The sequence below is a fragment of the Paroedura picta genome, chromosome 5 (genome assembly GCF_049243985.1).
Source record: "Paroedura picta isolate Pp20150507F chromosome 5, Ppicta_v3.0, whole genome shotgun sequence".
In the NCBI taxonomy this organism is placed as follows: Eukaryota; Metazoa; Chordata; class Lepidosauria; order Squamata; family Gekkonidae; genus Paroedura; species Paroedura picta.
Window position 1 is genome coordinate 123,054,022 of NC_135373.1, and position 71,028 is coordinate 123,125,049.

At 49.0% G+C, this 71,028-nt stretch overlaps 1 protein-coding gene across 2 annotated transcripts; it reads left to right on the forward strand.

Annotated features, from left to right (window-relative positions):
* Positions 1–3,547: 3,547 nt before the first annotated feature.
* Positions 3,548–55,665, forward strand: ITIH5 (inter-alpha-trypsin inhibitor heavy chain 5). 2 transcript variants are annotated; one of them, XM_077340309.1, is made up of 14 exons: positions 3,548–3,777; positions 13,484–13,528; positions 16,260–16,423; positions 17,508–17,609; positions 18,707–18,957; positions 23,468–23,637; positions 25,721–25,837; positions 32,691–32,862; positions 37,288–37,597; positions 41,381–41,937; positions 42,590–42,643; positions 43,698–43,814; positions 46,921–47,298; positions 48,016–55,665. In XM_077340309.1, the coding sequence occupies exons 1-14, from the start codon at positions 3,658–3,660 to the stop codon at positions 48,312–48,314; spliced, it is 2,856 nt and encodes a 951-aa protein (XP_077196424.1). In that variant the 5' UTR covers positions 3,548–3,657; the 3' UTR covers positions 48,315–55,665. The 2 variants fall into 2 exon arrangements, with proteins under 2 accessions (XP_077196424.1, XP_077196425.1); XM_077340310.1 differs by lacking the exon at positions 16,260–16,423 and having other exon boundaries at positions 3,640–3,777.
* Positions 55,666–71,028: the final 15,363 nt, after the last annotated feature.

Below are 71,028 nucleotides of genomic sequence, written 5' to 3' on the forward strand. Positions count from 1 at the left end.
CAAAAGACTACCCCGCCCCCCTGGGCCTCAGTAAAATTGTCAAGGGTTAACCGGTCCCCGGTGATAAAAAGGTTGGGGACCACTGGTCTAGGAGAATCAGGGGTAGAGGATATACCTTTGTAAGTTGCTGCTTGCTGCCTCTGGGTTTTGGCCACAGAATGTTGGATTCAATGAGCCTAAAGTAGCCAACTCCACATTGGGAAATACCTGGAGGACTAAGGGGTGGAGCCAGGGTGGGCGGGATTCGGGGCAGATGGCAGTGAAGTATAACGCTATGGAATCCATCCCCCAAAGCAGCCATTTTCTCCAGGAGAACTGATCTCAGAATCAGATTCCTGATCACACAGAGCTGGAAGAGACCACCAAGGGCCATCCAGTACAGCACCCCACTTTCTCGGGGACTTAAAAGTCAGACACTCCCGACATGTGCTCATTCAATCTCCTCCCAAAAAGATCCAATGAAGGAGTCTCCACCCCCCCCAAGGCAGCAGATTCCACCTATGAGTGGCAAATGCTTTCTAATATTTCAGTGAAACTTGCTTTCCCGCCCTCTGAGCCTGCTGCTCCTAGTCCTTGTCTCTAAAGCTGGTCTCTAAAGCTGCAGTAAACAAGTTGTTTGTAAACAAGAGAGCCAGTTTGGTGTAGTGGTTAGGAGTGCGGACTTCTAATCTGGCATGCCGGGTTCGATTCTGCGCTCCCCCACATGCAGCCAGCTGGATGACCTTGGGCTTGCCACGGCACTGATAAAACTGTTCTGACTGAGCAGGAATATCAGGGCTCTCACAGCCTCACCCACCTCACAGGGGGTCTGTTGTGGGGAGAGGAAGGGAAGGCGACTGTATGCTGCTTTGAGACTCCTTCGGGTAGGGAAAAGCAGCATATAAGAACCAACTCTTCTTCTTCTTCTTCTTCTTCTTCTTCTTCTTCTTCTTCTTCTTCTTCTTCTTCTTCTTCTCCTCTTCTGCATGTCTACCTTTTATGTAGTTCAATGCAGCTCTCCTCTCCCCCCTGGCCCTCCTCTTCTCCAAGCTGCACAGGCCCAACTCTCTCAGCCTCTCCTCATAAGACAACTGTGCAACCATCCTAGCCGCCCTTCTCCGAATATGTCCCAGGTTGTCCCTATCCTTCTTGAATTGTGGCACCCAGAACAGGACATAATATTCCAAATAAGCAGAGGAGTCTCAAAGCAGCTTATAAACTTCCCTTTCTCTCCCCACAACAGGCACCCTGTGTTGGAGTTGGGGCTGAGGGAGCTCTGCCAGAACTGCTCTATGAGAACAACTCCAAAAGAACTGTGACTAGCCCAAGGTCCCAATGATGCCCTGCCGGCTCTCTGAGTCTAACCAGTGCTTAGTCTAGAGATGAGCTTGAATTCCAGGGGCTCCCCAGGTCCCTCAATGGTTCATTGGCCTGATGCAATATGGTTTCTCTTCTGTTCTTATCTGTCACAATTTTTTTTAGTCTTCAAGTTACCACTGGACTCTTGCACCTCTCTTTTAGTCATTTCAGCTTCTAGGGCAACTCTAGGCTAGGCTGGATCCAGAACCCACTTGGTGAATGCCCCTTTCTTCCCAGCAAGGCTGGATACTGAGAAGAAGCAATCGTGGCCCATCCCAGCCAGGACCACCTGCCTCCACAAGAAGCCTGTTTTCTCTCCGACATGGATGCTTTTAATTTTGGGGAATTGCGCAGCTGGCACAATCTGACCAGTGATCGCTGCTAGAAACACAGGAATTTTCATTGGCGACATCTGCTTCTCCAGTTCCCATTGAAACATAAAGTCCTCCCTCTGTGGTAGTGATGAAGCCTCAGTTGGGTGAGTTTGTGCACAATGATTGCTTTGTAAAAACATAGGTTGGGGAGAGTTGACAAAGAGGAATTTCCTTCTCTGTCAACCAAAGGAAACGAACTCGAGGGCCTCCAAGGGAGCTGATGGGCAGTAGGTTCAGGGTGGGCAAAAGGAAACACTACTTTATACAGAGAGTGATGAAAATGTGGAATTCACTGCCAGAGGGTGTCATGATGGCCACGGGAATAAACAGCTTTCAAGGAGGATGAGAAATTCATGGAGGATAAGCCTATCAATGGCTACTAGCCATGGTGTCTGAGGGAAACCTCCATGTTCGGAGGCACTAGTCCGCTGAATCTCAGAGTCAGGAGGCAATATCTGGGGAAAGTCTCAGCCTCTCTGGCCTGTTGTTGGCCCTCCTGAGGAACTGGTTGGCCAGTGCATGAAACAGGATGCTGGACTAAATGGACCCCTGGTCTGATCCAGCAGGGCTCTTCAGAAGAGCCCTGCTGGGTCAGACCAGGGGTCCATCTAGTCCAGCATCCCGAGAACATCATAAGAGTTCTGGTGGATCAGACCAGAGGTCCATCTAGTCCAGCATCCTGAGAACATCAGAAGAGCCCTGCTGGGTTAGACCAGGGGTCCATCTAGTCCAGCATCCTGAGAACATCAGAAGAGCCCTTGTGGATCAGACCAGGGGTCCATCTAGTCCAGCATCCTGAGAACATCAGAAGAGCCCTTGTAGATCAGACCAGCGGTCCATCTAATCCAGCATCCTGAGAACATCAGAAGAGCCCTTGTGGATCAGACCAGAGGTCCATCTAGTCCAGCATCCCGAGAACATCAGAAGAACCCTGCTGGGTCAGACCAGGGGTCCATCTAGTCCAGCATCCCAAGAACATCAGAAGAACCCTGCTGGGTCAGACCAGGGGTCCATCTAGTCCAGCATCCCAAGAACATCAGAAGAGCCCTGCTGGATCAGACCAGGGGTCCATCTAGTCCAGCATCCTAAGAACATCAGAAGAACCCTGCTGGGTCAGACCAGGGGTCCATCTAGTCCAGCATCCCAAGAACATCAGAAGAGCCCTGCTGGATCAGACCAGGGGTCCATCTAATCCAGCATCCCAAGAACATCAGAAGAGCCCTGCTGGATCAGACCAGGGGTCCATCTAGTCCAGCATCCTAAGAACATCAGAAGAGCCCTGCTGGATCAGACCAGTGGTCCATCTAGTCCAGCCTCCTGTCTCACACAGCAGCCAACCACTTCCTCTGGAGGGCCAAATACTTCCCATAGAGGCTGAGGTCTTCATAAGAACATAAGGAGAGCCCTGCTAATCCAGCATCCTGCCTCACACAGTGGCCAACCACTTCCTCTGGAAGGCCTTCCCCTGATGTTGCCTCCTGGCTCCGGGACTCAAACACTTTAGTGCCTCTGAATGTGGAAGTCCCCCTTGACACCAACACTCTTCACATGCTCAGAGGCACCTACTTCTACTTCCTCGATACAACCAGGGCTCTCTGCTTGGTGCTTTACAATACATTTTTTGGAGGGTATCTGAAATTAAACCTCACAGATGGGAGGAGGGAAGAAAAACTCCCAAGGATCAGACAGATCAGAGATTCCCCCCCCCCTCCACCCCCCAGTTAAATGAAGTGAGAACAAGGAAATCCCAGCCTTGGCTGTGATCTCTGGCAAAGGGGCTGGCCCAGAGGCGGAGGGAAGGCAGGGGCAGGCAGCCAAGCCGACTCCTGTCCGAGAGCTTTCCCCATCTCCGTGAGCCGTAGCTGCAGCGGCTGACTGACCGGGAGGCCCTGCCACCTTCTCCCAGGCAGGAAGGAGGGGGCTCTCTGGGGGTCTTCTAATAAACATGCTCCTTTTGGTGTGCTTCTGCTGCGGCCTGTCAATTGTTGGCGGACAGCAGGATCCCCAATCCTTAGCCCGGGAACTGGAAGAGGCTGAGATTCTGGACTACAGCCTCATCGACAATGTAAGTTAAATATATATATATATATTCTTCCGGAGTGTTGCTCAATCCGCCCTGGACCCTGGCAGGGGATGGGGGAGCGTGGAGTGCCAGATCCAGGCCAGGAGACCCCTGGATATGGGGGTGGAGGCTAAGGAGGACTTTTTTGGGTGATGGGGGGGGGGTCCATGCTCCAAAGCAGCTATTTTCTCCAAGGGAACTGATCTCCGTAGTCTGGAGAAGAGTTGTAATGCCAGGGGATTCCCCATGGCCTGTCTCCACTGCCTGAAAGTCCACCCTCCAAAGTGTCTGTTTTTTTCCAGGGGAGCTGAGCTCCATAATCTGGGGATAAGGTGTAATTTCAGGGGATCCCCAGGTCTCACCTGGAGGCTGGCACCCCTGCTTGATCAGCATGATAGCCTTGGCAATGAATTTGTGGCTGGTGCAGACAACCAGTTAAGGACAGCAGAATGGTAGAAGGGAACCCCAGAGGGACAGAGGAAGGGTTAGGTTGATTGTAGCCCAATGCCTGGTCATTTTGCCCGTGGAGTTGTTCATGGTTTGGTAGCCAAAGGCCGGACGTGCTTATTTAGCAGGCTGCTGTTAGAAGCCGAGGAGCAGAGCTGATCGATAAGTTGGCAACCTTCCCTAAATCTGAGTCCATGGATGACCCGAAAGACCGATGAGATTGTCCAGCATAAAATTCTTAGACAATCCAAGATTCTTTCGCCACACCTTTTAAGAGTTGCCGAGGGAGGGAAATTTCGTCGGGTTGTCTTCTCCCGTTTCTGCCAGACTTCCAGAGGGAAAAGATAAACTTAGGAAAAAAAACCCTCTTCCCTTTGGCACCTCCTTCAAGAGACACAATGCAGCTGTAGTAGATTGAGTGTGTCAGACTCAGATCTGAAAGATACTAGTATAAAATTGTTTTTTTAATATATTGCAATTAAAGGCGCTTTAGCTCTCATGGGTCCCAATTGTACAAGTCTGCCCGAAGAACATCTCTTGAACCAAACAAGTGTCTTTAAACACTAATGCCTCTAGGCAAGAGTGTGCAAAATGGAACCTCCATGTTCAGGTGCAGTATATCTGGGAGTAAAAGACCCTGGGAGTTGTTCACTTTCCTTGCTGGTGTGTGTCCCAGAGAGAGTGGACAGGACGTGCCTTGGCATGTCCTAGCGACAGACTTCTGTCCTCAGATTTCAGAACGTGGAAGGTCTACTTGTTCCTTCTCTTGCGACCTTTTAGCATTAAGGTCCTTGGAATGTTTTGTTGCTTTTCAAAATGGCCTCTTTCTCACTTCAGAGATTCCCTGTGCTTTTTTTTGGGGGGGGGGGGGGGTTGGGGGCCTGCCGTAAATGAAAGTAAAGTGCAGGGGTTACTTGGGAATCCTGCCCTTCATCATAAATAAATCTGTGGAGTTTGTGAGGACATAGTAGGCAGAACTGCAGAAGACATGCAAAAATGTTTAACAAATCTACAGGGACTGGGTGGCCAGCTCTGGGTGGGGAAGTTCTTAAGGACTACTTAAGCGCTATACAAATCCTTCGCCAGCAAGTGGAAACCCAGCTGTCTTCGCCTGTGATATTTTAAGAGGAAAGCAGTGTCTCTGTGTGTGTGTGGGGGGGGGGCATTGCGGTAGAAAGAGCAGAAGACAGGGAAGGGATTACGCATTCCCCCCCCCAGCGTCCCCCCCAACCCCCCCCTCAATCTACTGAAACTATTCTTCTTTTAAAGCAAATTGCTGTCTTGGGTTTGGCTGTACATTTTTCATGCAATGCAAACGTTATTGGCCACTCGAGGCAGGATCATCTATGTTTAAAGGGCCTGTGTGCAGGATCTTCAATTTCCACCCTGATCCCATGCGAGTTTACCCAGCAGACAAAAGCCACCCCACTGGAGTCTTGCTCTGGGAGATTCTTCAGATATACCCTCTGCAGATGCCAGCAATGTACTGCTACAGTTTGATGCTGTCTGATATTGTTTACATTTTGCTTGGTCTTAACTTTGGGTTTCTTAACTTTTAATGTTGTATGCTGTGTACCACCCTGAGCTGGGCAGGTGTTGGATCCGTGGGTTCAGAGACCATTCCGCAGACATAGGATAATGCACTTTCAATGTTCTTGGGCAGCTGGATTTCCCTGTGCGGAACAGGAACGGACGGGATCTGACCATGAAGAAGAAGAAGAGTTGGTTCTTCAATGCTGCTTTTCCCTATCCGAAGGAGGCTCAAAGTGGCTTACAGTCGCCTTCCCTTTCCTCTCCCCACAACAGACACCCAGTGGGGTGGGTGAGGCTGAGAGAGCCCTGATATCACTGCCCGGTCAGAACAGCTTTCTCAGTGCCGTGGCGAGCCCAAGGTCACCCAGCTGGCTGCATGTGGAGGAGTGCAGATTCGAACCTGGCGTGCCAGATTAGAAGTCCACACTCCTAACCACTACACCAAACTGGCTCTCTGCACTGACTAATCCCATGTTCCGGATTACGATCCTGCCCCAGACCTCAAGCTCAGTCCTTGGCAGGTCCACAGACACAAGAGTAGGGCAGTATCTTAATAAAATTATCATTATTGCTATTACTAATGATACTGACCAGCTTCCTACACTGGATATCCTAGCCTAGCCCAATCTTGCCCAATCTCAAAAGGAAAGGAGAAAAGAAGAAATCCCCAAGCTTTGTAATTACTTCTTGTAATGTATTTGTAGCAGTAACTAGACAAGCCAGATGTAATAGTACTATCTTATGCTTTATTATTAGCTGTTGAAGAAGATATATTCTGAAAATGAGGTTACAACAGATCTCATTCTGGCAGATTTATAGAAGAGAATAAAACCTCCGCCAGAAGCAGCCAGTTTGGAGATTTCTTCCTTTTTTTCCTTCAGTTTGTCAGCTGGCTGGTCTTCCTTTCTGCGTTTTCAAAAGCTAAGCAGGGTCGGCCCCGGTTACAATTTGGATGGGAAGACCACCTGGGGAGGGGTTGCTACGCAGAGGCAGGCGAGGGCAACCCATCTCTGGATGCCTCTTGGCTCAAAAACCTTTCCCACCTCTTTCCACCACCAAGGGCTCTCTCTTCTGCTGGAATTATTTGATTGGAATGCCAGATGCGTTCTTTGGGCTTGAGAAACAGAGGTGTGTGTAGGGAACAAGAGACAGAGTCATGACCTGGATTAGGGCCAGGGAGTTAGTGAACAAGAATATCATAGATTCATAGAATCATAGAGTTGGAAGGGGCCATAGAGGCCATCTAGTCCCACCCCCTGCTCAACGCAGGATCAGCCCTAAGCATCCAAGAAAATATGAACTCTTCTTCTTTGCTTCAGGCCGAAATGCTCCCAGTCCGGGCTTCTTGAAGCCCCCCTGGAGGGGGAGGGAGTAGTTATTCTGCCCGTCTTTCCCCCTGTATTGGCTTACAGCTGCTAAGGGTAGGTTCTGGTGTTGGTCTGAAGCTACAGAACAATGTCTGTATCCAGGGTCATTTTTAAGGCCACCAAAGTTTAATTCTGGATCTATGCCTTTGTGTGTGTGGGGGGGAGGGGGGTGCACAGAGACAGTTTTCGAGGTCTCAAGGGGTCGGTTGCAACAGGTTTCCTGTAGCTTTAAATTTTTTGTTCCATGGAAGTTAGGTGGTAAACACCATGCAAGCTCACGGGACTGCCTGCTTTGGCTTGGGAAAGCCCTAGAGACGGGGGGGGGGGCAGTGTGGTGGGGGGAGACCTCAGTAGAGGATAATACCTTAGAGCCCTCCCTCCAAAGCACCTTCTCTCCAGGGGAACCTATCTTCTGGAGATGATGAAGAAGAAGAGTTGGTTTTTATACCCGGCTTTTCACTGTCCAAAGGAGTCTCAAAGCCAAGGTGACCAGATTTTAACATTGGTAAAGTAGGACACCATTGACGGGGGGGGGTATTGATTTAAAATTTGGTCCATATGGAGCAGCTGACAATCGCCTTACCTTTCCTCTTCCCACAACAGGCACCCTCTGACGTAAGCGGGGCTGAGAGAGCTCTGACAGTACTGCTCTGAGAGAACAGCACTATCAGGGCTGTGACGAGCCCAAAGTCACGCAGTCAGCTGCATGCGGAGGAGAAGGGAATCAAACCCGGCTCGCCGGATTAGAAGCTGCTGCTCTTAACCACAACACCAAGGTGGCTCTCAGCTCAGTTGTAAAGCAAATCTCTGGGCCTGCCTGGAGGTTGGCAACCCCATGTCCAGAAATCACTCAGAGCTATATGTGAAGGCTCTGAAATCTAGCAAACCCCCCCTCCAAAAAAAAGTCCATATTATCTTATTGCAAGAAGCTATTTATTTGGCCAAACTTTGTATAGGGTTCAAGGACCTGCCCTAACACCCAGAATGCTCAGGGGCGGGGAGAGGGAGCTGGAAATAATTTGATGACATGGCGATTCCTGCAGCTAATCTTTTGGACAGGAGGGTGAGTCGAACCCAGGACCTGCTGATTTGTGAGAAGCTGCCATCAACCTATTGAGGGACGGACCAGAACCAATGGGATGAAATTAATTCAAAAGAAATTCCATCTAAACCTCCGGAAGAAGTTCCTGACAGTCAGAGCGGTTCCTCAGTGGAACAGGCTTCCTCGGGAGGTGGTGGGTTCTCCCTCTTTGGAGATCTTTAAACAGAGGCTGGATAGCCATCTGTCGGAGAGGCTGATTCTGTAAAGGTTCAAGGGGGTGGCAGGTTACAGTGGAGGAGCAAGAGGGTTGTCAGTGTCCTGCATAGTGCAGAGGGTTGGACTAGATGACTCAGGAGGTCCCTTCCAACTCTATGATTCTGTGATTCTATGAAACTAGAGAAGCCAACCCTTGGCCTGGAATTTGCGGGGCTTCTCGTTGGGTGGGAGAAACGGAGGAGGAACAGTTTGGCATGCCGGACGGGTGTCCTATGACTCACTTTCCCTCCCAACGCTGTTATAAACAAATGCCCAAACTTGTTGTCAGGGCAACGATCTGGTGAGGGCTAGTGGCATGGTTTGGGAGGAAGGGTTATGGCCAGCTGCACTGCACACTGTGTCCAACCTGGGATTCCAGGCTCCCTTGGGGATAAACACAATCTAGCTTACACAGAGCGGGGTTGTACCCATCACTGAAGTGCATTCTCTGTTGCCTTTGGTCCCGACCCAAAAGCTTGACTGGAAGTGCCACCTGCTTAATTTTGGCGTGTCAGACAGCTGGTGCAGCTGGAGAGGCGCATGAGGAAAAATTCCAGCGGGCTCTGCCTCATCCGTTTTTCCCACAACGTGCTTTTCTGTGACAAGTTGCTTCGTCTACTGTGGGCTGGGGGTGGAGGCTGAAAGAGGCTGACAGAAAACTTTAACACAGCTTGGAGTCCAGAGGTTAAAAGGATGGCAAAGATGGTGTTGTGGTTAAAAGCAGCAGCCTCTAATCTGGAGCATCGGGTTGGATTCCCCACTCCTTCTCTACATGCAGCCAGCTGGGGGAACTTGGTCCAGTCCCAGTTCTCTCAGAGCTCTCTCAGCCTCACTGACCTCACAGGGTATCTGTTGTGGGGAGAGGAAGGGAAGGCAGTTATAAGACATTTTGAGACCCAGGAGGCCTGTTGGGTGACCTTGGGGGGCAGAGGCAATGGATTTACGCCTGGCTGGGGGTCCCTCCCCTTCTCAAACCCTGACCCCCAGACTCCACCTCCAAAATCTCCCACAATTTCCTGACCCAGTTGGCAACCTGATAGCCATTTAAAAGGCAGAGTTTTGTTCCCTTCCCCGCACACACACCTTGTTTTCTTTAAAGAGATCTACTAGGTAGAGCTGACAGCTGCTGGCTAGGAGATACCCGTCACCTAGAAATCAGTTGTAATTCTGGGAGCTCTCCAGGCCCGACCTGGAGGTTGGCAAGGAGGCAAGCAGGAGGTTGCACAATGTGTGGATATAACACAAGTGACCAGAAGTCACTGTGCAATAAAGCCCTGGATGATAAACTCAAAACCAAAAAGTTTTTTTTACAAAAATATAATATTCAAAATACTTGGTACCAAATTCGGCCCAACAGCTATGTTATGAATTGCCTGGAGGTTGGCAACCCGCAACAGACCAGGAGGGAGGGAGGGGACTCAGTTGCTGAAATCATTTGGGAATGGAACAATTTTGGCCTCCCCCCCCCATTCTACCCCAACCTCTGCAGCTTGACCCAAATCAGGCCCCTTCACAGTTGCAATTTCTCTCCCCCCCCCCTTTCATGAACAAGACAATCCCCAGAACCAGGAGCAGAAAGGTCACGCATGTTTGAACAACGGGGAATGCTCGACTTTGTGCCAACTCCTCCTTCCAGAACTTCATATAAACAGTCATAAAAATCACCTCTGCCGTTAGGAGGGGATCTGCTAGTTCAGTATATAAATTAAGAGCACAGGCTGGGAATGTTGGCAGAGTTTAAATGTGCGAAGAATTGCACCGGCTGCTTCAAGAATAAAACAGTTTTATTAAGGAGGGAAACAACTTAGAAGAAGAAGAAGATTATATAGGTGGCTAAGCGTGGAGAGCCTCTTGTGGCGCAGAGTGGAAAGGCAGCAGACATGCAGTCCGAACCTCTGCCCATGAGGCTGGGAATTCAATCCCAGCAGCCGGCTCAAGGTCGACTCAGCCTTCCATCCTTCCGGGGTCAGTAAAAGGAGTACCCAGCTTGCTGGGGGGTAAACGGTGATGACTGGGGAAGGCACTGGCAAACCACCCCGTATTGAGTCTGTCATGAAAACGCTAGAGGGCGTCACCCAAAGGGTCAGACATGACTCGGTGCTTGCACAGGGGATACCTTTGCCTTTACTTTTAAGAATGGAGAGAGATAGTCCTATAGGTCTAACCGACTAAAACGTTCTGGAAGCAAGCAGGCAGGAAGTGTGCTCAAAGGAGCAGGAAGTCTCTAACCAGCAGTACACAGGAGGTGATTATCTGAAAAATACTGGAAGGTCCTATTCTAAATAGGGTAACTACACATCTCCTCTGATGCCCCCTGTAGGATAGTCTTCATATAGTGTTGCATCATGCACACTGCGTATCTTGCATAATCCCACAGGGAAAGAGATCTGTTCTCCAGCTACATCGTATCCCAACTGAACTAAAACCACAGTTCCTCCCCTCCTCAAACCCTATCTGTTAAATCCGCGGGTTCAGAGGTAGACACAGACACTGGAAGTGATTTGAGCTCTTTATTCAGACCCCAGCATGGCATAAGAAGGACTGGACTGAACCAACCCCCCAACTCCCCGAAAAAACCTAATTTATATACATCAGCAAACAGTGGATTTTCCTGCCAGGGCTCTTGGTCTCAGTTTCAACTGACTCGATCCTGCAGATGGGATCTAGCCTCGTCTTGGTCAACTGCAAGCTGGAAAGTTAAGTTATAAAACAATCTAAAATTTTAACAATTACTTATTAAAGTGCACCAATATTAGGCTTCCATGCCTGTGGACCATTGCAAAAAACACAGAAATGCCGCCTGGGGGCAGGGTTGCCATCTCTGGGTTGGGCAAAGCTTGGGGATTTGGGGGGGGGGGAGATTATAGAGGGTGGGGTTTGGGGAGGGGGGGCCTTCAATGGGGTCTAATGCCATACAGTTCACGTTTTAAGCAGCCATGTCCTCCAGGGGAACCAATCTCCGTAATTCCAGGGAATATCCAGGTCCCACCTGGAGTCTGGCATCCCTATCCGCGAGGGGGGAAGGTGTGTGAATTGCAAAGGTGAATGGCACGATGAGGTATTCCTCTCGATTCCAGCCCCCTCCCCAATGTGAATTTGGCACCGTGCCAAGGCCTCTGCATTCTTTCTCGCGGTCCTTGTGAGTTCACGGTTTAAAACGAGCCTTCGACCCGGTCGTTCGTACTTTGGCAGGACGGTTCGGATTCCTTTTGCGCGGCTTTGATCTGCTAATTGGTTTCTCTTCCATCCTGCGTGGGCGTGTGTGTGCGTGGACAGATATACACAAATGTGACAGCTAAAGAATAGCAGGTTGATTGCTGGCGGGGCCCTTCCATTGATAGAGGTCCAGAAGTTGTCAACCTCTCTGCCAGGAGCCCTTCTCAGGGTTTCCAAAGCGAAAAGACGTGAACCGCGATCAGCTGCGTACAAATTGTCACGAAGACGGCTTGTTCACCGCGGCTAACCTTCCCTTGAAATGTGTGTAGGCCATCGGCTTGCCAACTCTGGATTGGGAAAGACCTGGAGGTTTTGGGGGTGGAGCCAGGAGTGGGTGGGATCTGGAGAAGGGAGGGACCTCAGTGGAGTGTGATACTATGGAGTCCACCCTCCTAAACAGCCCTTTTCTCCAAGGGAACAGATCGCTGTAGTCTGGAGATGAGTTATAATTCTGGGGGATCCCCAGGTCCCACCTGGAGGCTGGCATCCACCACCCAAAGCAGCCCTTTTCTCCAGGGGAACTGATCACTATAGCCTGGAAATCAGGTGTAATTGCGGGAAAACTGTGGGCCCCACCTGGTGGTTGGGAGCCTTGTGCATCCTGGCTACGGTATGTGGGGACATAATAGCTTGGGCATCTTTGAGCCAGCCCTGATGTTGCCATTCATGCCAGCATGGTATCATAATTAAGAGAGGTGGCCTCTAATTTGAAGAGCCGGATTTCACTCCTTGCTTCTCCTCCGCATGCAGCCAGCTGGGTGACCTTGGGCAAGTCACAGACTTGTTAGAAGCTGTTCTCATAGAGCAGTCCTCTTAGAGCTCTTTTGGCCCCACCTACCTCATAGGGTGCCTGTTGAAGGGAGAGGAAGGGAAGGCGATCATCAGCTGTTTTGAGACTCCTTTGGGCAGGGAGAAGTGGAATATAAAAACCAGCTCTTATTTTTAATGTTTTCTGGGTTTTGTTTTCTGATTACTTTGAGTCCTTTTTGTTCATCAAGGAAGTTACAAATTACGGTTGACAACATCTGACTGGGGAGGCTGGGGTTCTCCTAGATTTCTCCAGCTTACAGAGATCAGATCCTGTAGACAAAATGGCAGCTTCTGAGAGGGTGTTTTAGGATTTTAGGATTGCAGCGTTAGGATGCAATCCTATTCACACTTACCATGGATTTGTGGGAAGGCTGTGGACAGGGATAAAATGCTAGCTGCAGTGCCATATCAGTCCTGGTTAAAAGAACAGGAGTGACACGGGTAGCTCTAGGAATCACTAGAAACTCTATGGTAAAATCGTAAGAGTTCCCAGAGATTCCTAGAGATACTGTATGTCACTTTTTTAAAAACTGAAAATTTCAGTCCTGGCCCTGTCCTGGTGGAATGAGCTCCCGGGAGAGCTGAGGGCCCTGACACCGCTGTCAAAGTTCCTCAGGGCATGTAAAATGGAGCTCTTCCACCAGGTTTTCAGTTGAGGCTGGGTCGTTTAAGAGCGTTGCCCCCCCCTGGGGTTTTCCACTACATCATCTATTGAACCCTTTGTGGCTGTTATGAAGGGGGGTGTATGACTCCCCTTATTTTTTCGCTATCTGTAGGTGGGTGGTTTTAAAGTTTGGGGATTTTATGGGATATTATGTAATCTGCCTCGAGTCCCCCAAAGAGGCAGGCAGAGTATAAATGAGGAGCAAGGGGGAATGGGATGCCTCCTTACTTCTGAGTATATGTGATTGTGCTGCTAAAATAAATCGTAACTCATTGGTGGAAATAAATCCCTGAAAACATTTTCAAAACCACAGTCCCGTTTGGGTTTCAAAATAGCCAATGCACTGACTGATCCTCTCCCTTCAATCTTTTCCAGGTTGCTCGCAGGGTCCCCAGGCAAACTCGGTTTCTGCAGAGGCTGGTAAGTGAGAGAGTGGGGAGGGGCTGTGGCTCACGGCGGGGCAACGGCTTGGCCTGCGGAAGGTCCCAGGTTCGATCCCCGGCATCTCCAGTTGAAAGAAATAAGTAGCCGGTGATGAGAAAGACCTTGGCCTGAAACACAAAGAGCAATCCTCTCTTCAATCCTATTTAATAGCTTCACACGCCCTCTTCCCTTGGTATTATGTTAAATAGTTATTCTCTTCTTGTTGTTGTTGATGTTGCTATTATTATTATTATTACCATTGCTGTTATTCTGTTCAATATGAAAAACTGAGTTTGATGTATAGTTTGATTACGTTTCATGTGAACTGCCCTGAGCATGAGAGGAGAGTGGTATAAAAACAGTAATTAATTCATTCATCCCTGTTGACCCATGGGAAGGGGCTGTGGCTCAGTGGCTGAGCACTTGCCCAGCATGCTGAAGGTCCCCGGTTCAATCCCCAGCATCTCCCGTTGAAAAGGGCCAGTCAGTGGCTGATTTGGAAGACCTCTGCCTGAGACCCTGGAGTGCAGCTGCCTGCCTGAGTAGGCAATACGGATCTCGACCGACCTAAAGTCTGACTCTGATTCAGTCGAAGGCGGCTCCATGTGTTTGTGTGTTCGTGCATGTTCTGCATAAAATCCCATTTCTGAAACAAGAGTTTGAACGCGCAGGCAGGAAATTCTCCCCGCTGCTTCCAGCCCCTCTGTTTTCGTGTAACGCCCACGGGATGCTTTGAACCTTCCTCCAGAGATGAGCTGGAGTGCTCCAGGAAATATTTCAAGAATAAACCGACGTTTCAAAATAACAACAAAAGGTTAGGAACGGGGGAGTTAAGGGATTGCAGTGATCGTGTTAGGCAGAAAGGGAGAAGGCTGCTTTTCCTGGAGCCTGGAAGAAAGTTTCCATTCCCCAGGGGCCATTGACTGGCTCGCCAACCTCCAGGTGAGGCCTGGGGATCCCGTAGAATCAGTTCTGGGTCACGTGGGCAGTGATGGAGGCATGTCGCTAAAAACATCAGATGGGCTTGCCTGTTTTTCCTGGTTAGTCTGCTCTCCATCCCCTGCGACTGGCCCAAGATCACCTGTCCGACTTCAACAACATGCACAGGGATTCAAACTTGGGCGTTTCAGATCCTAGTCAGACACTCTGGACCACTACACCAGGGGTGGGCAAACTGCGGCCCTCCAGATGTCCATGGACTACAATTCCCACGAGCCCCTGCCACTCTGCAGGTGGTGTGTGGGTCTGTTTCATAGAATCATAGAGTTGTAAGGGACCACTTTTTGTTTTCATAGATTGCTCTTTCGAGGTGTTTTATGTTCTGGATTTTTGTCCTCCTCCCCCCCCTTGCTAGCTGCCTGGAACAGGTCTCTGGAGAGGCAGCATGCAAAAACATTTCCTAATTATAAAAAGGTACTTCTGTGCGACCCATGACTGCACCGGCCTTGCTGTTTCGCTCTCGGACACGGATCCCTGACCTCTTTGAGCCTGTGGACACATGGGGAACCGTGACCTTGGGGAGGTCATTGCCAATTTCCTGCATTGTGCAGGGAGCTGGGTGAGGTGAGCCTTGGAGTCTAGGGATGCCAGCCTCCAGGTGGGACCTGGAGGTGGCCAGGAACTACAGCCCACTCCAAAGGCTCCAACTCCACCATGGTACCCCACTCAGGTCCAGTCCTCCCCAGCTCCACCCCCAAATCTGAGGCATTTCTGGCACGCCAGCCTTGCCTTGTTCCCTGGTAGGACCTGACAACCCTTCTGGCGTTCCTTCCAGCTCTCGGTTTCTAACTTCCTGATCCTGACGCAGGTGGCCTGCCTGTTATGCACCATTTGTGAATCATTTCCAGATTCCCAGCCCAAACCCACCTTTGGCAAACTGACCCCCCCCCCCCACACCCCACCCGTAGTGGGTCGAAGCCTGCTTTTGTCTGTGGACTTTTCATGCAGGTATTTGCTCAGGGGTTGGTAAGAACAGCCACACGTTCACAGGAGATGTGTGCATTGAATGGGTTTGTTGCCACCTCTGAGTTGGGGAATTCCTGGAGGTTTTGTGGGTGGAGCCTAAGGAGGGCGGGGCTTGGGGAAGGGAAGGACTTCAATGGGGTGTAATACTATAAAGTCCGCCTTCCAAAGGGTCCGTTGTCTGCAGGGGAAAAGGTTTCCTGGAGATCTCAATGGAATATAACACCCCCCAGACGCCTGCCCATGACTCTCCCAAAGTTACTGTTAATTGATATTATATTATAATTGTGGTTTTGTAATCTTTTGATGTTTTTTAAAGTTGTTCTGATGTTATGTAATGTTCCATGTAAGTTATAATGTTCTGTGTAAACCACCCAGAGCTGCAAAGAAATGGGCGGTATAGAAATCTAAATTAATTAATTAATTGATAGATAGATAGATAAATAAATAAATAAATAAATAAATAAATAAATAAATAAATAAATAAATAAATAAATAAATAAATAAATAGAGAAGGGCTGCCCCAAATGTGGCTCTCCAGATGTTCATGGACTACATGGCAATTGTAGTCCATGGACTTCTGGAGAGCCACAATTGGGACACCTGTGCCATACTGTATCCACCAAAATGGTCATTTCCTGCAAGGGAACTGATCTCCTGGAAATGAGGAAATCTCCAGCCGCCACCTGGAAGCTGGCAACCCTAATGGACTTGGCTGGGTATGAACAGGTCCTCCTCCTTACAGACCGTTTCTCTATTCCAACAGGAAACCAGACCCCGGATGTCGGAATTCTCGGTGAGATCCACGGTCATTTCCCGCTACGCTTTCACCACCGTCTCCTGCACCTTGGTGAACAGTGGGTCGGAGGACAGGGAAGGCGTCTTTGAGATGCAGATCCCCGTCACGGCCTTCGTCACTAATTTTACCATGTAGGTGAGAGGGTCCCACCCGTTGCTCCTTTTGGAATACGCAAGAGCTGTAGCATGCGTGATGGTACAGAATACAAAGAGTGTCCTGCAGGGGGCATCGGAGAAGATGTGTGTTTAGCATAGCTAGGGAGCGAAAGTCCTGATATTTTTCATATAATCTCCTCCAGCATCCTGATTGTCTCGTATGGGGACTTCCTTGACCACAGTTCCTCCTTGCTTGGATGTCATAGTCCTGCTGTATACTCTCTTGAAGTATTTGGAAGGTTTTCATTTGGAGGAGGGCAGGGAACGGTTCCTGTTGGCAGCAGAGGAGAGGACCTGCAGTAATGGGTTTAAACTACATATAGAATGGTGCCAGTTAGATATCAGAAAAAAATTCGTAATAATCTGAGTAGTTCAGCAGTGGGATGGGCTTCCTAAGGAGGTGGTAAGCTCCCCGTCACTAGCAGTCTTCATGCGGCTGGACAGATCCTTCTCCTGGATGCTTGAGGCTGATCCTGCATTGAGCAGGGGGTTGGCCTAGATGACCTGTCGGGCTCCTTCCCACTCTGGGATTCTATTCAAGATGTTTTGCAAGAGGAAAAGATCAGCTGTCTGGTTAGGCTGAGCTGGAAATTGAGCCGGAGTTCAGATTTCAAGATCTCTGCCCTTGCAAAAGCAGGGAAGGTCTGTTGCAACCCATAACATGTCGCCTGAGCGTCTGTCCCAAGATATACATTCTGGAAGCTTAGCGAAGGGTCTGTAGATCGGTGGTCATGTATCTGTTTTGGGTGCAGAAGCTCCCAGGTTCGATCCCTGGGATCGCCAGGCCTTGATGGAGTCGTGTCACCATAACTTGGTTGTGATTTGAAGGCATGTACAAAGAATCATAGAGTTGGAAGGGACCTCCAGGGTCATAGAATCATAGAATCATAGAGTTGGAAGGGACCATACAGGCCATCTAGTCCAACCCCCTGCTCTACGCAGGATCAGCCCTAAGCATCCTAAAGCATCCAAGAAAAGTGTGTCTCCAACCTTTGCTAGTGCAACCCCCTGCAGAAGGCAAGAAATTCTCATCTAATCCATCTCTGTCTTTCACTTCCAGGGTCATTGATGACAAGGCTTACCACGGCGAAGTCATTGGGAAAGACAGGAGGCTTGGGGATGCAACTCGACATCACAGATACTCCAAGCCTAAGGATGACGGGTAGGTCTGGGGTCCTCCTGGATGGTCTTCTGGTTCATCCGATGATCTGTCTTACGGCTCCTGTGGAATTCTTCAGTGCGATGTTCTGCACAGATTACCTAAACAGTGTTTAAAAGGCATGTGGAGCAATGTGGGGCAGAGGTTCATCACTGGCTCTTCGCCGAGAGGCATAGATAGAACTCTCTGTCTGGGGCAGGGATGCTCTGTCTTCTTGGTGCTTGGGGGGCAACAGTGGCAGGGCTGCTGGATGACCTTGGCTAAAACCCAGCTGGATGAACTTGGTCTAGTCACAGTCCTGATAAAGCTGTTCTGACCGAGCACTGTTATCAGGGCTATCTCAGCCTCACCTCCCTCACAGGGTGTCTGTTGTGGGGAGGGGAAAGAGAAGGCGATTGGAAGCCCCTTTGAGACTCCTTCGGGTAGAGAAAAGCGACCTATAAGAACTAACTCTTCTTCTTCTTCTTCTTCTTCTTCTTCTTCTTCAGTGATATCAGGGCTCTCTCAGCCTCCCCTTCCTCACAGGGTGTCTGTTGTGGGGAGGGGAAAGGGAAGGTGAGTGCAAGCCCCTTTGAAACTCCTCCAGGGAGCGAAAAGCAGGGTATAACCATCAACTCTTCTTCTTTTCCTCCTCTTTGTCGGTGTCCCATGGGGATAAAACATATCCTGGGAACAATACACATAGGAGGCCTGTCGAAAGAAGAAGAAGAAGAAGAGTTGGTTCTTATATGCCGCTTTTCCCTACCCGAAGGAGGCTCAAAGCGGCTTACAGTCACCTTCCCTTTCCTCTCCCCACAACAGACACCCTGTGAGGGAGGGGAGGCTGAGAGAGCCCTGATATTACTGAAGAAGAAGAAGAGTTGGTTCTTATATGTTGCTTTTCTCAGACACCCTGTGGGGTGGGTGAGGCTGAGAGAGCCCTGATATTACTGCTCGGTCAGAACAGTTTTATCAGTGCCGTGGTGAGCCCAAGGTCACCCAGATGGCTGCATGTGGGGGAGCGCAGAATCGAACCCGGCATGCCAGATTAGAAGTCAGCACTCCTAACCACCACACCAAACTGGCTCTGAGCTTGACCTCCCTTTGAATCCCCCTGGCAGGGACATTGCAGTCGAGACGTTCAAGGCATCGGGGACCATTCCCCGGAAAGGCCAGGCTGTTTTCCTGCTCCACTACGAAGAGCTCATGCAAAGACGGCTGGGGAAGTATCAGTACGCTCTTAGCATCCGGCCCCAGCAGCTGGTGGGGCGTTTGCGCGTGGAGGTGAACATCCTTGAAAACGCAGGAATCACCTCCCTGGAAGTCCCACCGCTCCAGAGCAGCCGGAGCCAAGGTGGCGGGAACGCCGATGGTGAGTAGAACCCAGAGGGTAATTATTCTCTCTCTCTCTTTTTAACTTCTTCATTTATATCCCATGTTTCTCCCCAGTGGGGACCCAAGGGAGATCATCACCTTGTTCTCTCCTCCATTCCCTACGCACAACTGTTGGCAGAGTTTAAATACACAAAGGAGGGGTGAAGTACCAGCTGCTTAAAGAATAGGTAGCTTTACTGAGAAGAGAAACAATGTTGTAAAGCGAGAGGAGGGAGGTAGTCCTAACAGCCTAACCGACTATAACTGGTCTTCTTCTGAAGGCGAACACACTGGAAGCGTGCTCGAAGGAGCAGGAAGTCTCCAAATGAGCCAATCAGGACACAAGAGGAGATTCTTGGAAAAATGCTAGGAAGTTCCCAATCTAACCATGCTAAACAAACATCTACTCCGATGCCCCCTGTAGGACGTTCTTCCCATCCTGGTGACTCATGCTCGCTACAAATCATGCATATCCCAGCATGTACAGCAAACCTGTGAGCCAGCCAAGGCCGAGAGCGTGAATGTCCCAGTGCCACCCAGGAAGCTACCAGGAGAGAATGAGGATTTGAACCCGGGTTCCCCCCGGATCAAAATCTGACATTTTCACCACAACAACGCACTGGATAGAGTTGGTGTTAGAACTGGCAATTCCAAGCTAGCAGGACCAGCAGTATGCTTCAGTAGAAAGCCACTTCATTTCTGCATTCTCTCCCATTCTCTCTGCCTGTCCTACCTTCAAGGGTTCTCATGAAGATTAAATTGGGAATACATGCTACCCTGAGTTCTACAGCGGTTGGCTAATATATATATATATACTAGATTTAAAGCTTGTTGTACATTTAAATACAACGGGCACTAGAAAGGGGGGAGGAGGGAATGAGGCCTTTTGGGCCTGGGGAGAAGACCTGCTTCCGTCCCTCTTCCTCCCAGCTGCGGTGCAGCCTTCCCTCCAGGCCCAGAAGCTCCTGGGCCTGGGGGGAAGGCCTCCTTCCCCCCTCCCCCCCAGTGGAGGTGCAGCCTTCCCCCCAGGCCTAGAAGCACACCTGGGGCCTCTTCGAGGCCTGGGGGAAGGCCTCTTTCTGTACTCATGCCGTGACGCCGCGCCCCCATCGCTTTCTGGACTGTCATTCCTATTTGCGCCTTCCGATTGGGCCCTCACCCGGCCTGGCCCCGCCCACTCTCCGCCCACCTAGGCCTTAGCCTTTTATATTTAACAGCGACTCGCTGTTAAAGATATGGCAAACAGCCTAGCATCTGTGAATCATTCTTCACTGACGGACGGTCGCCTTTGGAGATCGTGTGTATTTTAAGTAAACAATTTTTTCCCATCCCTCCGCCGATGCCAAATCGGAGAGGAAGTCTCGCAGCGCTGCAGAGACGGAAAAGCCTGAGCTTGCCAAAAGCAGTAGCCAGAAAGGCCATGTGCAGGCAATTCCACCACTCACGTCTCCCGCGCAGGAGGGGTCGCTGTCCTCTGGCCAAGGGGAAGGACTGGCCGTCAGCCTCCCTGTCTGGTGAGGTGACCCGAGGCGGACCTGGAATGTGAGCCGAGGTTCAGATTTCAAGATCTCTGCTCCTGAGAAAGCAGGGAAGGTCTGCTGCAGCCCGTGATGCATAACCTGATGGTCTGTCCCATCAGTGGTAGAGCCTCTGCTTGGCCTGCAGAAGGTCCTAGGTTCCATCCCTGGAATCTCCAGTTAAAGGACCAGGCAGCGGGTGATGGAAAAGACCTCTGCCTGAGACCCTGGAGAGCTGTAGGAAGGGGCTGTGGCTCAGTGGGAGAGCGTCCCTGGTTCAATCCCTGCGATCTCCAGTTAAGAAGGACAAGGCAGGAGGTGATGGGATAGACTCTCACAGACTGAGGAGACCATACTGACCCAGATAGTCCAAGGTTCTGATTCAGTAGAAGGCAGCCAAAGGAGACAGACTCTTGCCTCATCCAGCAAAGCTTGACTTATGAGTTCCCCTGGCTAATTTCTTTATTCATACTGAACCTATGCAATTGTGATAAATCTGAAGAAGACAAGTTGGTTTTCACTCCCCGAAGGAATCTCCAAGCGGCTTACAATCGCCTTCCTCTCCCCACGGCAGACACCTGGTGAGGTAGGTGAGCCTGGGAGAGCTCTGGAAGAACTGCTGTGAGAACTGTTCTAGTGGGTCTGACTGTCCCAAGGTCCCCCAGCTGGCTGCATGTGAAGGACTGGGGAATCAAACCAAGATATCCAGATTAGAAGCCGCCACTCTTAACCATTCGTTATATACCAAAAGGAGAAAATAAAGAGGGGGGAGCTTTAATGGAGAGAGACAAAAAGGGACAACTCAGATGTTTTCCTGCACGTCGAATCCAGAAGCACATCGGTGTACGTGCAAACCAGCTCTTTGTTTTCCCTGAGCAGGAACGAGAATTTTGGAAAAACCCTTTTCGGAGTCAGGCAGGTGTTGGGGGCTTTTTTTGGCTGTGACCTGCAATGTGATGGGCAGGAAAGGGAAGTTAGGAAGCATTGCCCCCTCGATGACCTCATAGGTCGCTTCCCGAAGGACACAGAAAGGCTGAATTCCCCTTGTCTACCTCCCTAGAATATCCGTTTCCTCTTTGCTCAGCCTACAGCCGTTTGCTTCCCGTTTCGACCCAGGCTTTGAAAGGGTTGTTATCCTCGTTGGCTTGAGCCGTGGTCGGGGAGGGAGCGGCCCTTGAATTGATGCAGGAAATTCTCAGTGGGTGATTGCTCTGGAGCATCACTACCAAGCATGGCGGCCATGTTTCAATATGCAGAGAGGGAAGAAGTGCTGGGCTGCTTCGAAGCATAAAGTAGTTTTCTTTAGAAGAGAAGCAACTTGGGAGTGAGAGAGAGAGAGAGAGAGAGCCCTAACTGCCTAACTGTTGTTCTTCTGTTCATTCAATTACATCAATTACATCACTGGCAGTCTTCAAGCAAAGGTTGGATACACACTTTTCTTGGATGCTTTAGGATGCTTAGGGCTGACCCTGCGTTGAGCAGGGGGTTGGACTAGATGGCCTGTATGGCCCCTTCCAACTCTATGATTCTATGATTCTATGATTCTATCTTATCTCTGAATGAATCTTCCATTATGCGCCAAATTAAACTCGATCAGGAATTCCAAAAAGTCCATCCTACTGTCCCAGCAATTTGCTCTCCCCGTGCTCTTGGTCCCCAAGTGAAGCATCGGATAATGTCGTCTTATTTCTATAACTTGGCAAATCCCCTTTATCGCAGACCTTTTTCGTTTGCTCGGCTCAACGCCTTTCTCTCCAAAGTATTACAAGGGAGATTTGCCAAGATTCCTTTCGAAAATAGACTATGTCCCTGTGAATTAAACACTCCTGAAACCATGCAACATATCTTACTGGATTGTCCCTTGTTTATTGTCCAGCGAAGGCACATTAAACCTCTTATACCCAAATGGAGAAACCATTCAAAAGACCTGATCTGCCAATTTTTGTTGAGCGATAAGGATGCCAATGTCACCTTTATTACGGCTGAATTTTTGTCTTCAGTTTTTAAACTTAAACTGCTTGATATAGCCTGACTATCTCTGTTCCTTTTGCTAATCTGCTTTATGCCAATAAAGGTATGGTTTGTGTGTGTTCAATCATTCTCTCTGTTCTGGAGGCAAGCAGGGAGGAAGTGTACTCAAATGAGCAGGAAGTCTCCAAGTGAGCCAATCAGGACACAGAGGAGACGACGTGAAAAACATCATTTTTCTTCATTTCAGAATTCTTAATCTAACTATGCTCAATACACAACTCCTCTGATGCCCTCTGCAGGATATTCTTCGTATTCCATTGTTTCATGCACACTAGAGATTTTGCATATTCCATGGGGAGGGGACAGTAAGGTTGCCAAATCCAGCTTTGGATATTTGGGGCTGGGGAGGAAAGGCATCTCACTGGGGCCATAAAGTCCACCATTTTCTCTGGGAGAATTGATCTCTGTAGTCTGAAAAGGATCTGCAATTTTGGAGGTTCCCCAGGTCTCACCTGGAGCCTGGCATCTCTCCAAGCAGGCTGGATCGAGCGGAGCTGAACCCTGGCAGTGCTGTAGGGGTGGATTGGCTTTGACCCGGCAAGTGGCGACCTTTGTTTCTCCTTGATAACATTCCTGACAACAATCCTGCAAGGGGGCTCAGTCTGATTATTCTCACTTTGATAGGATTGACAATTTCCAGGCAGGGTCTGGAGGGCTCTAAGAATTCCAGATAGGCTTGCCAGGCTCCCCCTAGGGATGTGCACCTCAGTGATCACTGAAGCCCCAGGCGGTGTGTAGGAGGCCAGTACCATGGCATGGAGAGGAGGGGTGGCTGCCGCCACCCCTCCTCTCCCTGCCATGGCACTGGCCCCCTACGCACCGCCTCGGGCATCAGTGATTGCCCCCTCTTTCCAGTCGCCACCCCCAAAATCTCCAGCTATTTCCCTACCTTAATCCTGACTCCCTTCGACATGCGGGGTGTGTGGGGCGTGGCCAAGCAACATTATCTTTCTCCTCCAGGCGATGGATCCCCACCCCCTTCGACAGTCATCGGCCAGACGAAAACTCTGGCCAAAGTGACCTTCAGTCCCAGTGTGGTCCAGCAAGCCAAGATTGCACGGAACGGCATTCTGGGAGATTTCATTGTCCGGTACGACGTCAACCGGGAGCTGAGTGTCGGGGACGTGCAGGTAGGGGGTGAATCGGCCCTGGTGGAACCATGAAATATGTTGTACTAGAGGCAAGCAGACCCTTCCTGGGTGCTGGCCCCCTTCCCCCTGCTCCCCAGGGGGCGGAAGGATGGTGGAGAGGCCCCGCCAAGGAGTAGGATCCACAGGAGCGGCACGTATGAGGGCACCCAGCCTTCCTCCTGCTCCCAGGTTTACCATTCTGGATCTTCCCTTGTGCCTGGAAATGGCATGAAGGAGGTAGATGGGAAAGACCTCAGTGGAGGAGTTCCCTCTCCCTACTGTGTCCACATCACCCACCGAGGGCCCTGTTGCATTTAGTATTTGACCTTCTGTATAGGTTCCAAGCGGGACTTTCGGGCATTCTGATCTCAGTCTCCAGATCTTGCTAATCCAATAAGAGAAGGTTTTGCAGTCAATCCAGTAGCACCCCCCATGATACGTTTTCGATTTATCCAGCCATGAGTTCACGGAACGGTGACTGAACTACCTGGGGCTTTACGCACCGGGATCTTTGTTGCAAATTGGTCACTGAATGAAAAATCGCCATTTAAAGTAGTGGAATTCGTCGTTATGCATACCTGCCTTTGTAGTGGAATCCAGTTGCGTTTTGTAGCGTTTCCCACAGGCTTCCGGTCTCGGCAGAAATCGCTAGAAAGGAAGCGCTATTGCCAAGCTCGTCCCGCCCCTGGCCGTCAAGCAGCCAATGGGCAGCCGTTAGCATGCTCCCAAACAGCCCCTTTCCCTTTAAGAAAGGTTTTTTTTAAAAAAAAAACAGATCCATAGCAACGAATCTGTGTAGATTCGTTGCAACGGAGAGACCCATACAGCTGCCTGGTGTGTTTGAACTGTCGTTTGATCGTTTGATCGTTGCCACGCTTCCTCCGAGTGTAAACCCCCCCCCCTCTCACGGCCCGATTTTCGGCTGAATGAATGTTTAAAAAATAAAGGGAAAATACTTCTGCAAACATGCTTTTCTGTGGTTAGTGCTTAGTGACTAAAGGGGAGGGACTGAAGCCAGGGAAGCCTCTAAACAGAAAGAGGCTCGCTGGTGCGTTTATCCCCGCTCGCTCGGAGAAAAAAAAAATGGCGATCGCTTCGCCGGAAGATCAGAGAAGAGAGCCAGGGGGAGGGACTTTGTAGAAACTGCAACAATGTTAACGCACAGGTCTTTTTCGCTAGTGTTGCAGATTGGTTGCAGGAGTGTATCGCTTTCCGGAGGGTGAATCCACTTTTGGGGATTTCCCTGAAAGCGCTACAAGGAAGCGCTTTTTGCAGATTGGTTTCAGGTGTGTGGCAGATTGTCGACGACGTTGTGCAAAACAGCAAATCAGTAGCGTTTTCAATTGGCAACCATTGTGCTATTTTGAAGGCGTGCAAAAAGCCCCCCTGAATTCCGCAGGGCCTGCAAAAGGGCGCTTTCCAGGTCCTGGGGGAGGGAGAGGCCATCCACAGAGTTCTTCCACCCCCTTCCCTCAATCTAGCACCCTTTGTATTCCTGAATGCAATAGGCTTTGCCCCTAGTAATAATATCATAGTGCTCTTGTATGAACTATTAACAGGGCAAAAAATCCTGTGTGTATAGCAACCCATGTGTATGAGCAGAGGCCCGGTGTGCACAGAGCAAAGGCGAGCAGATTTCTAGCAATCACAGTAGACCAGACGGTCACGTAGCCCATCCTTAAAAATACACTGCTGTATGTCAGGCTGGCTGATTAGGTGAGGGGCTGCAGCCCGGTGGCAGAGCATCCTCTTGGCATGCAGAAGGTCCCAGGTTCAATCCCCGGCATCTCCAGGTAGGAGATGATATGAAAGACCTTTGCCTGGCAATCCGGAGAGCTGCTCCTACTTAGACATTACTGTACAAGGACAGTAGACATTACTGTCCTTGATAGACTAATGGTCTGATTCAGTATTAAGGCAGCTTCAGGTATTTCCCAACCTGGACCTGGGTTAGGTGGTGGCACCCAGTTGGAATCCCTCTTGAATACTCAGAATTGTTCAGGATCGGCTGAAGCTAAACCCCTGGCAAGGTGACAGAGGATGCATTTGGCTACTGATTCTTCTTTCTCCTCGTCCCCGCCAGGTTTTGAATGGATACTTCGTGCACTATTTCGCTCCCAAGGACCTCCCGCCGCTCCCGAAGAATGTCGTCTTCGTGCTTGACAGCAGTGCCTCCATGGTGGGGATCAAACTGCGGCAGGTGAGCGCCTCACCTGGAGGTACCCAGCGGCGTCCAGGGCCAAAGGGATGAATGGGGATTCTGGGGAACGATTTTGTCATCCCTGTGTTTGCAGAAGAGGGTGTGGCCCATGATGGGGCCTGGATGGAAAGGACCAGGAATCAGGGGCAGTCAAACTGCGGCCCTCCAGATGTCCATGGACTACAATTCCCATGAGCCCCTGCCAGCATTCGCTGGCAGGGGCTCATGGGAATTGTAGTCCATGGACATCTGGAGGGCCGCAGTTTGACTACCCCTGAAGTAGACGGTAGGGACGACCTCTACCAGAGATTATGGAGAGCAGCTGCCAGTCTGAGTAGAAAATACTGACCTTGATTGACTACACCACACACTTCTGGTCCCAGACCCTTAAGAATACATTAAATAGCACCAACCACCAGACCGATCCTTGTGGGACCCCACGGCTTACTACCCCTCCACTGTGAGAACAGCCCAATGATTCCGGCTCTTTGCTTCCCATCATTTAAACCTGTTTTTAATCCAGAAGAGATCCCGTCCGGTACATCATAGGGACTTGACCCCGAACAGCCCATGCTCTCATTAGTTGCGGCCTCGTGTAAAGTCCACTTTCTTTCCAAGAAGGCCGAGTAAAGCGACCCAGAGCTAGCAAAGAGCCTCCAGAAAGGGGGATTAAGACTCTCTCCTGCCAGGAACTGGCGTGAACAGACCAGCGGAGAGCTGGTGACGGATTAACCTTTCCTGCGGTTTTACTTTCCTCCTGATGAAGTGGAGATTAGGCCGTATTAACATTTTTGATTCCTGCTCCGCTGTTTGAAACAGTCAAAGGAGGTAACCTTTGGAGACAGGTTAGGCCATGATCCAGCACTGAATGACCCCCATTGATTTTGGTAAGATTCTCCTGAACACAGCTGAGTGCGTGACCAAGCTGATGCGGTTATCTTTGCATTTATAGAATTATAGAATCATAGAGTTGGAAGGGACCATACAGGCCATCTAGTCCAAGCCCCTGCTCAACGCAGGATCAGCCCAAAGCATCCTAAAGCAATTTATGATCCGCACTTCCCTTGACGCTGTCCACGTTTGAGACTCACACCTTAAGGGAGAAGGTGGATGTGGTCTTTGGATACACCCAAAGGTGGATGTGGTCTTTGGATACACCCAAACTGTAAACTATGGGTAAACTATGGGTGCTAACCTCCAGGAATAAAAGAGGGGGTTGTGTCATCGTGTCTTAGAAACTATAGTAAATAATGCTTCCAAAAGTGCAAAATAGTCATTTGCAAAGGCAGTCATAATAACCGATAATATTGTAAATTGTGCACAATAATACAAGAAGTGTAATACAAATAAATATTTCAGGCCATAGTTCAACAGGTTAGTTCCAACCGAAGTCCAAAGGATGATCTGGCAGTCCCCTGTTTTGCAGGGTGACTTTCTGCAGTGGACCTGAATGACTGAGGTGAAATAATATAATAATACAAAGCCTCAAATATTTGCAATGTATTGTTTTAAAATAGCGAAGGACATAAATTCTATTCTTACCCAACAGAAGTAATAATATTATTATTACATTCCTCAAGGAACTAACTTGTCAAACTATTGCCTGAAATAACTCTATTCTTACCCAACTGAAGTAATAAGATTATCCAATTCCTCGAGGAACTAACTTCTTGGAACTTTTTTGGTATTATACTCATAGAATCATAGAATAGAATCATAGAGTTGGAAGGGACCTACAGGGTCATCTAGCCCAACCCCTGCAGAATGCAGGAAATTCACAACTACCTGCCCACCCACAGTGACCCCAATTTCATGCCCAAGTGATCCCTCCACCAAAAACCTCCAGAATCCAGCCTGGCCTGTAGGGAATTCACTTACCATCCACAGTGGTGATCAGCCATTCCCTGGGTATGCAAGGAAGGGCCACAAGAGACAGGCACATCCCTTCCTGCTCACCCACTCACAATCTGCTTACATTCATAAAACTTGTATTACTGTATACAAATTGACGGTATTGTTTGGTCCTTATGATTGCTTTGATGATACTTTATAAAGGACTATTTTACACTTTTGGAAGCATTCTTTATTATAGTTTCAGAGTCACGATGACACAGCTCCCTCTTCTCCCCCTGGTATTTTCAGAGGTAGGACATGGCAAGATGGGATCCTCTCCGGGCTGAAATGTAGAGCGTGTAGGTAGTTGCTAGGCATGTTATATACTTCTCAGGGAAGGGGGTGTAACACATCACATTCCTTTCTTACATTGGAGTCTCCTAGGAGCTGGATTGTAAAAGAGGAAGTTCCTTTCCTTTGGTTGGAGTTCATTAGCAAGTCCATTAGCAAGTCCATTAGGAAGTGTTTTTCTTACATCCGGGCAGAGTTCATTAGCATTTGCACGGAGATATTTCTATCGAGTCTCCGTTGAAAACTGTCTCTGCCTTCTCTGGAAGCAAATTCCACATTCTAATTGCTCCCTCTGTTGAAAGGCATTTCCTCTTGTCCGGCTGAACACAGAGTGGTTATGTAACAGTCCGTCCCTACCCACAGAGCGGTGATGTAATCACCACCTGACCTACAAGAGAGGAGCCGTCATTAGAATCCTACTGGGAGTCACCGGGTCTGCGAAGCCCTCCCGAATGAGGCCATTGTTGTAGCTCAATGGGAAGGTTGTTGTGTGTGCATTGTGTCCCTTTGAACTTGCTCGGTTTCCATTTCGTGTGCCCGCACAGCCTGGCCTTTGCCCATGGCCCACGCCACACAACAAGCGAGGGATTGTGTGACGGAAATGCCACCGATGATGCAGTCTGTGAAGGTCCTTCGTGGGGACCAGAGTCATGGCAGTAAATGAGGATATCTACATAGGTATATTTTCTGAACTGGACAGGGGGGGGTGGCGGTAGCAGTGGAGGGGTATTCAGTTCTTTGAAGACTGCTGCTGATTTAGTTGCATTGTGGGAAACTCAAAGCAGAGCATTTTAGTCTGAGCATCCAGGACGTAAAAAACCGTCCTTGTGTTTTGCTATTGTGCATTTTCTGGTACTTGATGTTTCTTCAGTTACTGTGGCTACTATCTACAGAGGTAGGCTGTGGCAAGACAAGAATCTCTCCGTGCCAAAGCGTGAAGTGTGTGAACAGTTCCTGGGAATTTGATTTGCTTCTGGGGGGTGGTTAACATATCACATTCCTTTCTTATATTGGAGTCTCCCAGGGGCTGGACTGTAACTAGGAAACCCCTTCCCTGTGTGTGGTTGGAGTTCATTAGCAAGGCCATTAGGAAGTGCTGCTCTTATGCCTGTGTGGAGTTCATTAGAAAGTCCATTAGTCAAGTTCTTGCCTATCTTATCTGATGAACCATGCTGAGGTGGTTTTAGAGTCCCATGTTTTTTTTTTAATTCTGGTGTTTTTAAAGACTGGTAGCCAGTTTGTATTCATTTTCAGAAGCTCTTTCTTTTTGGTTTTGTTAATACCCTATCAGCACTTGTGGTTTCCCTGTATAGCCTAACATAGTTGTATCTGTATCTTCAAATAGGATTTTACATCCATTTTGGTTTAGAGCATGCTCAGCTACTGCTGATTTCTCAGGTTGTTTTAGTCTACAGTGCCTTCCGTGTTCTTTTATTCTTGTCTGATTATCGCGTTTTGTAGTCTTAATGCATAGTCCACAGTTGCACGGCATGCAGCAGACTCCTGCATTGGAGAGGTGTTCTGTCTTGCCTTTGGCTGATTGAAGCATCTGTTGTATTTTTCTGAGTCTGAAAATCAATAAAACCTGGTTACCAGGTTCATCTGGAGATGAACAATAATGCCGTAATATCTCCAGGCCCCACCAGGAGATCTCACAATCCTAGAAGGAAAGAGGACTGTCCCCATTTGCCTGGCCAGTCCAGTGGGAACTCCATTGTACTTGCTTCTCTTTCTGGGGGAAATGATCTAAGGCGTTTCCTTGCAGTGATCAAAGCCAGAACAAGAACGTTGCCTTTGAAAAGAAACAAAGCATTCTGCCAGGATATTTCTGCCAGGGTGAACTCAAACGTCCCAGGGCGAAAGGGTGCTTATCTCTAGTAGCAGATTAAACAATAACCTATAAGAGCGAATGCAGTGGGCATCCGGTGATGGTCGACTTTGCCTCCGGTTCAACCTCTCGCCTCAAAGGAAGGCTCCTTGTGTCAGAGAGCCTTCTGCAAAATATCAGAGCAAATCTTGTAAACATTTGTGCATGTGCGCATTAAAGACATATAGCCCCAATATATAGCCCAACAGCTTATTTGGTGTATTGGTTAAGAGCAATGGCCTCTAATCTGGAGAGCCGGGCTTGATTCCCCACTCTTCCACCTGCAGCCAGCTGGGTGACCTTAGGCCAGTCGCAGTGCTCTCAAAGCTCTCTCAGCCCCACCTATCTCACAGGGGGTCTGTCATGGGTCACCATGGGGTCTTCTCACTGTGTGTGCAACACTGGTTCTAGCACCCCCTGGGCCAACAGTTTCTCCAGTTCTCCTCAATCCTATGGCAGAGTGTAACAGTCACAGTAGTTCAGCAGTGGAATAGGCTGCCTAAGGAAGTGGTGAGCTCCCCCTCACTGGCAGTCTTCAAGAAAAGGTTGGATGCACACTTTTCTTGCATGCTTTAGGATGCTTTGGGCTGATCCTACGTTGAGCAGGGGGTTGGACTAGATGGCCTGTATGACCCCTTCCAACTCTATGATTCTATGATTCTAACTATGAGTGAGATCCAAGGGGCAAAATGGAAAACGTAGGTTAAAAGTCCGGACCCCTGTTTTGGCTCGTTCTTGTTTTGAATAAAGCAAGTACTTCTTGGATCTCACATCTCTGGATCCTTACTTCTTCACCTGCAACCTGCACCTGCACCTTCGCCTGCAACCTGCACTCAGAGTGTGAAGGGCACTTGCTGTGGTTTCGTCCAGACTAGAGCCACTCCGGGATTGAGAGCAAAAATTACTGGAGGACCCTTGTACTGTCCCAGGTGCCAGTCAAAAATGGAGGATATGTCTTTTGGTCTCAGGTTTCAGTTCTCTACTGGAAGGAAGCACAGCTGAGCTGACAGGAAAGCAGGGAGAATTAGTATCCAAAACCAGAATGCCAAGAGAACAGACAGAATGCAAGATCAGACAGTCCAGTAAATCAAGGGCAGCCCAAAGGCATCAGTCAAAGGCACAGGTAGCTGCTAAGCTGCATCCTCAACCAATGTCTCCTAGCCCCAAATTAATATAGGTTGTCATCAGTCTCTTGGTCCTCACTCTGTGATGACTCACAGGCTTCTGCAGTCAGCAACTGTCTTGCTAAACCTGGCATGGCACCTTTTAGACTGGAGCTCGTAGCTTAATTGGCTCAGGTGAGCCAGGTGGGCTGACAAGACAGGGAGCTGCAGCTGGAGGCTGGGCAGAGGAATTAGGGGCTTCTGCAACCACTTTGGAGTCTAAGCTCTGGCTTGTCTGAAGCTCCATTACCTTCTGCTGATCAGAGCTCTCTGCTTGTTGAACATCTGGGTGGGCTAAGCTCTAATCCAGCTGAGGCTTGAGTGAAGCTGGTAGCTCCTGGCAAGGCTCCCTAACAGAACCTGGACTCACAACAGTATCCTATTCCTAACTCCATGTAGGTTGACCTAAGAAGAACACTGGCTCTTCCCATTTTACAGAACAGACACAGAGGCAGGATATAGCTAATGGCTCATGGCCACCCAGCAAGCGTGTGCCTGACTGGGCCACTGGAGCAAAACTCTCTCTGTGACACACTGTCCCTGAAATTGCATGAGCATGGGGGAGGGGGAGGGGGAGAATTGTGTCCTTGATTGTCCTTGAATGTGGCCCTCCTGGGTCACCCGCTGGAGCTCTGCCTCCACATTCCTTTGCAGCTGGTAATGGGGCTTTGAGTGACCTCACTGGCTTCCGGGCGAGAGCAGTAGGGAGGCTGCACTGAGCTCGCTAAGAGGCCGGCAGTCCTTCCCCAAGTGGCCTTTGCCAAGAAATTGTCACTGTTTTCAAGGCGGAAAGAGAAGGAAACTGGAATGGCTCCATGGCTGAGTGATTATGTCAAAAGCTGTTGAAATTTGGAGGAGAGGAAGGTTTTTCTGATGCTGTTTCCCTGTGGGTCATTTTACAGGACAGACATTAAGGTCTGCATTAAGAGCACTGGATTCGAATCCAGGAGCACCTTAGACCAGGCTTTCTCCACCGGGATTTCGTGAAACCCTGGGGTTTCTTGAGGGCCGTGGAAAGGTTTCCTGAATGGGTGGGAATTAATTAATTTTTTATATTTAAAAAAATGTTAAATATTTATCGGGTGAAATGACCATATATGGACATGTAAGTCCACCCACCCTTCCAAAATATCCAGTGATGGGCCTGGAGGGGTTGGGAGGGAAAGAGGCCCTGGGTGGACATGTCCACAGCTCTGCTTCCACCAGACTATATTCTACACAATCGTGCCACTTCTACGGTTTCTCAACGGTAAAAACCTGAAGAATGTTTCAAGGGCTTCTCAATGGTAAAAAAGTTGAGAAAAGCTGACCTATAGGCTCTATGCCAACGGTGGCCAAACTGACTCTCCAAAGGTCCACAGACTACATTTCCCATTATCCCTTGCCAGTGGGGGCTCATGGGAATTGTAGTCCATGGACCACCATCTGGCTACCCTGCTCTATGCTAACTAGCAAAAAGAAGTAACCAATGGGAACAACAATTTACCTCTTTCATGACCGAAGTGGCTGGCAGCTGCTTTTCCAACAGCACCTCTTATAGATCATTCACACATGCAGGTCATCTCTTGATCCTGCAGTCACCCAGCAAAGAGTATGCCAAGGGTCATCTCAATCCAGGCCCTTCTCTGTTTCCTTTCAGACCAAGGACGCCCTCTTCACCATTCTCCACGACCTGAGGCCTGAGGACCACTTCAACATCATCGGCTTCTCCAACCGGATCAAGGTCTGGCAACAAGCCCGCCTGGTCCCCGTGACCCCCGAAAACATCAGAGACGCAAAGATCTACATCCACAACATGTCGCCCACAGGAGGTAGCCCTGGGGCCAGAAGGGATGGGGGGAAGGTATCTCGTTCAACAGGGCTGCCATCTTTTCCCAGGATGGTAGCACAATACCCTGGACAGGTGGGTGAGGTTCGACAGGTATGGGTTTTTTTGTAGAACTGGGGAACGGTATACCTGTAGTTCATGTGCCACTTTTGAAGGCACAGAGTCGCTGAAGGATTCCAGAGAATATGCACTGATGTTGAAGGACAGAAGAAGAAGAAGAAGAAGAAGAAGAAGAAGAAGAAGAAGAAGAAGAAGAAGAAGAAGAAGAAGAAGAAGAGTCAGTTCTTATATGCCACTTATCCCTACCCGAAGGAGGCTCAAAGCCGTTTACAGTCGCCTTCCCATTCCTCTCCCCACAACAGACACCCTGTGGGGTGGGTGAGGCTGAGAGAGCACTGACATCATTGCCCGGTCAGAACAGTTTTATTAGTGCCAAGGTGAGCCCAAGGTCACCCATCTGGCTGCATGTGGGGGAGCGCAGAATTGAACCTCGCATGCCAGATTAGAAGTCCGCACTCCTAACCACTATACCAAACTGGTTCTCATATTAGAACATATGCCAAGGCTGCCAGAAATGGGGTGGGAAACTCCTGGAGATTTGGAATGGAGCCTGGGAAGGACAGGGGCCTCAGTGGGGTAAAACGCCAAAGCATCCGTCTTTTCCAGGGGGAATGATCTCTGTTGTCTGGAGATGAGCTGTAAATCCGGGGGATTAAAATCTGGAATTTGCTGCCAGATGATGTAGTGATGGCCATAAGAATAAACAGCTTTAAAAGGGGATCAGACAAATTTGTGGAGGAGAGATCTATCAGTGGCTACTAGCCATGGGGACTGAGAGAAACCTCCACATACAGAGACACTAAAAATCTGAATCCCAGAGCAGCAATCTCCGCCACAATCTCCAAGCCCTGTTGTTGGCCTTCCACAGGAACTGTTTGGCCATTGTGTGACAGGAGGCTGAGCTAGATCTGTTCAAAGCCAACAAGGCTCTTCTGCTGTTCTTAGGATGCTGGACTAGATAGATACCTGGTCTGATCCAGTAGGGCTCTTCTGATGCTCTTCTGATGTTCTTAGGATGCTGGGCTAGATGGACCCCTGGTCTGATCCAGCAGGGCTCTCTTTATGTTCTTAGGCTATTGGGCTCTTCCGAGTGGATCACTAGGTTCCACCTAGGGGTTGGTATCCCCAGCATATGCCTATCTTTGAGAAGAGACAAGGACCGAAGGACATTCATCTTCATGGGGGTGTTGGGTTAACAATCAGAACGGAGGCTCAGTAGCACTCCCTTTTCCCAAGAATTGCAAGTTCTCTGGAAATTCATAATATGAAGACAGAAAAGTTACCAGCAGGTTTGCCAAACTCTGAGCAAGTGTATGCACGTTGGCTGACTTACAGGAAGGAATTGCAGGCCTTGCTTGGAATAACTGGATCCTCCCTCTGCCAAGGGGTGGAGGAAGATATGCCTCATTGGTAGATGCAGGCTAAGTAGTGTTTGTCATCTTGGGAGATGTTTTGGAAGCTACTTTGGGTAGCTAAACCGTAATTCAGCTGAGGCTAAAGATTGAACAGCAGGTTTGGTGTTGACATCATTAGAGCTTAACCAGACTTTTAAGGGATGTTTTGCTGCTTCTGGATTTTATCATATTTTTAACCTGCCCTTAATCCAAGGAGGCCCTATCCAGGATAGCTCAGGCTAACCAGCCTCATCACATCTCAGAAGCTAAGCAGGGTCAGCCCTGGTGAGTACTTGGATGGGAGACCTCCAAGGAAGTAGCTGGTGGCTGCGAAGAGGCAGGCAAAGGCAAAACCGCCTCTGCTTGTCTCTTGTCTAGTCTGTAGGGCCTGCTGTAACTTGATGGCACTTTCCACCTGTCCTGGTGGTCTAGGTAGGTTGGTCTCATTAGATCTTAAAAGCCAAGCAAGGTTGGCCATGGTTAGGCCTTGAATGGGAGACGCCCAAGGTAGCAATACAGAGACAAGCAATGGCAAATCGCCTCTGAATGTCTGTTGTCCTAGGACATAGGAACAGCAGAAGAGCCCTGCTGCGTCAGACCAGGGGTCCATCTAGACCAGCCTCCTGTCTCACACAGGGGGCAGCTAGTTCTTCTGCAGGGCCAACAACAGGGCAGAGAGGCTGAGGCCTTCATATGAACATAAGGAAAGTCCTGCTGGATCAGACCAGTGAGGGGCCATCTAGTCCAGCCTCCTGTCTCACACAGGGGCCAACCAGTTCCTCCAGAGGGCCAATAAAAGGGCATTGAGGCTGTGTCCTTCCCCATCTGTTGCCTCCTGGCTCTGGGATTTGGAGGATATCATATCTCTGAATCTGGAGGCTGCCCTCAGCCACCATGGCTCGTAACCATTGATAGGGAGCCAGCAGGGTGTCGTGGTTCAAGAGCAGTGGACCCTGATCTGGAGAACTGGGTTTGATTCCCTGCTCTTCCACAGGCAGCCACCTGGGTGACCTTGGGCTAATCACAGTTCTCTCAGAGCTGTATTCACGAAGCTGTTTTTTACGACATTTTCAGCTCTCTCCACCTCACAGGGTGTCTGTTATGGGGAGAGGAAGGGAATGACATTTGTAAGCTGCTTTGGGACGCCTTCAAGTACTGAAAAGTGGTGTATAAAAAACAGCTCTTCTTCTAGAACAGCCAATTGTTACCGTTTTTAGCCACGGCCCTATTAGGAGCTTTTCTCAGTTTCCAGGTTCTCCTGCAGTAAGCTGGCCGCTTGTGCAATGAGTGAGGCTTAAAAAGGCCTAAGCTAAGAGTGAACTAAATATACTCAACATACCTTATACATGAAGAAGAAGAAGGGCTGGTTCTTATATGCCACTTTTCTCTACCTGAAGGAAGCTCAAAGCAGCTTACATTCACCTTCCCTTTCCTCTCCCCACAACAGACCCCTGTGAGGTGGATGAGGCTGAGAGAGCCCTGATATTACTGAAGAAGAAGAAGAGTTGGTTCTTATCTGCCGCTTTTCTCTACCCGAAGGAGGCTCAAAGCGGCTTACAGTCGCCTTCCCTTTTCTCTCCCCACAACAGACACTCTGTGAGGTGGGTGAGGCTGAGAGAGCCCTGATATTACTGAAGAAGAAGAAGAGTTGGTTCTTATCTGCCGCTTTTCTCTACCCGAAGGAGGCTCAAAGCGGCTTACAGTCGCCTTCCCTTTCCTCTCCCCACAACAGACACTCTGTGAGGTGGGTGAGGCTGAGAGAGCCCTGATATTACTGAAGAAGAAGAAGAGTTGGCTCTTATCTGCCGCTTTTCTCTACCCGAAGGAGGCTCAAAGCGGCTTACAGTCGCCTTCCCTTTCCTCTCCCCACAACAGACACCTGTGAGGTGGGTGAGGCTGAGAGAGCCCTGATATTACTGAAGAAGAAGAAGAGTTGGTTCTTATCTGCCGCTTTTCTCTACCCGAAGGAGGCTCAAAGCGGCTTACAGTCGCCTTCCCTTTTCTCTCCCCACAACAGACACTCTGTGAGGTGGGTGAGGCTGAGAGAGCCCTGATATTACTGAAGAAGAAGAAGAGTTGGCTCTTATATGCCGCTCTCTGCAGCAAGAAATGTGGATTCTGGAACACCATCACCATAAACCTTTAAAAAAAAAAAATCTTGCAACCAGGAATTAGGAATTATATGAACCAATCAGGGACAGACTGCCTTATTACAGCTTGGAGCCACGAGGCAGCAGCAAGTTATTTCAGGGAAAGCAGACAGCTACACGCTTACTGATGCCAATTTTTCAAATATCGAGAGTTATATCCACTCCAGGATATCGTGGGGGAAAGGTAGGGTCACTCCGGATCAATCATGCTTGTTGCAGATGAAAAATTTAAATCGGCCAAAATCAAAATGGACGTCACATTCATTGTAGACGGCAGGGATTAAATCAACCTGGGATTGGAATAAAAGCTCCTTGCAGATTCAGCCCTAGAAACTATTCAAGTCAACATGGTGGGCTAGTATCAGTAGAACACACATTTCTTTCCGTATTGATGTTGCCAATCGGCCAATATTTTTATTGGCCTGGTCCGCGTAATTTAATTCTGCTTGGTAACAAGTATGGAAAACCGGTAATCTCTGGCGGTCATCTCTGGCTCTCCGGACTGGCCCTGTTCCATATTCCTGCAAGCTCTGCTCTTCAGCTGACGTGTTTGGCCTTGGCCATGTAGGTTAGTTCACCGTGTCCCGTACCGACATCAACTAAGGCAGGGGTAGTCAACCTGTGGTCCTCCAGATGTTCATGGACTACAATTCCCATGAGCCCCTGCCAGCATTTGCTGGCAGGGGTTCATGGGAATTGTAATCCATGGACGTCTGGAGGACCACAGGTTGACTACCCCTGAACTAAAGTACGGGCCTTCCAGAGGGGAAAGGGGGAAAGGTTAATGGTGTGGCACCCTCCTAGGCACCAACATCAACGGGGCGCTCCAGATCAGCACGAAAATCCTCAGCGACTACATCTCCCAGAGCGACATCGATGCCCGCAGCGCTTCCCTGATTATCTTCCTGACGGACGGGCGGCCCACGGTCGGGGAGACGCACTCCAGCAAGATCGTCAACAACACCAAGGAGGCCATCGGCGGCCAGTTCTGCCTCTTCACCATCGGCATCGGGAACGACGTCGACTACAAGCTGCTGGAGAGGCTGGCCCTGGAGAACTGCGGGATGATGCGGCGCATCCGGGAAGACGAGGACGCTGCCGGGAAGCTGAAAGGGTTGGTGGGAAAGATCTTCCTTCTGATTTAGGAGTTTAGAATCCTTCTGTGCCACCTCTTTGGATTCTGCCTTTATTTCTTCCTGTGTTATTTCTGGGGTTTTCGGCATTTCGGCATAAAGGGTACAGAGGAGAGCAACGAGGATGATCTGGGGCCAAGGGACCAAGCCCTATGAAGATAGGTTGAGGGACTTGGGAATGTTCAGCCTGGAGAAAAGGAGGTTGAGAGGGGACATGATAGCCCTCTTTAAGTATTTGAAAGGTTGTCACTTGGAGGAGGGCAGGATGCTGTTTCTGTTGGCTGCGGAGGAGAGGACATGCAGTAATGGGTTTAAACTTCAAGTACAACAATATAGGCTAGATATCAGGAAAAAAGATTTCACAGTCAGAGTAGTTCAGCAGTGGAATAGGCTGCCTAAGGAGGTGGTGAGCTCCCCCTCACTGGAAGTCTTCAAGCAAAGGTTGGATACACACTTTTCTTGGATGCTTTAGGATGCTTATGGCTAATCCTGCGTTGAGCAGGGGGTTGGACTAGATGGCCTGTGTGGCCCCTTCCAACTCTATGATTCTATGATTCTTTTTCGCTCCCTTGTAAGTTCCTGTTTCTTCAGGGCACAGAGGGATTCTGTTCCAGTCATGTTTGTCTCTTTCCAGTGGTAAATTCAGCCATATGTCTGGCTTAGAAACCTGCAGTTTACCCTGAGTATGTCATGTCCTTCTTCCTGCCTCCATTTTATCCACACAACCACCCTGTGAGGAAGGTTGGGCTGAGAGAATGACTGGTCCAAGGTCACCCACGACCCTCAGGATAGAGTGGGAATTCGAACCTGGGTCCCCCTCGTCTTAGCCAGTCACTCTAACCAGAACACAAATTCCCCTCAAGCTGTTTCTTGTTAAATTGGATTCCGGGTGGGGAGTCAATAGGTGAGGAATGTTAATTTTAAAAGGCCAGTGGTGGGAGAGGAGGGGAAGAGCTATGTGTTGTCAGGGTTCAAACATGCAAGAGAGTATAGCACCGAGCTGCTTAAAATAATAGAATAGTTTTATTAGAAGAAAGAACAATTTTTTTAGTAAGAGAGGAGAGAGAGAGTCCTGCCTAACTGTCTAACTGTTGTTCTACATTTGTTCTTTCATTCTGGAAGCAAGCGGGGAGGGAGTGTGCTGAAAAAAGCAGGAAGTCTCCAAAAAGCCAATCGGGACATAGGAGGAGATTATTTGAAAATACCAGGAAGTTCTAACTATGCTAAATACATAATTCCTCTAGTGCCGCCTGTAGAATAGTCTTCATTTACTGTTCTGACATTATTTGAAAAGATCAGGAACTTCCTATTCCAGGGATTCCCAACCAGGGTTCCATAGAAGAGCTCCCCAGGGTAACACGGCCTTTCCCAGAAGTTTGGACAGCCCCCGACCTCACTAGACCTCACTGGATCCCCCTTCCCCTGTCGCTCTACAGGCCTCATCTCCTTCTCCACAATAGAAATGGTCAATAATCAATCAATTTTCTGGCTGCCTCCTGTGTCTTACTTCCATGGCCACTTCTGGGGTTCCTTGAAGCCTGAAAAATATTTCAGGGGTTCCTCCACAGTCAAAAGGTCGAAAGGGGCTGTGCTATTTTAACCATGCTAAATATACATCTCCTCCAGCGCCCCCTGTAGGATATTCTTCAAATCCTTTTGAATCATGCGCACTACAGATCTTGCCTAATCTATCAATACAAAAGGGGGAATTTGTGGGTGGGTAACGAATTAAGCATGATTCCTCCATCTCATGCCCCTGATGCTCCCACATTAATAGTACCATGGAAATTCTGACTGGATATTTCTGTGGGGTTGTGATGAGGGTGGAAATCTCATTGATTTTCCACAGGCCGAGTGAAATACCGTCTTCACTTCGGCTGACTCCACAAGGCATTCTTATTGCATGTAGACACACAAGAACTGGAATTTTAGGTATTTGCTCTTATTTATATATGGAGCAGATGGGCTGTGTTTCCTTCTCACCAGGAGTGTTCTTAGATGCATCCCATAGAAATTTTCCAAACTACAACACGTTTTTTTAAAAAATCCATCATGGAAACTTTGAAAAAAAATTAGAAACAAAGAAAGAGAAACAGTTAAAGAAACAGTGAAATACATGTGGGGGAACCAAATATACAGTCTCTAAGACAGACATCTGAGAGCCAGTTTGGTATAGTGGTTAAAAGCGGCAGCTTATAATCTGGTGAGCCGGGTTTGATTCCCTGCTCCTCCTCCACATGCAGCCAGCTGGGTGACCTTGAGCCAGTCACATTCCTGTTAGAGCTGTTCTCACAGAGCCGTCTCTCTCAGAGCTCTCTCAGCCTCATCTGTCTCACAGGGTGTCTCACGTGGGGAGAGGAAGGGAACTCAAATGGAATCCGCTTTGAGATTCCTTCTAGTAAAGAAAAGTGACATATAAGAACCAACTCTTCTTCTTCAGTAATCTCAGGGCTCACTCAGCCTCCTCTCCCTCACAGGGTGTCTATTATGGGGAAAGGAAAGGGAAGGCGATTGTAAGCTGCTTGGAGACTCCTTTGGGCAGTGAAAAGCAGGGTATAAAAGTCAACCCTTCTTATTTTTGAGTCTGTGGGCATCGATGGAATTCTGACGCGGTGGCAGACACAATCACAAAATGGCTACCGCCGTAAGTGGAGCCACTCACAAAATGGCTGCCACAGGATGCAGAGCCACCTGCACAGAAGAAATCTGAGTGCAAGGGAAAAGGGGCTAATTTACGAAACCCAATGCGAAAGAGACAGTGAAGAAGAAGAGGGGTATTTTTATACCTCACTTTTCACTACCCAAAGGAGTCTCAAAGCGGTTTACAATCTCATTCCCTTCCTCTCCCCACAACGAACCCAGCTCGCCAGATTAGGCAGTTCTGGAGGCCTCACTTCAAGAAGGATGTAGATAAAATTGAAAGGGTACAGAGGAGAGCGACGAAGATTATCTGGGGCCAAGGGACCAAGCCCTAAGAAGATAGGTTGAGGGACTTGGGAATGTTCAGCCTGGAGAAGAGGAGGTTGAGAGGGGACATGATAGCCCTTCTTTAAGTATTTGAAAGGTTGTCACTTGGAGGAGGGCAGGATGCTGTTTCTGTTGGCTGCAGAGGAGAGGACATACAGTAATGGGTTTAAACTTCAAGTACAACGATACAGGCTAGATATCAGGAAAAAAATGTTCACAGTCAGAGTAGTTCAGCAGTGGAATAGGCTGCCTAAGGAGGTGGTGAGCTCCCCCTCACTGGCAGTCTTCAAGCAAAGGCTGGATATCACCAAGAAAAGTGTGTCTCTTCTTGGATGCTTTAGGATGCTTTGGGCTGATCCTGTGTTGAGCAAGGGGTTGGACTAGATGCCCTGTATGGCCCCTTCCAACTCTATGATTCTATGATTCTATGACATCCGCCCTCCTAACCACTACACCAAGGGTGGGGCAAGAAAAATGTTCTCAGTAGACAAATGTTACCAAATAACTATCCATCTTCCTCAAAAAGGAAACGGCAACTTTTAGCACTGCCATGGAGTGCCAATCTATATTTACGGTCATTTAGACCAGGGGTAATCAACCTGTGGTCCCCCAGATATCCATGGATTACAATTCCCATGAGCCCCTGCCAGCATTTGCTGGCAGGGGCTCATGGGAATTGTAGTCCATGAACATCTGGAGGACCACAGGTTGACTACCCCTGATTTAGACCAAAATTTCGGAGCTTCTCCTCACTCAGGGAGGATGGTGCGATCAGGCAACTGTCTGCTCCTACCCAGGTTCTACGACGAAATCGGGACGCCCCTTCTCTCGGACATCCGGGTGGACTATCCGGTCGGCAGCGTGGAGCACGTCACCCAGAACCTCTTCTCCAACTACTTCAACGGCTCCGAAATCGTCATCGCCGGGAAGCTGCTCAACCACACGGCCCACAGCCTCCACGTGGAAGTGACCGCCAGCAACACCAGGAAGTACATCCTGCTCAAAACCGACGTGGCTGTGGATCTCCCCAGCCAGAACCAGCTCGGGAGCTCTTCCAACGGTGTCGAAGATCCTACCGATGGTCGGAACTACGTGGAACGGGCCTGGAGTTACCTCACCATCAAAGAACTTCTGATCTCCTGGCTGAAAAGTGATGACTCCGAGGAGAGGGAGAACCTCAGAGAACGGGCCGAGAAACTGGCCCTCACCTACAACTTCGTCACCCCTTTCACCACGCTGAAGGTGAAGGAGCTCGGGGTGCAGACCGAGGTGCCAACTGGGGTCTATATTGACCCGTCGACCGGTGGTTTGGAGGAGCCCATGCAGGGGCTGAAGGGTCCCGAGGCCCCAGCAGGTAAGGAGGATTCAAGGAACCAAGAAAGGGTCATGTTCTGAGAAGACGGCGGGGAGTGTTGGGAAGGGGCGTCAAGTCATAGACAGCTCATGGGGTCCCCATAGAGCAGGCTTTCTCAACCAGGGTTTCATGAAACCCTGGGGTTTGTTGACAGCCCTGGAAGGGTTTCCCAAATGGGTGGGAGTTAATTGTTTAATGTATTGTTTAAATTTGTTAAACATTTAATGGGTGGTATGACCATATCTGGTCATGTCGACCCACCCTCCCCTCCCAAAATGGCCAATGATAGGCCAGGAGGGGGTGGGGATGGGAGGGGCCCCGAGTGGGCGTGTCCACAGCTCTGCTTCCCAACTATATTCTGCACGATCGTGTCACTTCTGGGGTTTCTCGGGGCCTGAGGAATGTTTCAGGGGTTTCTTGATGGTAAAAAGGTTAAGAAAGGCTGCTGCAGGGTTTAAAAGCAAAAGACAGAGTTCTTTTGCCACAGCTTGCCCAAGACTTCCTGCGTGGTCTCCCATCCAAGTACCAAGCAATCCATAAATTGTCATGAGAGTTATACAAAGGCATTCCAATATATGAAAAAGGGAAACCACTCTTTATGATACATTTTATGTCCCCCCACCCAAAACTCTTTCTTCGTTCCCGCATGTAGGTCCTGCCCCTGGAAAACTGGACAAAGAAAGAATTAAAGCCTCAAAAACATCCGGTAAGAGAATGCTATCTGACTGCTATGCCAAATTGTTTCCCCTGAAGCCAGTTTTTCAGCTTGATTACAACACGAAAAGAAAGAAAGGGAATGTTGAGCCAATAGCCTATTGATATTATTAAAACACTAATATAAGGAAAGGCTGTAGGCTTTTTCCACACTAATCTTTCCCTGTTGTTACAACAATCTTATACTGGAGGACTCAACCACTGAAGAAGATATTGAAAACGGAAATTGGTTGATTTTTCATGTATATAAAAAAATGTGTTAGAATTGAATATATATATTGTTAGAACAAGAATATTGCCTTGGAAAGGTTCTTTGTTTTTCTGTTCGTTTTTCATAAAATAGGAACATTAAGAAAATTGGCCAAGGCTTTGCAGAATGGGTTCAGCTTCTGTTCTCCAAGAAAGATTCAGCAAAAAAATTATGTGAGGCCATGAGTGGTAGGAGGGAGGAGGATATGTTAGAAAAAGTTATCTGGCTTTTTAGAAATATTCATATGCTCAAGAAGGTTGGGGATCCCTGGATCTAGCCATCCGTTTTACCAGGATTTCAATTATGGGGTAGTTAAAACCATAAAACAATTAGAGCCTCTTGTGGTGCAGGGTGGTAAGGCTGCAGACATGCAGTCTGAAGCTCTGGCCATGAGGCTGGGAGTTCGATCCCAGCAGCTGGCTCAAGGTTGACTCAGCCTTCCATCCTTCTGAGGTCGGTAAAATGAGGACCCAGCTTGCTTGCTGGGGGGTAAACGGTAATGACTGGGGAAGGCACTGGCAAACCACCCCATATTGAGTCTGCCATGAAAACGCTGGAGGGCGTCACCCCAAGGGTCAGACATGACTCGGTGCTTGCACAGGGGATACCTTTACCTTTACCTTAAAACCATAAAGAAATCCCAGCTCAGCTAAATTGTACTTTGACTGGCAGAACTAAATCCTATCTATTGTCCGGGGCTGAACGGGATCTCTCCAAGTGGATTTTTAAACTTGTTCTGGGTATCGAGCTGCTGTTTTATTAAAGTTGTTCTTTTTTCATTTCCTTTTTTCCCCAGCGGACGGTGACCCTCATTTTGTTGTTGATTTCCCTTTGAGCAAGCTAACTGTCTGCTTCAACATTGACGGACAGCCTGGGGATATCCTCCGGCTGGTGTCCGATCATAAGAACTCCGGTATGATGTTTTTGGTTGCTAAATCTATTGTGTCGGGCATTCCTGTAGGACAATGGCTCTCTACATTCCTAATGCCACAACCCGCTTTTGGGTTGCTGAGGCCACCGGTGGTGCAGCAGCAGTGGCAGCATGGTGGCGGCAGCGGCCTCAGCGACCCCTGGGGAAAGGATCAATCAATCCCCATAGGGGTCGTGACCCCCAGGTTGAGAACCGCTGATGTAGGACAACAATGGTAATGGTACTTATATGATAGTCATTGCAGTTGTTAGAGTGTTGGAGCAGGATCTGGGATACTCTGGCCCAAGTACAGTAAGAATGTACAAAGAACACTGATGCATCAGACCAGTAGTCCATCTAGTCCATGATGTAGTCTGCACGGGGCTTTTCACGCACTCCCAGTTTGAATAAATCCGTGTAAACTGAATTCAATTTCCATTTTGATTTTGGGAACTTTAAATGTTACCTCTGCAACATGCATGTTTGATCTAGAGTGACCCTACCTTTCCCCCACGATATAATATAATCCTCGATATTTGAAAAAATCGCCATCAGTAAATGTGCAGATTTCTGCTTTTTGTGAATTAACTTTTTTCTCTGTGTCTTGTAGCAAAGCAGTCTTCCCTGATTGGCCAGGGCATTAGTTCAAAGACTTCCCAGTTGGTTCCCGGTTGGCAGGGTTGTCTTAAAGTGACTGCACTCCAGAAGGCCTAACTTTTCTCAGCAGAGATTAGCCTCTTGGATTTATTCCTCTTCCTTTGCTGTCTGCAATCCTCAGCCCCCCCCCCAAATTAAAGAAAATCTTCCCCAATCAAGTGCAAAACATTTTCTGTTATTGTTGTTAGGTGCGAAGTCGTGTCCAACCCATCATGACCCCATGGACAATGATCCTCCAGGCCTTCCTGTCCTCTACCAATCCCCGGAGTCCATTTAAGTTTGCAGCGACTGCTTCAGTGGCTCCATCCAGCCGCCTCATTCCCTGTCGTCCCCTTCTTCTTTTGCCCTGCATCGCTCCCAGCATTAGGCTCTTCTCCAGGGAATCCTTCTTTCTCATGAGGTGGCCAAAGTATTTGAGTTTCATCTTCAGGATCTGGCCTTCTAAGGAGCAGTCAGGGATGATCTTCTCTAGGACTGACCGGTTTGTTCGCCTTGCAGTCCAAGGGACTTACAAGAGTCTTCTGAGGTCCCGCCCCTCCTCAGATCCTGTCCTCTAAGGCTCCACCGCCCCCAAATCTCCAGGTATTTCTCAACCCAGTGTTGGCACCCCCCTTAAAAAGGCATTAAATTGGTGGAAGCAATCAAAGTTTAAAAAAAAAAAGTTTCCACCTTACTGACTGGTGTCCCAGGCTTCTGGAATTCCTGAGCAGGTGTGATTGTTACAAGAGGATTATTTCCAAGGCCATAAAGGACCGATGGGGGAGAGGAAAAAGTCACGTGAAAACGGAGAGCATGCAGCAACAACTGTTGTTATAGAAGCGGAAAGTGGATATCCAAGCGGGATCTCTGCCGGGATTTCCTTAAGACTTCCTTTTCCACCCACCCTATCACTCCAAACACACACACACACACACACCTGTGTAAATGAGTTTTCTGCCAGGGAACTACCTTTCCTGTGCTTTGGCAGATTCTATCAGCGTGGATGGAGCACCGTTAGGATTATTACCCTGAGGTTCCAGCTGTATTTTATGCAAATTCCACTGTTCTTTCCTTTGTAGGATCACAGTGTTTTTTTTAATAACTCTAAACACCTTTCCGCACAGGGTTGCTGACCTCCAGGTGGGGACTGGAGACCTCCTAGGATTATAATTGCTCTCCATTCTACAAAGATCTCTTGTCCCAGAGAAAACGGTTGTTTTGAAAGGAGGATTCTTGGATATTGAGGTCCTGCCCCCATCCCAAGCCCCGCCCTCCACAGACTCCCAGAAATTTCCAACCTGGAGTTGGGAAACACACTAGAGCAGGATCTGCGATGAAGCTGTGTCAGGATGAGGCCACATGGTTTAATTTTCTGCTGTGTTGCTTTTAACTTCAAAATTTCCATTCCTGTTTGGCTTTTTCAACCTTGGGGAGAAAGATCTGAACATCTTTTCCTCCCTATTGGTGAAGAATTGTTCTTTTTATTCCTTGTGTTTCACTACCCAAAGGAGTCTCAAAGCAGCTTACAATTGCCTTCCCTTCCTCTCCCCCACAATGAACACCCTGTGAGGTAGGTGGGGCCAAAAGTGCTCTAAGACAGGGGTAGTCAACCAGTGGTCCTCCAGATGTTCATGAACTACAATTCCCATGAGCCCCTGCCAGCAAACGCTGGCAGGGGCTCATGGGAATTGTAGTCCATTGACATCTGGAGGACCACAGGTTGACTACCCCTGCTCTAAGAGAACTGCTCTGTGAGAACAGCTTCTAACAGGACTGTGACTAGCCCATGGTCACCCCACTAGCTCCATGTGTAGGAAGGGGGAATCAAGCCTGGCTCTTCAGATGAGAGGGTGGGGTTTAGGGAAGAGTGGGACCTCAACAAGGCACAGAAGCCTAATTTCCAAAGTGGCCATTTTTCTCCAGAGGGACTGTGACTGTTCTCTGTAGTCTGGAGATCATTTGTAATACCAGGAGATCGGTGGACTCCACTTGGAGGTTGGCGACCCTAGGAGCAGGATCTTTGCGAGCCAGCTTGGTGTCGTGGTTAAAAACAGCAGCCTCTAATCTGGAGAGGTGGATATGATTCCCTGCTCCTCCACGTGTAGTCAGCTGGGTGACCTTGGGCCTGTCACAGTTCTCTCTGAGCTCACTCAGCCTCACCTACCATACAAGATATATGTTGTAAAGAGAGGAAAGGAAGGCGATTGTAGACCGGTTTTAGGCACATGTGGCCTGATGGATGACGTTGGGCCAGTCCCCGTTCCCTCAGAGCTTCTCAGCTCCTCCTATCTCACAAGGTGTCTGTCATGGGGAGAGGAAGGAAAGGCAATGCTAAGCCACTTTGAGATTCTTTTGGTTAGTAAAAAGCAGGGTACAAAATGCCAACTCTTCTCCTTCATGCAGTCTTGCGAGGGAACCTTTTCTAAATGCCCGTCTCAACCAGTGTCCTGGTGCTTCTCCGTTGTCTCTTAAGGTGTGACGGTGAACGGCCAGCTGATTGGGGCTCCGGCACCGCGCCATGGCCATAAGAAGCACAGGACCTACTTTCGGAGCATCACCATTCTCAGCAGCCGGCCGAACCGGGCCTACCTGGAGGTCACGCCCACCAAGGTCATCTTGGACGACGGGGAGAGACTGGTCTTGCCCTGCGACCGCAGCGCCATGGTGGGAAGCCAGAATCTCGAGGTGTCCATCTATGCCCGTTCCAACGTGACGGTAGTGATCCGGGGCAGCATTGCTTTTGTCATTCTGATCCACCATTACAAGAACCCTGCTCCCTTCCAGAAAGACCACTTGGGGTTCTACATCTCCAATGGGCAAGGACTATCCTCCAGCTCACATGGGTTGCTTGGTAAGTAGGAGACATCTCCAGAGTTTTATGGAGCCACCTGAGAACATCAGACTGGTTGAACTAGGTGGACTTTTGCTCTTTTCCGTCCGGGCCCTCACCTGGTGGAATAAGCTTCCGGAGGAGATGCGGGCCTTGTCAGAACTTACCTGCAAGATGGAGCTCTTCCACCAGGGATTAGGTTGAGGCTGGGTTGCCAGGAACATTCAAGAAACACCCCACAACGCTCTCCCTGGTAACCTCTATATTCTGAGACACATAAGAATTAATTTGGGAGAGGCTGCTAGTAAGGTTGCAGGGGTGATTCTAATGCTTTATTTTGTTGCTGTATTATATGGTTTTTAACTGTATATTTTATGTTAATTTAACATAGAATCATAGAATCATAGAATCCTAGAATTGGAAGGGGCCATACAGGCCATCTAGTCCAACCCCCTGCTCAACGCAGGATCAGCCCAAAGCATCCTAAAGCATCCAACAAAAGTGTGTATCCAACCTTTGCTTGAAGACTGCCAGTGGTGTACAACACCACCCCAAGACAGCTGGGCCAGGAGGGGCAGCCCTACAAATCTAATTATAAATAAATAAATAAATTTGAACGGGTTGGCGGGTAGGCCATTTGGAAACCCCTCCCCAATCCTCATCCTCCTCAGGCTCCACCCCCAAAACAAGAGCGGGCAACCCTTGGTCTCACTCGTCTGTTTTCCGGGCCTTCTGCAGGTCAGTTCTTACACCAAGTGGTCAACCTGACCCAGGATCCTCACGGCGAAAGGACCCAACTGGGTGGCTGGAACCAAACCCAAAGCACAGAATCCCACGCCAGCAACATCTTGCAGCTGAAAGGGCGTCTGGTCCCAGTTGTGTGGAAGCAGAGGAAAATCTACAACGGTGAGCAGGAGGTGGATTGCTGGTTTGCCAAGAACAACGCCGAGAAGCTCATTGATGGGGCCTACGCAGACTATCTCGCCTCTCACCCTTTCGACACGGGTACCGGCAACTTGGAGGGGAACCAGCTTTAAAGGGAGAGCAACTGGGAGGGGCGGGGAGGTGCTACGGATGCCGTGACTCTCGGGGAGACTTGTGCACTTTTTTTTAGTTCTCTGTAACACCAAAGAAGGAACCAAAGCGACAACAATTTCGCTGGCCTGTTTGTTGACTTGAATGGAGGACGCTTTCACAAGTGACACCAGGATGGCTTTTTTTTTTACAATGTGTTTTTTTTAATCTTTGTGAATAGGGTTGCCAACTAGGGTATGCCAAGTTCCAGGTGGTGGCTGGAGATTACAGCAGATCTCCAGGTGACCAAGGAAATAACCGGTTTGGAAGGTGAACTCTCTGGAATTATACCCCACTGAAGTCCATCCCCAAATCCCAGATCCCACCCCCCAAATCCCCAGGAATTTCTCTACCTAGAACTGGCAACACTGCATGCCAACATCCAGGCAGGGCCTGGAGATCTTCCAGAATTACAGCTGATCTCCAGATGACAAAGAAAGCAGTGGCCACTTTGGAGGGAGAACCTTCATATCACCATATCCGGCGGAGACATTAGATTCCTCTGCAAACTCAGCCCTCCCCCAAGCCCCAGAAATTTTGTAACCCAGCGTTGGCTACGCTCCTTGTGACTAGAGCTCAGGCTGCCTGTGACGTAGGAAGCAGCCATTTCAGAATGATGATCTGCAGCAGCCTTTCTTAACTTTTTTACCATTGAGAAACCCCTGAAACATTCTTCAGGCTTCGAGAAGTCCCAGAAGTGGCTCAATCATGCAGAATATGGTTGGGAAGCAGAGCTGTGGACACGCCCACCTGGGGCCCCACCCCTCCAGACCCATCATTGGCCATTGGGGGGGGGGGATTGACATAACTATATATGGCCATATCACCCGATAAATGCTTAACAAATTCAAATAATATATTAAAAATTGATTAACTCCCACCCGTTAAGGAAACCCTTCTAGGGCCATCAAGAAACCCCAGGGTTTCACGAAACCCCAGTCGAGAAGGCCTGGTCTACAGAAAGTGAGCCAAAGAATTTGAAGAAGCTGGTGGGCAGATGTCTTAAAGATGTGTATATTGTTTACTGGGTTTTTCGTGTGAGTCTGAGAATCTGTTTTTCTTAAAGACGCAAAGAGCACAGGCCAGCCCTGACAAAGTGCTTGGAATCTCCCTCTCCCACAGTGGGATAGAATGAAGCACATGCTTCTCTTTTCCATTGGTCAGTGTGGTTTCAGTGTACTCAGTCTGGGATGCTGTCCACACAGTGACCAAGAACCAGGTGTAATCAGGAGGCCACCAGTGGGGCCATGAGAACGTAAGCTTGCTAGCAGAGGCTCATGGGAATAGTAGTTCATGGACATCCGGAGAGATACAGTTTGACCTCCCCTGTTCTAGGGTATCATGCCTGGCTGTGTTCCCTCCCCTCTCCAAACCTCACCCTCTTCAGGCTCCGCCCCCAAACTTCCAGAAATTTCTCTGCCCATTTGGGAGTCTGAGCCTCACTCATTGCGGGATTAATGGCAGTGCCTCCCCCTCAGTCAACAAAATGCCTTCAGCCAGTGTTGGTCTTTTATATAGAGACTTTGTCGTCAAAAGGAGAATTTTTAAAAAACATGTCTGCAAAACCCTTTCTTGTGTATAGTTAATACCTTGGTGAGCCACACAGGAGGGGAAATTTTCAGTGCTGACCTTTTTGCTCCTAGGAAATACATCACCGAGGAGGACTAGGTCACAGAGATGAACGTATGCCAAGAAGAAGAGAAAACTCTGTGGGCATTTCCGCACATCAGAAAAAATAGCATTATGCCAGCTGAATGGCATAGTGCTAAATATTATCGTGCCTCCAAACCCCTCCTCACCTTTCTGCTATCTCACTTTTGTCTGCCGCCTTTTTGTGCTTCTCACACTCCACAACTGCTCCTGGAAATGGCGGAAGAGAGCAGTGGGCTTTATATGTGACTCTCTTCCGCCTGTCAATCAATCCAGGCAACCAATCCCCTTTCTCCATGTTTTAAAGGGCCCGCAATGCCCACTAATTTTTTTTAATTCAATACTTCTCCATTTAAATGCCTATGCATCTAATCATACATGCATAGTGCATTTTGAACGCCATCCCTTATGGAATCACAAGTCTTGATACTTTTAAAGATTAATATCGTTCCTGATTAGGAAGGGGGGGACTTTAGAGAGGCACGCTTTGTGTTACAACTTTGGGAAAAAATTATTTCTAGCATTGCCTGCATACGTGTGCACATATTCGTTGCTCCAGGACGTTAGCCATTTTTAATAAGACATTCCCATCCCCGGGAACAAGGGAGAGGGAGGCGGGTGTGAGGGTAGGACGAGACAGATACCTTTAGCGTGTTTGAGTCTCCATACCTTTCCTCTGCTGGTTGCCTGCTGGTTGCTCTCCTTTAGGTTGAGGAATCCACTTTATGCAATTCCCCGTGCTTTATAATGGAGGATGTAGCGAGCAGTTTGCTGCCTGGATGTTGGTGGATGTTGGTGACGTCATATAGAGAGGCCGGAATATAACAACTATGTAAGGTAAGCATTCCACAACATTTAACGGGTGCAAAAATCTCCGGAGTATAAATACTGGATTTTTCGTGAGAACAGGGGAGGCCAAATACAGCGGTAGCGACTTTTAAAACAAGGGAAAACTTAAATGCCAGTTGTACTGTATGACTGTATTTGCTCAGAGTTTTTCTTATTTTATGTATTCCCCCTCCTCTGCTGTCTCCAATCCTCTCCCCCCCCCAACCCCATTCAAGAAAAGAAAGAGGCTCCTGCTACACTTGGCTCCCCCCCGCCCATTCTGACCTTTCCAAATCGAGTGAAGAACACTTTCTGTTTCAATTGGGGGGGGGAGGAATAGAAGAAGACCCGAGTTCAAATTGATCTGAATTCAGCAGGATCCACAATGGGGGGGGGGGGAGTAAGTGCAGAATCAGTCCTGGATCCTGGAGGAGCAACAATTGCTGGCTGTAATGTTTGTTGACAGATTTGTAAGAATACAAGACTGTGGGGAGTTTTATTTGGGCGAGAGATTCCTTTGTATGAAATGTCTCATGAGTGAAAGAGAACAGGAGAGGTCGAACAAAACAAGGCAGGTCAGAAACTGAACAGGTTTGTTTCTTCTCGGGAGATGATGAAAATAAAGGAAAGGTTTTGTCCAGCTGCTGGTTAAAGATCAGCAGTGAGAGGATGGCCACCACTTCCTTAGGCAGCCCATTCCACTGCTGAACTACTTGGACTATGGAAAAATGTTCCTGATATCTAGCTGGTACCGTTCTCCACATATTTTAAACCCATGACTGAAGGTCCTCTCCTCTGCTGCTAGCAGGAACCTTTCCCTACCCCCTCCAAGAGACAGCCTTTCAGATACTTCAAGAGAGCCGTCCTGTCCACCTTTACCCTCCTCTTCTCCAGGCTGAACATTCCCAAGTCCCTCAGCCTTTCTTCATAGGGCTTGGTCCTCAGGGGAGACCACTCTTGCAAAAAAAAAAAAATCAGTGCTTTTGGAAACAAATAATACAAGCACATGGACATTTAATATACACCCCAAAAATCTTCTTAAATTGCAGAATTTATACAGAGAGAGAGAAAGAATTTGCCTACAAGGTATATGAACATTTCTTCGTTTGTTTCAAGTAGCTTAGTAGAGCATACAGATTCATGAAAATTTTTCTCCAGAGGATCACAGCTATAGAATCGTTTCCACACAGATATGGAAACAAAAATCCAAGCCCTTGGACGCCAGAAACGAGAGCTCAAAATAGACCCGTCTCCAGAGACTGTTAAAACCTAGGACAGATTCCAAATATGAAGAAAACATGAAATATTTATTATATTTTTAAAAACAGTTAATATATATATATGTCAGATTACTTAATGCCATGATAATTCCAGTCCCAAAGACTTTTTAAAAATGCATTTTTGCAAGAAAGTTGCTTACGAGGGACCTGTGTATCCAAGAAAGCGTCTTTAGTTTGCACAAAGAATTGTCTTGACTCTTATTTAAAAGAATGCAATTTTTTAAAGATGAATTCTACTTCAAAGAACAAAGTTTGAATCCAGTGGCACCTTTAAGACCAGGAAAAAGTTGTTCAAGCTTTCAACCACATGGGATCAGGCCAATGACCCATCCAGTCTAATATTCTGTGTCTCACAGTGGCCCAAACCCAGGAGCCATCAAGAGGTCCACCAGCCGGGTTATAAGAACATAAGAGAAGCCATGTTGGATCAGGCCAGTGACTCACCAAGGCCAACACTCTGTGTCACCCAGGCTTTCCGCACGGGCAGAAAATACAGGGGGGGGTGGCCTCATATGGACACAGGGCTAATCTGGGAGGCTCGGAGGTTGCAAAAAAATGCCCCTGGTTAGCTTTGCCTTGAGACCACACTGGGAAGGGAGAAAGGAAGGGAGAAAGGTAAGTAGCCTTTACAATAGTCCATACAATAAACCAATAAAATCAATACTTCCCCCCATTAAAACATAAACCAGGCCAGACCATGCAGTAACAAGATGGTGGACAAAAAATAATTCCCCAACTTCCCCCCCACACACACACACCACCCATATCACTCCAGATGGCATATGGTGGAACAACAGTCAGTCAGATGTATCAGTTTGACGTAGGGCAGGACCCACAGATCAATCAAACAACCACAGGATCTCTCCCCCCCCTCCAACCTCAACCAAAAGTCTGGTGGAAGAGCTCCGTCTTACAGGCCTCCACTCTTTCAGGAGCTGGTAGCTCTTTACCCTCTGATAGGTTTCTGTCATCACAACGTCCTTTGCGTTTTAAAGGTAAAGAAGCTGAGGAGAAGAAGAGCAAAACCAGCCGGAGATTGTCCACCCTGGTTTTTTTCCACCTAGAAGTTTTTCTATGGAGTCACTTTGCAATGCACTGCGGCAAAACCCAGCTTCCAGAGTAGAGCGCATGAGGATTTCGCCGGGGCTCAGGTGTCCACATCGATTGCGGGTTCTCTGCCCCTGTTCTGCTCCAAAATAATGGAGGTCTTTCTTTGCGAGATAGGCCTGAAATTTAACCAGGAGGGATAGCCGCGGCGCCTGTCGCTAGATGTCCCCGGCGGATCCCGATAAGATCCCCGGCGCTGGGCCACAACCAGCCTTCTCAGGAGTCCGAAAGAAATGTCTTCGTTTTTCCCGAGGGGCGAGAACAGGGAGCGGAGAGAAGGAGAAAGCATGCCAAATGTTTCCAATCCGGTTAGCTAAGAGGGAGAGCCGAACGTCGGCCTTCACCGACCCCTTGCTGACTGCAGCTGTTGAAGGAGCATCGCACGACAGCCAGAATGGAGCGGTTTAGGAAGCAAGATGGTCCAAGTGAGCAGAACGTCAAGACCAGTTTTTTAAGATCTGGCTTGCTAAGCCAGAGACGGGATTTATAAGGGGAGGGGGAGAGGAAGAAAGGCAGCTGTGGTGTAGTGACATGGGAGGTTGGATTTTGGTGCAGCTAGGCTTGCCAACCTCCCGGCACAGCCTGGAGATCTCGTGAAACGACAATATCTCTCTGGATGACAGCGATCCGTTCCCCTGAAGGACGTGGGTGCTTTGGGAAAGTGGGGTTTATGGCATTATACCTGGCTGAGGCCCCTAAACCCAAGGCTCCACCCCCCCAAATCTCTGTTTATAATTTATTTATTTTACCATTTATATACCGCCACTCACAAGGAGCCATCTCGTGACGGTTCACAAAATGTCGATAAGATATGCTGGGATGTGCAAGAGCGGTAGAGTGCATGATTTAAAAGTGTATCAAGAGTATCCTCCAGGGGGCACCAGAGGAGATGTGTATTTAGCATAGTTAGACTAGGAACTTCCTGGTATTTTTCCAATCTCCTCCTGTGTTTAGACTAGCCCAACTGGAGATTTCTTGCTCCGCGGAGCACCTTTCCTCCCTGCCTGCGTCCACAACAGCTATTCTAATAATCTACAAAATTGCGGGGATGATATAAGAGTGGATTCAAGTTCTGATAATAAGACAATAACAACAACATAAAACTGATAATAAGAGAAACTGGCATTTTGGTGTAATGGTTAATTTAGAGATCCTCTCCCACTGAGAAATTGCACTGGTAGTCCTACAGGGGAAGTTCCTTGCAGGGGACATTATCAGGCTTGGATGAGAGACCACCAAGGACTCCGCAGAGGAGGATCATAATAAACCACCTCTGCTTCTCCCTTGCCTTGGAAGTCCCTTCCTGGGACCACCATAAGGCTTGAGTGAGAGACCACCAAGGAAGGCTCAGCAGAAGAAAGCCATGATAAACCACCTCTGTTTCTCCCTCGCCTTGGAAGTCCCTTGCTGGGATCACCATGATGCTTGGGTGAAACTCAACAAACTTCTCCCTATGGGTCATGAAGGACCCAACATCTGTATTTCAAGAAACTAGGCTCTTGTCCTTGGCTCTTGTGGCTCCTTTCTTGCAGGCCCAGGGAAATGCTGATCACCAATTTGGAGGCTGGAGGCAATTTCCTCCAGGCCAGACTGGCCAGGGATTCTGGTTTTTTTTTTGGGGGGGCATCATCTGGGCATGGAATTGGGGTCACTGTGGGTGGTCAGGTAGTTGTGAGCTTCCTGCATTGTGTAGCGGGTTGGGCTAGATGACTCTGGATGCCCCTTCCACCTCTATGATTCTATGGGGCAAATCAATCCAAGGTTCACTGTTTGGAGAGTCAACAAGACATCCGGCTAATGTGACTTCCCCGTAATGGTGACACGTGTCGATCCTGGCCTTTGACCTAGGGAGAAAGGAGGCCATGGTGTGAAAGTTTGCAAAACATGTTGTTTTCCGCTGCTTACAAAGAGGCAGTGTCTTCCATTGTGGGGAAAACATTCAGCCTCTCTCGGGTTCCTGTTAACAGCTTCAGAAGCGGGGCGAGATAACCCTTCGGTGTAAATTTTAACGTTATCAGGCTCTCCCTCTGGTAGGTTTTGACCACATTTCATTCATTTCAAGGCATTTGGCTGCCACCAAGCAAGGCAGCCTCACCACAAGGGCCCAAAACACATCCTGGGAAGCTGTAAAGGAGAGCGACTGAGAGAGAGAGAGAGAGAGACTTGCTTTCTTAGAGACAATAAAATCAGAGTCCAGTAGCACCTTTAAGACCAACAAAGATTTATTCAGGGCGTGAGCTTTCGAGAGCAAGCCCTCTTCGTCGCACTTGACAGAGGGTTAGATTCTGTGTATTCCTTCTGTTAGTGTTCCTCTATTGAAAGGAGTCCTCCTCCAGAAGCAGTTGATCCTAGCAGTACATGTAGAATCCTAGAATCACAGAGTGGGAAGGGACCTCCAGGGTCATCTAGTCCAACCCCCTGCAGCATGCAGGAAATTCACAACTACCTGCCCATCCACAGTGACCCCCATTCCATGCCCAGATGATGCACCCCCCCCCAAAAAAAAAACCAGAATCCCTGGCAATTCTAATCTGGAAGAAATTCGCCTTCTGATCCCAAAGTGGTGATTGGCATGAGCGACGGACCCCGTGGTTCCAACGTCTCTGAAGTGCTCCACCCCCTCCCAGGCACAGAGCCCACGAGAGAACTCACTCATACTTGGGAGAGGAGGAGGGGGGGCAATGGAACTAACCAGTTCCCTAACTTGAAGCTGAGACCATTGAGGCAGAAGGGGGAAGGCTGCGGACCCCCTTCAGGGCTCCCACAGAGCCACAGGGGTCCATGGAGGCTTTGTGCTTGGCTGCAGGCTGGAGTTTGAGCCGGGGCAGGTGGCCCCGCCTCTTCCTGCTCCTACAAGGGGAGCATTTGGCCCGGTGCACCTTGTCTGCCCTAGATTTGTGCTCCCTCACAGGAGCTGGGGCAGCCAAGTTCCCAGTGCGGAAACGGTCCTAGTCTGAGTTAACTTTTCCGCAAGGTCTCTGCCCCGATTGACGGTTTGGGCGAAAGAACAAGAAATCACACGTTTTTCTCCCACAAAATTCCCGGCTTACGATATTGTCCCTTTGGCAGGGAGCCTTGAGCGGAAAAGTTTTAAAAATCAAACGACAGAGCATCTCTTTGTTTCTGGACTGTCGTTCCTGACTTCTCGTCGAGGGCATCCTTGAAGTCTTGCCAGGAAGCCATGAAAGATTGGCCTCCCTGCCCTCCCAAAAATGTTCTGCATTCGCGTGCTCGTCTGGCCAGTTTTTCGAACTGTTGACGTCCTCGAACAATGAGAGGATGCTTTTGATCTTTCCCCCGATTAAAGCGACGTGACTCAAATCCGTGAGGGCATTTGATCGGAGCAGAGATGTCTTTGACGGTCGCATGATAATCCTTGCGACTCCAGCGATACTCACGCAAGGGCTTGCAGGGCTGTCAGATCCGGTTGTGTAAATCTTGGAGACTGCAAGGAGGACCCTATGGGCTCCTTTTCCCACAGGTGGTGGTCCTGTGGGAAAGTTAAAAAGTTTGGGATAAAAATTCATGAGAAATGGCAGATATTTAAGATTCCGTTCCCATCAGAGCCAAAATGTATGCTACTAGGTATATTTTGCGAGAACTCGCCCATGTTCGGCAGGGAATTTTTCTCCTCCACGACAAGTGCAGCTAGATTCGTTGTGGCTTCAAGACAGAAACAAGAAGTACCAGATCTGGATTTGTGGTTCTAGAAATGAAGAGAATATGCCGTAATGGCGAAACTCACAAACCAGATGAGCAAAAGACCACCAGAAGAATTTAATAAATGCCGGGACTTTTTCTTCCATCTCGACGATATATAGTTTATTGGAGCGTTAGATTATTTTATGTTCTTATGGGCCTGCTGGCCAGAAGGGGGAGGGGCCCCAGGTGGACCTGTCCACAGCTCTGCTTCCCAACTCTATTCTCCATGATGGCACTACGTCTGGGGTTTCTTGAAGAATGTTTCAGGATAAAAGAGGTTTAGAAAGGCTGATTGAAGCACAGCTGTATCATTCAAAATAAATAGTATTCTTTTGCATACCAGTAATGGTGAATTGGCTGTCAATAAGCAGTGGTTGGACAGATATTTATCAAAGATGCTTCAGGCTGATCCTGCGTTGAGCATTGTCCTCTATGGCAGGGGTAGTCAACCTGTGTTCCTCCAGATGTTCATGGACTACAATCCCCATGAGCCCCTGCCAGCAAACGCTGGCAGGGGCTCATGGGAATTGTAGTCCATGAACATCTGGAGGAACACAGGTTGACTACCCCTGCAGGCTATGGCTCCTTTCAACTCTGGTCCTTGATTCTTTGAATTACTTACAGCAGTAGCCTCATGCTTACAATAGAAAATGGCCAATGCTACGCCCACGCTGGAAAACTGTCGTGTCTTGCCGTTTATAAAAACTTAAATCTTTGTGATGAAACCCATTTGGTTTTTATGGCAGGGCACGGCAGATTTCTGCTGAGTTTCCAGAACGGTACGTACAGCTCTGAGCCAACCCACTCACAGAGCTAATAGCAGCTGTGAACTCACACATTAAAACAGTGTGCCAGATCTTCCTACACTGCTTCCCAACACCTCCCTCCTGTATTTTCACGCTCCACTTTTCAGCAAGAGATAACACACTGCAGCGATGGCCGCGGACATGAACGGGTGTTGAAAGGGGAGTAGGCAAATCCACGGGGAGAGGTAGATCAGCGGCTACTTGCTATGGCGACTGAAGGGAACCTCCAGGTCAGCCTCTGAATACCAGTAGTGCCGTGCGGCAACATTAGGAAAAGGCCTCTGCCTCTCTGACCTGTTGTTGCTCTCCAGGGGAACTGGTTGGCTGCTGTGGGAGATGGGAGGCTGGACTAGATGGACCCCTGGTCTGACCCAGCAGAGCTCTTCTTATGGTCTTAGGATGCTGGGCTAGATGGACCACTGGTCTGACCCAGCAGAGCTCTTCTTATGGTCTTAGGATGCTGGGCTAGATGGACCACTGGTCTGACCCAGCAGAGCTCTTCTTATGGTCTTAGGATGCTGGGCTAGATGGACCACTGGTCTGACCCAGCAGAGCTCTTCTTATGGTCTTAGGATGCTGGGCTAGATGGACCACTGGTCTGACCCAGCAGAGCTCTTCTTATGGTCTTAGGATGCTGGGCTAGATGGACCACTGGTCTGACCCAGCAGAGCTCTTCTTATGGTCTTAGGATGCTGGGCTAGATGGACCACTGGTCTGACCCAACAGGGCTCTTCTGATGTTCTTAGGAAGCTGGCCTAGATGGACCCCTGGTCTGGTCCAGCAGGGCTCTTCTGGTATTCTTAGGATGCTGGACTAGATGGACCACTGGTCTGACCCAGCAGGGCTCTTCTGATGTTCTTAGGATGCTGGACTAGATGGACCACTGGTCTGATCCAGCAGGGCTCTTCTGATGTTCTTAGGATGCTGGACTGGATGGACACTGGTCTGACCCAGCAGGGCTCTTCTGATGTTCTTAGGATGCTGGACTAGATGGACCACTGGTCTGACCCAGCAGGGCTCTTCTGATGTTCTTAGGATGCTGGACTAGATGGACCACTGGTCTGACCCAGCAGGGCTCTTCTGATGTTCTTAGGATGCTGGACTGGATGGACCACTGGTCTGATCCAGCAGGGCTCTTCTGATGTTCGTAGGATGCTGGACTGGATGGACACTGGTCTGACCCAGCAGACCTTATGTTCTAATGAAAGCCTCGACCTCTATGTCCTGTTGTTAGCTCTCCAGAGGAACTGGTTGCTCACTGTATGAGACAGAATGCTGGATGGGATCAACCATTGGTCTGACCCAGCAGGGCTCTTCAGAGGTCCTTATGAAGCCCTCAGCTTCTCCTCTCTGTTGTTGGCCCTCCATGGGAACTGGTTGGCTGCTGTGTATGACAGGATGGCACTATACCTTACCAAGGTCCCTCCACAGCCCCAGAATCCCTGGTTACACTCAAATCTGACAAGGGGCTATGGGGGACCGCTTTACAGTGTCTAGTATCCTTTCTCCAAGGTTGTGTCCAGAGGATCATGATTGGGGAGAACCAATTGCATCACTGTGAACTCCCTTGCAGAGTGCCACAGGGTGCAGTTCTCTCCCCACCTTCATTTTAACATCTTTATGTGTTTTCTTGCTCAGTTTGTCTGAGAGTTGGACTGGTATGTCATCATTTTATTGATGACACCCAGTTCTACCTCCTAATGAATGGCTGCCCGCATTCACCCCCAGAGTATTTTGACAGTTGCCTGGAAGCTGTGACGGAGTGGATCAAGCACAGTCGCCTGAAACCCAACCCTTCAAAAACAGAAGTCCTGTGGCTTGGTAGGAAAGGACCAGGTGAGGAAGCAAACTTACCATGCCTGAATGGTAGACAGCTTACAGCTGCCTGCGAAGCCAGGAAACTTGGTGTGATCTTCAAGGCCTTACTTAGATGGAGCCACAGCTCAGGAGAGTAGCATGGCTGGCGTTTTCTCACCTCCACCAAGCCTAACTACTAGCACCCCGGAACTTCTACCCTTGGTGAGCTGTTGTACTCATAACCATATATCTGGGGTGGAAAGTGCCATCAACTTGTGACCCCGTAGGGTTTTTAAGGCTCAGAGAGGTGAACAGATGTGGTTGACCATTGAAGATGAGGAAGAAGACTTGCTTCTTATATGCTACTTTTCTCTACCAGAAGGAGTCTCACAGCAGCTTCCAATTGCCGTCCCTTTCAACTTCCCATAACAGACTCCCTGGAAGGTAGGTGAAGCTGAGAGCCCTGATATTACTGCTCAGTCAGGACAATGGGAGGTGAATGACAAATAGCAGGTGTGATTGTATGTGTGATATTATTATTATATTTATTTTGTAAGACTCAGGGGGTGGGTATGCGGAGAGTTAGTCAACATGGAGAAACCAGTATTGGTAATGACAAAGGAAACCTAGGTCTCGATTCAGTCCAGGAGGCTGCATTGTCTTGAGCCTCATTATCATTTGCAATTTGGCAATCTTCCTTTGAAACTCCTTGGTAAGAGAACTGCTTTGCTTAAGTCAGCAACTGAATGTCCCAGAAAGTTAAACTGTTCCCTCGCTGGTTTTCTAAGTGACTCGGCATAATCTGCTACTAATTCAAATATGTGAGCATGGGAAAACACATCATGTAAGAATTAATTCCGGAACCCACTTCAAGTAGTTTTTTATCACCAGACCCAAACATCAAACTAAGGCCTTCATAGGCTGTACTGCTAGATGGGGAGATACCCTGTAGGACAGGGGTAGTCAACCTGTGGTCCTCCAGATGTTCACGAACTACAATTCCCATGAGCCCCTGCCAGAAAATTCTGGCAGGGGCTCATGGGAATTGTAGTTCGTGAACATCTGGAGGACCACAGGTTGACTACCCCTGCTGTAGGATATTCTTCCTACGCTGTCAAATCGACAGATTTTGCCTATTCCAACATATTGCTAGTTAACAGCATATTCTGATGCCAGAGAAACGTTCAGCCTCATTAAGAAAGCGTCCAGATGTTCTCTGAGATAACTTCTCTGGAGGATGGAAAAATGATTACTCCATCTCCAAAATTTCGCAAACAGGTCTCGCAGCGACCCAGTGGCTTGCTTGCCATTCGTCCCCTTCTTGAAAACAATTCCATAGAACCAGTTTGGAGCGGCGGTGAGACTGGGAGAACTGAGGCCGAGGCCGCTTAAGATCTAGCTAGTTGGATTACAGGCAAGAAGGGTCTCACCTCTGCCCACTTGGAATCGGCCTGAGCATTTGCACGTTTCGGGGAATGGTTAAGCAAAGGCTTCGGCCACCCGACGGTTCTACAGCAGGGGTGGCCAATTTGTGGCTGTTCAGATGTTCATGCACTACAACTACCATGAGCCCCCTGCCAGCATGGCCAATTGGCAGGGGCTCATGGGAATTGTGGTCCGTGAACATCTGGAGAGCCACAGTTTGATCTACACAATCCTGCATGCGAGGGCTCACTAAATCCTGCAGCCATTAACCCAGAAAGCGATTAATATGTGGGAGTTGCTGCCTGTGTAGCCAGAGCTACAGGATTAAAAAGTTTTCAAAGGGGATTGGATTAGGGTTGGCTGCTCCGGTTTGGGAAATACCTGGAGACTTTGGGGGTGTAGCTGGAAGTGGGCGGGATTCGGGGCAGGGAGGGACTTCAGTGGGGTGTAATGCTGTGGAGTCCTTTCTGGAAAATGTCCAACCCCCACCCCCACCCCACATGCCAGAGGTGGAAGAGATAAGTCCCTGGCCAAACATCGCATGAGACATTATGGCTGCAATCACCTGTCCATCCGACACAAGCCAGGACTTTGGCCTGCGGTCAGCATTCACTTCAAACAATGGAGCATTTTAGCACGTGACCCAGCCTGCATAGAGGAGGAGGAGGAGGAGGAGGAGGGGAAGAAGAAGAAGAAGAAGAGTTGGTTCTTATATGCCACATTTCTCTACCTGAAGGAGGCTCAAAGCGGCTTACAGTCACCTTCCCATTCCTCTCCCCACAACAGACACCCTGTGGGGTGGGTGAGGCTGAGAGAGCCCTGAGATTCCTGCTCGGTCAGAACAGCTTTATCAGCGCCATGGCGAGCCCAAGGTCACCCAGCTGGCTGAATGTGGGGGAGCGCAGAATCGAACCCAGCATGCCAGATTAGAAGTCCGCACTCCTCCTAACCACTACACCAAACTGGCTCTCAACATTCCCCCACTGTCCAAGAAGCTCAAATTCATCTGTAACGTGTTGTGCGACCCGTTCCCCCACCTCTGCGTGGAGACGGAACAAATCGCTCCCTTCCTTTCCACTCAGAATCGCCTTTCCTATCTGCTTGCACCATACCCCCAGCTGGAGGGGAGTGACCCTGGAAGAGAGGTTAGCTAGGGCGGGGGGGGGGGGCGAGAAACAAAATTAAACCTTAGCGGCTTTTAAAGGTTCCCCCAGCTGCTTGAGCTTCAGTGTGGAAACACAGGCTCACTAACTATTTCCAGATGCGGCTGCAAGCTTGGATGTGGCCGATGCGCTCCTTCAAAAGCCGTAACCACCCACCTGCCGTCGCCAACTGGTCCTCTCCCTCGGAGTGGCGCTGTGATCCGGCAGATCCGTCCGAGGTTCTCTGCAACAGCGATGGGACTCCTCAAGAACAGCCAAAGCTTCCCCCTCCCTCTTTGGAAATAGCTGGAGCTCCAGAACGCTGCATGAACGAGACAGATAGATGAATGGTGACTTGGAGAGCATGTTTCTCCAAGATGTGAATTTGGGAATGAGAAAGCGCGGGTCAAGCCAAGTCGAGACCCTTAATGAACACAAGCCAAGGCCTTTTTGGCGGGTCAAAACAGAAGTTATAAAGGAAGTGTCTCGGGTGGGGGGGGGAATACAGCACTTCATCCAAAGGATTGTACACTTTAGGTGACTTGCGTCTGTTGGAATGTGCGAAATCTATCATGCGCATGATTCATCTGCATTGAAAGTATATCCTAGAGGGGGCAGGAGAGGAGTAGTTGGCATATGCAGATTCCTGGTATTTTCAAATAATCTCCCGGGCTGATTCTGCAAGAGGGGGGGGGGGGAGAGGACTGGAGACAGCAGAGGAGGGTCCCAAGAGGGAAATCTCTGCTGAGAGAACTTGGAGCTTCTGGAGTGAAGTCACTTTAAGACAAGGAGGGAAGCCTTGCAACAGAGAACCAGGAAGTCTTTGAACTGAAGCCCCGGCCAATCAGGGACAGGCTGCTTTGCTCCCAGGCACTATATTTGCACAAAGCAGGAAGCAGCACACTTCCTGGTGCCAGTTTATTAAGGGTTATTTCCACTTCTGGATATCACGGGGAAAAGGTAGGGTCACTCCGGATCAATCATGCTTGTTGCAGAGGGAAAATATAAAGTCTTGAAACCATTGCCTTCTTTTCCTCTCCCCACAACAGACACTGTGAGGTAAGTGGAGCTGAGAGAGCTCTGAGAGAACCCAAGGTCATCCAGCATGCCTCATGTGGAAGAGGAGTGGGGAATCAAATCCAGTTCTCCCGATTACAGCCCACCACTCTGAACCCCTATACCATGCCGGAGTGTACTTCTGTCAGGCTTCGGAGCGCCTTCCGTTTCGATTCCAAAAGCAGCACATGTTAGCCATCCCCCGTCTGCAAAAACTCTTATGTTTTCCTGCCCCGTGAGGATGAACTCTAAATGTTTCCAGAGCTGTTTTTAGCCAGGCTAAACAGCTATCCTGTTGATTAACTTTTGACTGAATTGTTTCTGGGGGGCGACACACCGAGAGAATCCCAGAGGGAAAACACAGGGGGAAGGGAGCTGATTCAGCAAATGGGATCCAGGTTTTTCGACGGCATTCGATATCTAGTGCATCACCCCCTGCCCCTTCAAAGGCAGAGATGCTGCCTCCGACCAGAACCCAACCCATCCGGCTCCTTCAATCCGGCCAAGAGGCTGCAGACAAGACAGGATCTGGCTGCAGCGAAAAGGAAGCTGAAGTTAACTGCGTATTTCGCTAATCTGACAGGCCGAGGGAGCCAACAAAAGGGGTCACCGCTCTCCAAAGGTTGCACGGGCCTCTGCAGGGATTTGCAAGGCAGAAGGATGGACGGGCAACTTCCTAGGAAGCGAATTGCAAGGGAGAGACAGTAGCCCTGACACTGCAGAGTGAATTCAAGGCTGTCAAATTCAGCCACCGCTATTGGGTAGGTCTGCCAGTCCCCTCAGTCAGGGTAAGCGATTCCCCACGCCCAGATCCTATTGCCTGCTGCTGTTCCAAAAGAACATCAGGGAAACCATGTTGGAGCAGGCCAGCGTCACACAGTGGCCAGAACCCAGATGCTATCAGGTGGTCTACCAGCAGATCCATAAGAATTTAAGATTAGGCCAATGGCTAGATTAGGCCAATGGCTCACCCAGGCCAACACTGTGCCACAAAGGAGCCAAAACACAGGAGGCCCATGAGAACAGAAGCCTCGTTGGATCAGGCCAATGGCCCCTCCAGTCCAGCACATTGGCCAAAGCCCAGGTGCCATCAGGAGGCCCGCCAGCAGATACTTAAGAACATAAGAGAAGCCCTGTTGTCTCTGGCCAGAGCCATGGGAACAGCGTAGGAGGAAGGCAAGCTGCAAGACAGAAGGTGCAGGGCTAGGTTGGCAGCACAGGGCTAGTTCCCTATCAATAACGAGGATGAGTGTTTGCAGGAGCAAGACTGAGGTGGCTGGCAGGTGTTTAGCCTGATGTTAAAAGCAGCAATCAAGGGAGTGGCTGTGTAGACTGTGGAAGCCAGGTGTCTTGCAGGTTGTATTCTGAACAGATTCCCTCATCTTGGACATGAATCGCCCACCTTCTCTTCATTCCCCCTTCCCTCGTTTTTCTTGGGAGGAGTGTTGAGGGAAATATTTTCACTTTAAAAGGAAATGGCCTCTTCGTTAAACTCGTGAAATGGGGCACTGCCTGGACTTTGGGGCATCCGTCTTGCTTTCGAAAACACCGCTGTCCTTTCTCAACATGAGTTCAGAGAGTTACGTGACGTTCCGCGCTGCGTTTGTAGCACTGAAAATTTTCTGCCAGCTCAGGACATTGGAATTGGCAGAGATTAAAAGTAATCCCAGTGTATACAAGAGCGGTTCGGAGCCAAACCCACCCTCCTTTCTCCAGCATTCCTTCAAGGCCCTGCAGAGACGGAATATGGGATAATACTAGAGCTGACCACTCCAACTTCGGAAATGCTTCACAATTTGGGGGTCAGAGTCTAGGGAAGGCGGGGTGGGGGAAGAGAGACCTCGGTGAGGTAGAACGCCACAGACTCCACCCTTTTAAGTAGCCATTTTCTCCAGAGAAATTTACTTCTGTGGCCCGGAGATGATTCGTACAGTCAGGAGACCTTCTGGCCACCACAGCTAAGAGGAAGGCAGAGAAAGAGTGTCACGGAATCTGGAGAACAGAAGTTCGTGCCAGTTTGTTTGCATAAAAGGTTACAAGAAGGGCAAAAAAGAGCCTTTCTGGAGGGTGCTGATCTCTGTCCTGATTTTGCGAATCTCGTCGAGGCATGTTCCAAAATGCCCGAGATGGAAAAGTAATCCGCCCTTCCGCAGGTGGAAAACAATGTTTTGTGACCCCGCCCCTGGGAGATTTTTCCCCTCATCCGCTTTCTACATTACTTTTTTGATTTCTACAGTGGGCCCTTCCACAGATCCTTTGCTTGACTATAAGGTGGTAAAGGTAAAGGTAAAGGTATCCCCTGTGCAAGCACCGGGTCTTGTCTGACACTTGGGGTGACGCCCTCTAGCGTTTTCATGGCAGACTCAATACGGGGTGGTTTGCCAGTGCCTTCCCCAATCATTACCGTTTACCCCCCAGCAAGCAAGCTGGGTACTCATTTTACCGACCTCGGAAGGATGGAAGGCTGAGTCAACCTTGAGCCGGCTGCTGGGGTTGAACTCCCAGCCTCATGGGCAGAGCTTCAGACTGCATGTCTGCTGCCTTACCACTCCGCGCCACAAGAGGCTTTTGATAAGGTGGTAGAAGATATTAAAAGAAGAGGCCCCTCAAATGTCTTGAGACACCTGAGAATGCACTCAGGGCTGGCTGTGCCAGGAGTGGTGGCTAAGATATATCTGAACATATTTCATACTAGTCAGAACCTTTGAATTCCTTATAGTCCCTTATTGCGACACTGTATTTGTGCATTTTAATATCAGACCACTGAAGAAGACCCCAAGAGGGGTTGAAGAGCATTTGGTCCTTTGTACCAGGTCACTCTATCCATGCATTGGATCTGTGCAATAGCATACCATTAATACTGATGTTTTTAAAAATCTTAAAGGAGCACATGCATAGTAATAAAAATTAGAATGTTAACATTTAGCATATTCTGCTGCTCAACCTCTTAAGATCCCTAGCCTGTATACACAGGTTGGGTTATTTTGTTCCCTCTTTTGTTATTCAGTGGCTATTAGCCATGGTGACTAAATGGAACCTCCATATCCAGAGGCAATCAACCTCTGAAACTCAGCTGGGATGCAACAGAAGGGAAGGCACTGGCCTGACCCTTGGTGCTGGTAGAATGTTATTTCTGGGAAGGGAAATGGAAGGGACATCACGCCTCTCTAATTAACTGCCTCACTAGTAAAACCATTGATGTACTGTCGATTCCTAGAGTGGCATGACATTGGTCTGAAGGGCTTTAATTTTTTCCTCTCAAGCTGTCACTCTAAGTGGTAGCAGGAATGAGGAGCTGGGGGTGGGGAACTGCCCACCCATTGAGGGGCTGGCAAGCCTATCAGTTTGTCTGGAGAAAATGTCTGGTTTGAAGACTCTATGGTATACCATAGAGCAGGGGTAGTCAAACTGCGGCCCTCCAGATGTCCATGGACTACAATTCCCAGTGTCAGGATTGATAGAATCCTTGTCATAAATTAGCTTGAGTTCTTCCATGACAGTTTTATTGCTTGGTGCCTGGTTGCTTCAGGCCCTGTAATCATGCTAACTGAAATATATGTTATTGTAACTCTTATCACTTGTTGAGGCCTCTCGGCTGGGCCCAGCTTTACTATCATCCGGCCAAGGTCATGAGAATGTATCACTGTTTTTAATTGCATGACTCTCTTCTCTCCTTCTCCCCTCCCTTGGGAACTTTCAAGTTTTGGGCGGGAGAATTGTATGGATAAGAAGAAGCAAATCTGTACCCAGGTCAGATTTGACTTCGCCAGTCTTGAGTTTGTAGTACTTCTCAATAGAAGCTTTCTTATAATTAAGAAGCTAGTTATGAGTTCTTTCAACGCTTGACACCCAGGAGCCCCTGCCAGCGAATGCTGGCAGGGGCTTCTGGGAATTGTAGTCCATGGACATCTGGAGGGCCGCAGTTTGACTACCTCTGCCATAGAGTCTTGGAGAAACAAAAGCCCCTCCCCACACCCCAACCTCCCCCTCAAATCTCCAGGAATTTCCCAAGCCAGAATTGGCAACCCTGATTTGACCCTCCTTTTTGTTTCCACACTCAGACGAGTGCATCGGCATCATCGTCGCTCCGCCAAGAGAGGAGGGACCGTGTGTTTTAGAAATAAAAACAAGGAGCTTGCCGGTCTGCTCTGAGAATTGGGGATGTTTGTGATGGAAATGTTTGGACCCAGCCATGACGACGAGGCCCGCAGCAGCCCACACAGGGGACCTCGCTTAAAAATCCAGCCGCTGACACAAAGAGCCCACACAGCCCACACGCAAGTCATCCACGGAACAGTCTAGAAAGTGGGTTTTTGTTTTAATTCAGACCTAGAATCACAGCTGATTGCCAGATGACAGAGATCCATTCCCCTGGATGAAAATGGCTGATTCAGAGGGTGGACCTTCAAGTGTTAGGCCCTGCTGAGATCTTTCCCTTCCCCAAACCCTACTTTTCCTAGGCATAACCCTGACTTCTCCAGATGGCCTGGTATCCCTTGGCCACCAGCAAGAGATGTGGGGGATAGGATTGCCTGATTCACTTGGGGAAGCTCATGGAGATCTGGGCATGGAATAAGGGGAGGACTGGGAGGGACCTCAGTGGAATACAAGGCCCTAGACCAGGGGTAGTCAAACTGCGGCCCTCCAGATATCCATGGACTACAATTCCCAGGAGCCCCTGCCAGCATTCGCTGGCAGGGGCTCCTGGGAATTGTAGTCCATGGACATCTGGAGGGCCGCAGTTTGACTACCCCTGCCCTAGACCAATGGTTCTCAACCTGGGGGTCGTGGCAGCGCCATAGCGGTGGCCTCCTCTGCGCTGCCTTGGAGCTCACCTAGGTGGCACAGAGGAGGTCAGCGCCATGCTGCTGCTGCTGCCGCTCCAGCTTCTGCCACCACCTCTCCTGTGAAGCTGGCCTGATAGATGTTTAAACTTTCGTGCCATTACAGTCTCTTAAAAAGTTTCCCCAGTTGTGGCAGACTGGTCACGTTTTCTTGGGATTCGGTAGGGCACTGCTGCCCCCTGGTGGAACAACACATGGGAAACGGCTCTTTGGACATTACAACATGATGATCACAGGTCTTTTGTCAGTCGGGAAAAAGTAAACCTGACATAGGTCCGGCTGTGATTTGGACTGGAGCAACAACAGAGGGGATTTAACTCATCAGCCTCCATCTGGGACCTGGAGGTCTCTCAGACTTACAAATGGCCCCCAGATGATCCGTTTCCCTAGAAGAAACAGTTGCTTAGGAAGCTGAACTGTTGCATCTAATACTGAGCCTGGTCTCTGGAATTCACACATGCAGTGGTAATTAATCCAGTATCACATACAGGTCAGGGCCTAAATTACTCTTTCCGGGAGCTTCCGGGAGGCGCAGAGGCAACTGCAAGGTTTTAAGGCAATAAATAAAATAGCAAACCAGTCCTCAAAGAGGTCTAGAGACAGATGTTCTATCCAAACTAGCAGAGAGAGCTGGAGTTCTAGGTCCACAGGCAAGACAGGGTATCGCGGTGCTACAAGGATCTCTCTGGAAAACAGACACAAGCTTAGCAGCAAGACTGTTTAGCAAAAAACTTGGAGGAACCTGCAGTGGTTGCGAGAAGTCACTCCCACAAATAGGCTCTCCTCCAGGTCTCTATTTTATCAGCTTAATTATCTGACTGGTTGGATTCAGTGAATCCTAGAGTGGGAAGGGGGCATTTAGTCCAATCCCATGCTCAAGGCAGGGACCGACTAAAACTTCCATGATATCTGTGCTGCCACTGCTTGAAGACTGCCACTAAGAGGAAGCTCACCACCTCCTTAGGCAGTCCATTCCACAGCTGAGCTACTCTGACCCTGAAATTCCCCCTCCCCAGATATCTGGCCAATATTGTTCTGGTGGAAGAGCTCCATAAGTCTGGTGGAAGAACTCCATCTTGCAGGATCTGTGGAAGTCCTGTTGGAGCTCTGATGTTCTTAGGGAGCTCATTCCACCAGGCTAGGGCCAGGCCGGCTGAGAAAGTCCTCATCCTGGTTGAGGCCAGCCAGATTTGTCCAGGGCCGGGGACTACCAGGTGATTTGCCATCGCTGAGTGGAGCGCTCTCCGGTGGATATATTTAGATAGGTGGTCCCTTAGGTATGCCAGGCCCAGACCAGGTATGGCCTTAAAGGTCAAAACGAAGACCTTGAATGAACTCTAAACTTGACCGGGAGCCAATGTAGCTGCTGCAATACCAGTCTAATATGGGCCCTCCATGGTATTCTAGTGGGGACCCGTGCGGCAGCTCTCATTTTCGATAAGGGTCAAGGGTAATCTGGAGGTGCCACTGACGTGGATCACTGTGGCCAGGTGTTCAGGGGTCAAAACGACTAACATTTTAATTCCCTTGTATAGTTTTATGATGCAGCCTCTTCTTCTTTGTCTTCTTCGTCTCCTCCTCCTCTTCCTCTTCCTCTTCTTCTTCTTCAATAATGCTCTGACCAGTCTGTTTTGACCGTATCCAACCACTGGGGGTTCTTTGTCATCTGGGTTTCCTAGCATAACTGCTCTCCCCATCAAATTGGAAGGCAGGATACGGTCCAAGTAAGTAAAATGGGGTTTTGTGATTCTGTCTTTCAGCAATAGATCAGGCTTTATGTGCTCTAGTATTTCCTTGTCCGTGACTTTTCCTGTCCACGGAGGCCTCCTTAGCACCAGAGTTCAAAGAAAACTAGTTTCCTCCTCCCTGTTTTCTTCATCATCCAACTTTCACAGCCGTAAGGGAAAGCCAAATGAAACCAATCCATCCATGTGGCAGGGAGAAGCTTTGACGGTCTTGTTCCCGACTCTCCTCTTCTGATCCATCCCTGAATTAATGCCCCATTAAGTAGTCAATTAATTCCCTATCAGGCTGGCTTTAATCTCTTAATACGGCCCTTTTAACGCCTGTGATAATTGCCCTGTCTCTGAAAGCTCTCTGAAGTCTAATGAGGCTTGACAAGTCCTACTTGACAACAACTCCACATCATTAAGCTTTTTTAAGTTGTCATCTCATCACACTTGACAACTGCAGGTCTAGCTTCGGCCCGTTGGGGGCCCATAACCTGTCGTTTCCCATTGAGTGATGATGAAAAATTATCCACGGATCACCTGCCAAGTCCAAACCTTGTAAGCTTACCTTACAGACTGGTTTTGTTTTAAAAGATTTATCTTCTTTCCCTTATTGGGAAGAAGAAGAAGAAGAAGAAGAAGAAGAAGAAGAAGAAGAAGAAGAAGAAGAAGAAGAAGAAGAAGAAGAAGAAGAAGAAGAAGAAGAAGAAGAAGAAGAAGAAGAAGAAGAAGAAGAAGAAGAAGAAGAAGAAGAAGAAGAAGAAGAGGCTTACAATCACCTTCGCTTCCTCTCCCAACAGAAACCCCATGAGGTAGGTGAGACTTAGAGCCCTGATATTGCTGCTCTGTGCGAACAGCACTATCAAGACCGTTACTGGCCCAAGGTCACCCAACCCACTGCATCCAGTTCACCAGTTTAGAAGCCGCCATTCTTAACCACTACACCTTCACTACTCAAACGAGTCTCAAAAGTGGCATACAATCGCCTTCCCTTTCCTCTCCCCACACCCTGTGAGTTGGTGGGGCTGAGAGAGCTCTGAGAGAACTGTAACTGGCCCAAGGTCACCCAGCTGGCTGCATGTGGATGAAGAGTAGGAAGTTCTCCAGATTTAGAGGATGCCACTCTAAACCACACCCCCACAGTGGCTCTTAGAGGTGCTGCCTTAGTTTCTTCCAGCAAAGGTAGATGTTTCCATTCAATTATGGGGCATGAAGCAAAAATTTATTGTTTACTTCCTTCATACCCTGCCTATATCTGCAGCTGGGATTTCAAGGAGCTTCTCTCAGACTTTTACTCCATTTCATCCTCA

Excerpts from the sequence above, each read along its gene's own strand:
- ITIH5 (XM_077340309.1), top strand. The coding sequence starts at position 3,658 with ATGCTCCTTTTGGTGTGCTTCTGCTGCGGCCTGTCAATTGTTGGCGGA. Across the intron at positions 3,778-13,483 it reads ACTACAGCCTCATCGACAAT|GTTGCTCGCAGGGTCCCCAG; the intron begins GTAAGTTAAATA and ends AATCTTTTCCAG. Across the intron at positions 13,529-16,259 it reads CTCGGTTTCTGCAGAGGCTG|GAAACCAGACCCCGGATGTC; the intron begins GTAAGTGAGAGA and ends CTATTCCAACAG.